The sequence below is a fragment of the Anopheles stephensi genome, chromosome 2 (genome assembly GCF_013141755.1).
Source record: "Anopheles stephensi strain Indian chromosome 2, UCI_ANSTEP_V1.0, whole genome shotgun sequence".
NCBI classification, from domain to species: Eukaryota; Metazoa; Arthropoda; class Insecta; order Diptera; family Culicidae; genus Anopheles; species Anopheles stephensi.
The window spans coordinates 25,730,300-25,800,475 of NC_050202.1; the positions used below are offsets into that span (position 1 = coordinate 25,730,300).

The 70,176-nt window shown below is 44.0% G+C and overlaps 6 protein-coding genes and 2 long non-coding RNA genes across 12 annotated transcripts in view; 4 read left to right on the forward strand and 4 right to left on the reverse strand.

The window, feature by feature from the left end:
• LOC118505928 (UPF0518 protein AGAP011705) overlaps positions 1-5,032 on the forward strand; it is a 23,102-nt gene extending 18,070 nt beyond the window's left edge. For 3 of the 4 annotated variants that reach the window (XM_036042430.1, XM_036042433.1, XM_036042431.1), the window contains exons 9-11: positions 1-250; positions 1,380-1,418; positions 3,551-5,032. The exon at positions 1-250 is cut by the window's left edge and continues 69 nt beyond it. In XM_036042430.1, the coding sequence (XP_035898323.1) occupies positions 1-250; positions 1,380-1,418; positions 3,551-4,011 (750 nt within the window). In that variant the 3' untranslated portion in view covers positions 4,012-5,032. The remainder of the gene's footprint in view (positions 251-1,379; positions 1,419-3,550) is intronic. The other variant, XM_036042434.1, reaches the window with a different exon arrangement.
• A 2,436-nt stretch (positions 5,033-7,468) lies between these two features.
• LOC118505932 (60S ribosomal protein L27a) lies at positions 7,469-9,085 on the reverse strand. Its single transcript, XM_036042438.1, has 4 exons — positions 8,930-9,085; positions 8,449-8,515; positions 8,121-8,368; positions 7,469-7,889 (listed from the first exon to the last, which is right to left on the reverse strand). The coding sequence occupies exons 1-4, from the start codon at positions 8,933-8,935 to the stop codon at positions 7,761-7,763; spliced, it is 450 nt and encodes a 149-aa protein (XP_035898331.1). The 5' UTR covers positions 8,936-9,085; the 3' UTR covers positions 7,469-7,760.
• Positions 9,086-10,692: 1,607 nt separating this feature from the next.
• On the forward strand, positions 10,693-12,241 carry LOC118505930 (zinc finger protein 358-like). Its single transcript, XM_036042436.1, has 4 exons — positions 10,693-10,869; positions 10,935-11,726; positions 11,806-11,948; positions 12,021-12,241. Exons 1-4 carry the CDS (start codon positions 10,732-10,734, stop codon positions 12,103-12,105), a joined length of 1,158 nt encoding a protein of 385 aa, XP_035898329.1. The 5' UTR covers positions 10,693-10,731; the 3' UTR covers positions 12,106-12,241.
• Positions 12,242-12,617: 376 nt separating this feature from the next.
• Positions 12,618-13,874, reverse strand: LOC118505933. Its single transcript, XR_004905469.1, has 3 exons — positions 13,724-13,874; positions 13,168-13,376; positions 12,618-12,950 (listed from the first exon to the last, which is right to left on the reverse strand). It is a non-coding gene; the product is annotated as an uncharacterized LOC118505933 (long non-coding RNA).
• Positions 13,875-14,149: 275 nt separating this feature from the next.
• Positions 14,150-16,183, forward strand: LOC118505929 (putative protein tag-52). Its single transcript, XM_036042435.1, has 2 exons — positions 14,150-14,398; positions 14,462-16,183. The coding sequence occupies exons 1-2, from the start codon at positions 14,275-14,277 to the stop codon at positions 15,979-15,981; spliced, it is 1,644 nt and encodes a 547-aa protein (XP_035898328.1). The 5' UTR covers positions 14,150-14,274; the 3' UTR covers positions 15,982-16,183.
• A 2,568-nt stretch (positions 16,184-18,751) lies between these two features.
• On the reverse strand, positions 18,752-25,861 carry LOC118505931 (protein unc-119 homolog). The gene is made up of 3 exons (XM_036042437.1): positions 25,038-25,861; positions 24,741-24,913; positions 18,752-24,489 (listed from the first exon to the last, which is right to left on the reverse strand). The coding sequence occupies exons 1-3, from the start codon at positions 25,529-25,531 to the stop codon at positions 24,377-24,379; spliced, it is 780 nt and encodes a 259-aa protein (XP_035898330.1). The 5' UTR covers positions 25,532-25,861; the 3' UTR covers positions 18,752-24,376.
• Positions 25,862-26,410: 549 nt separating this feature from the next.
• LOC118505934 (LIM domain kinase 1) lies at positions 26,411-39,662 on the forward strand. Of its 2 annotated transcripts, XM_036042440.1 has the most exons (9): positions 26,411-26,509; positions 28,158-28,257; positions 29,429-29,543; positions 29,637-29,767; positions 29,859-30,086; positions 30,234-30,326; positions 30,463-30,857; positions 30,923-31,886; positions 32,178-39,662. In XM_036042440.1, the coding sequence occupies exons 1-9, from the start codon at positions 26,488-26,490 to the stop codon at positions 34,588-34,590; spliced, it is 4,461 nt and encodes a 1,486-aa protein (XP_035898333.1). In that variant the 5' UTR covers positions 26,411-26,487; the 3' UTR covers positions 34,591-39,662. The 2 variants fall into 2 exon arrangements, with proteins under 2 accessions (XP_035898333.1, XP_035898334.1); XM_036042441.1 differs by lacking the exon at positions 30,234-30,326.
• Positions 39,663-45,810: 6,148 nt separating this feature from the next.
• LOC118505935 lies at positions 45,811-47,435 on the reverse strand. Its single transcript, XR_004905470.1, has 3 exons — positions 47,272-47,435; positions 47,093-47,192; positions 45,811-47,017 (listed from the first exon to the last, which is right to left on the reverse strand). It is a non-coding gene; the product is annotated as an uncharacterized LOC118505935 (long non-coding RNA).
• Positions 47,436-70,176: the final 22,741 nt, after the last annotated feature.

Below are 70,176 nucleotides of genomic sequence, written 5' to 3' on the forward strand. Positions count from 1 at the left end.
GATATGGCCCGCTCGTTTCTGGTCGATCGCGAGTTCCGGCTCGTTAATATGCGCAAAAACGCAATCGAATCGGCTGCCAGCGGTAAGCTGCTGAACGGTGGCGGTTCCTCGATGACCTCGAGCCTGTCGCAAACGACACCGATGCAGCTGACGCCCAGCTCATCGTACGATCCCTTCAAACGGCAGGATGGCAAACGCAAGAGCATCAGCAACTCGTTTTCCAACATCTTCCGGCGGCCTGGGTCTGTGGGTAAGTCATCTATAAAAAACTCCGGAGGGTCTTGTTCTGTTCACGGGAGAGAAAGCCCTACACACCTACACCCCCAAAACAAAAAAACCTATTCTTCATAAGTCTCTTTCTCGATCGAGCCATCTTCCCTTTTCGCGTACACACCATGTGGAACTCACTCACCGATGCTTTCCATTTCACAGCTCATTTAGCGTTCTTCTTCTTCTGCTGCTGCTACTACTACTGCTGCTGCGCGTGCTTCGATCGGGAACTGTTTCTGATCACGGCACATCTCACTCTCTTTCTTTCTTTCTTTTCTTCTCTTGCTTGTTCTGTTTTTTGCTTTCTTTTTGGCTTTTCATTGCCGCTCATTTTGTATTTTTCGCGTTTATCCATTTGTCTTTTTTATTGTGTCATTAAATTCTTTTACGGATAAGCGGTTTGGTATTATTTTGAGCGTTTTGTTAAAAGCTTATCTTTATTTAAATTTTATTTTCACTTCACTTTTCGTTTTTTGGTATTTCATTATGAATTTCTTTGGTTTCATCTTTGTAGTTTTTTTCTTTAAACATTCATTTCATTGACTCGCTCTCTCTCTCTCTCTCTCTCTCGCTCTTTCTCTTATTCACCATCTCACGTACGCGATTGCGTTGTCACTTGGCTTACTAATGTATGTTCGTCACTAAATTCACGATGCTTCGCGTTTTGCTGCACTCTTCCCAACGCGTCGGAGCTCTGCATCCTACAGCGGACCTTGTGTCCATGTATCTAAACACAGCGCAAAAGCAAAAGCGCCCCACACGATTAACTTGGCCCTGTTGCGTACTTCACCAGTTCCTCCACAAAACTATCGTACAAAAAAACTGGCACACTCTTCCTTCGGCTTCCTTCGCTGACAGATTTGCTGGCAGAAGAGCGCATAACTTTTAGCTTCGATAAAATAAAACTAACGCCTTACTTAACGTCCTCTACCCGCCGTTTGCGTTGGGGAATGCTATGGGAGAAACGTAGTTGTAGTAGAGCAAAAGGACCCGACATCAGCACCGCCATCGAAACACATACACCTTCCGGCCTCCATGTTTCGGTCGATCGATTTAAGATTATAATTATGCCCTCATATCAATATCTCATCTTGTTTCTCCTCATTCAGCTTCATCGGGTTTAGCACAGATAGTTGAATTTTTTACCGGTAAATATTCATGCCCTATTATTTGTTATCTGTTCTGCTCCCTCTTCCTCCGCTCCCATTCCTTTGTTTGCTAGTTTTTTTCCTCACGCACTTAAGTATGTGCTCCCAGTTTTTTGTTTTATAAACTTGTTCCTACTATAGTCGTACTGCTTACATTGCTATGACTGGCCTATAGTTGCATGTGTACAAACTAGTGATGGGCGCTCGGAATCAAAATTACCCGGTTCCGATTTCGGATGCAATTCCGGATCCGATTCCGAATAAAAAAAAGTCGGAGCGCTCTGGAATCGATTCCGAACATACCATCATTTTGCCCATCACTAGTGCAGATTTTGAATTTAATTTGCATTTTTGTTGTTTTCTTAAAATGTTAGCCCTTTTCCCGTGTTTGCTCTTGCATGATACAATATCCTTGTCCCACAAAGAAAATATCTTTATGAAAGGTGTTTCATACTCTAATTTGTGATATCTTTTTGAATATAACAATTTATAATCAAGTGCACATTAAATGTGATTATACTTCATCAATTTTCGAAAATGTGCTGTTTTTATTATACAAAAAAACGGTAAAAGACTCGAGAAGGCCCCACCCTCCTGACAAAATTTGTAAGGCACTGTAGGATTTACGCCTGAATGTATGCAATCCGCAGTACACGTTGCGAAAGCTACACAGTGTGCTTTCAGCGTGGTTTAATAAAAAAATGGTTTAATAAAGACGAATGAAATATTTCTTATTATTCGATTGAAACCTCCTCCCTCTATGTTGACCATTTACACTGGCTTACAGGAGCTATGTAATAATTTTTGGTCAGGCTAGGAGTGACCAATCAGGTTATACAACATACACGGTGTTCCCGGACTGTAACGGAACATTGGTTCGATGGATACTTGTTAACGGGCATAGATATTCAGAAAAGGAAGAAAAATAAGAATAATCACATTTCAAATCACTTCTTACTATGTATATTATCATGCTCTACTCGCTGTCCAGTAACAGTATTTAGGAACAATGCACAATGGGCTAAAGTCTGAATATATGACCCCTCACTTTTCGCTACTGAGTTAGTTACCTTAAATTTAGGTAAAAGTTAAGCAAAAATGTGAGAAATCGTTGTAATAATTATTTATAATAATTAAAAATAATAAGTAAATAATAAATAAATAATACTCACAGTAAAAAGTCTAAAAAATATACCCTTTTGGGTAACTCAGTTGCAAAAATGAGGGTCCGTGAGAGGGTGTGAGGGGGCCAGACTTTAGCCGCACAATGTTTATATGAAACGAGTTATGACCATGCAAAAATCCCACTGTGCAACAAAAATGACAGACCACAGTGCTGCACACAAAAGATTCTAGGGGGGGCCTTCTCGAGTCTTTTATCAAAAAAAAATTAAAAATCTAGATCAAGCTCGTAGTAAATAACTTCCAGTTGATCCCACCAAAACTCGGGTTCCTTCAAGAATATTGTAGGAAGTGATCTCGTGGGTTTTATGGGGGATCAGGTAATGAAATATTTACATAGGTCACCTATATCAGAAAACAAACTAGCAAAGCGTCTCAAATTATGTTGATAACCTAATAAAAAGAGGAACCTTTGTCCCATAAATCCCATTTCCTCCCGAAATCCCAACGCTCCTTTCTCCTTTATTATTCATTTATTGCTCGGTCCGGTTCCCATATTTAGTAACAAATTGCATCCCAGCCAGGGGGACACATTTTTGTTTGCATCAGGATGTGTGTCTTTTTGTAGTGGGTACCAAATAAGCCATTGGTTCGTTGCATCATAAGAACACTAATTCTGTGTGCGTGTGTGTGTGTGTGTGTGTGTGTCATAGGATAATGTAGACATGTTGCATGTTGTTATGTCCCACCCCTCAAACAACAACCGTAACCAACCGTATCAGCATGATGCGTGTACTAATACCTTCCCTCTTCTTAGTAATTTGATGCTCCCATTTACTATATCTCGTGTTTAAACTCCCTCTTATATTATGCTACTATGCTTTAAATGAGTTGTTGTGCTCTGTCTGTCCTTTCTTTACTTTTCCGAAACGGAACAATCGTTCCCAAATGATTGCAACACGCTTTAATCATGTTTTGTAACCATTTTCCCCACACGCTCCGTACCTCAGGATCGAGCAATAATGGGTTAAACCACTCACCGAACGGTCGGCAACCGCAAGCGTTTACACCCGCATCGATGCACGGTACCAGTACGGGGCAATCGAGCCCGGTAACACCCCCAAGCGGTCTGCTGCTGGGGGGTAGCTCAAGGCGTGAATCGCGTGAAGCAGAAACACAGTTCATGTCGAGCGACACGACGCCTTCCGCTGCCGGTACGCTGATGGGTCATCAGCATCCGTCCAATGGGCTGGTGGGACAGGCTGCCGGTCCGGATCCAACCAGTCTGGAGCACGGGCTGATCGCCAACTACAGTGTGGGTAATGAGCGCCAGCTTAACCTTGCCATCGGGGCCGTACTGCTGGACGAGTGGTGCCGTGAACTGTCCGCCGTAACGCAGGAACAGTGCATCATGATGCTGTCGGAGCAGGTGCAGCAACAGCAGCCGGTGACGAGAGCGGCTACTAGCTAAAAACAACCACAAAACGACCGCCGGGAAACCCGCTTTAAGTAACTGTTTAACACACACACACACCCCGTTAACGAGAAAAGCTTGTGATTTAATTAGGTAACATCGAGTGGACGCAATATAAAGGGTTATTATAGAGGCAAAGTACGGCCGTACGGAATAGAATGCGCGCGTATGTCCTGGCCCTCATTGTTGATATCGTTTGTAAAACAATCGAGTTGGGGAAAACGAAAACCAGGGTTATAATATTTTAAATTTAGCGAACCATTAATTTAACAAAACCGTCGAAACATCGAACCTATTCTTTTTTATTTTAAATTGTGAGCATCTTTTAAAAAAACCATGTAAAACACTCTCCTACCCCCCAAATTTTGGTAAGCCGTACTGGAACTGTTTAGAGTAGAGTGTTTGTGTTTTTGGTAAAATTTTACGAACAATTGACTCAAATCGAAATCGAAACGACCGTATCGTTTGTACTATATATACATCGATGTATTGAACATAATGCACTAACCTTAACACTCCTACTAATCGTACGAACAAGCAAACAAGGCCAAACAATTACAACAAAATACAACCTGTAGTTACTCTTTACACCACTATGGTAGCGACGCGTATACTGTAACTGTTAGTTAATACAAGAGAAAACACAACCTCCAAATACAAAAAAGAAGCCGATCGGATGAGCTCTTTATGATCGGGGCAGTGATTTGTGAAGTAATTTTGTAAGAACGATATTAAAGCCCGCAGTAATGCCCCACCAATCCCCGGGCTAGCGCGAGCTGTAATCCCCCCCTCTCTGTACATACAGGAATGTTATTACAATTATTTATCGTTGTTGGTTCGTTCTGTGCGTCGGTGGCGCCAGAAATGGACGTCTTTATTTTGTGAGAAAAATTCTATCGTAGCGAGTTAACTATTTGTTTTCCCTTTTTCTTTCCCTATCCGCTGCTGTACGAAATGTTCAATTTGGTATAATGGTTGATTAAATGTAAAACAACGTGAAAGGAAGATATACATACAGCATGGAGAAAAATCTTTTTTTTATTTAGTTGAAGGAACATCCGAAGAACAATTAAATTACTTGGTAAAAACTGAAAGCTGTCTAATACGGGGTAGAGTTCATGTCCTGTTCATGTCTTGGCCTGCTGCAACCGATCCTCGATACTGCTCACGGTCTAGCATCGTCTTCTACCGATCCATTATCACGGCCTTTCTGGCGGACGCATCAACGCCATCAAACAATCTCAATTTGGGCCTCAGGCAATGGCCTGTCCATGGTGGGTCGTCCGGTGTCAATCTCATGACATGACCAGGCCACCAGAGCCTGGCGGGTCTAATACGCTGCACGATGGTGAGATCATCGTACAGCTCGTAGAGCTCGTCATTGTAGCGGCTCGTTCATTGTACTTTCACACATAAGGGGCCAAAAACCCTTCCGAGCTTCTTCCTCTCGAACGTGGCTAATAGGGTAACAGAGTTCGTGTCTCAGAGGCGTATGTGAGTACTGGGACTATAAATGCTCTGTACAGTCCCAGCTTCGTCCGTCGCGACAGGTATTTAGAGTGAAGAAGTTTCCTCAGGCTCTAGTATGTCCGGTTGGCAGCCTGCTGCCCTCGCGAGTTACTCAACATCAATATTGTTGTCGGTGCTGACTTTTGACCCCAGATAGGTGAAGTTTTGGACGACTTCGAAGGTGCGGACGCCTATCTGTACATCACCCCGGCGTAAATCAGTGTTTGTTAGCAGGGCCGCTGGTGGTGCGATCATCTTTTTGGTTTTCGCCTCGTTAATCTCCAACCCGAGCTTCTGCTACATAGGAGAGCCTCAAACCAATGATGTCTATGTCATCAGCGTATGCCAGGATCTGGATTGACTTATAGAAGATGGTCCCCGAAGTTTCCACCTCCGAGTCGCGGATGGCTTTCTCTAGCGCCAGATTGAAGAGGAGACAGGCAAGCCCATCTCCCTGGCGCAGGCCCTCGGTGGTAGCAAAGGACCCTGAGACTTTTCCATCCACCTTCACCTGGCATGTGATGTTGGCCATTGTCATTCTTACAAGCCTGGTAAGCTTGGCCGGGATTCCAAAAGAGCTCATTGCGTTGTACAGCTTTAACCTTGGTAATGCTGTCATATGCGGCTTTAAAATCAATGAAGAGATGGTAGTAGGGGAGCTGCTGCTCCGCCATCTTCTCCAAGCTTTGCCGCATCGTGAAGATCTGGTCAGTGGTTGATTTTCCATTTCGGAATTCCATTCTGGTAGTTTCCAACTATCTCTTCAACGAATGGGAGAAGTCGATCTTGTAGTATTAGGGAGAAGATCTTGCAGGCAGAATTCAATACCGTCCTAATGTCCTAATTATACTTCTTGAAATAGTTCAGAAACGATTTTGAATCAAAAAGTCAACCACACTCTAGATTTTAAACATACGATAGACCTTAGCGAAAAAGGTAGCACAATAACCCCAATCGTGCTTCTTAGAAATTAGTGTCGTCAGGATTGTATGGACAAAGTTGGTTAGAATGAAGACGACCAGCATATCATGGTGGTTGAAGAACTCTCGAGTTAAACGATTAAGAGATCCACTACTAAGAGCTGGAAGCTTCAGAGATCGTCTTCTAGAAGTAAATCCGTATCCTGACATACTCAGATGATATAGACATTGCGTTAGGAGGAATGACGCGACAAAAGAAGATCTTAAAATTGACCCTTTAAAGAGCAATAGGAATTTTGTACAAAGCTATTGATTGTTAGCCCTAAGGAACTTCATAGCGTTAATATACGAATAATATACATCGGAATATACGTAATATACGAATTATTTGTACTTCATGGAGACGCCCAGTACTTGCAGCGTATCATACAATCTCATTTGGCTTGATCTGTTACCTTAGAAGACCATCAAGGAAGTACGCCAGATGCCTTCTTATCCTTCTGCTTACGCCAACGAAGTTCTTCACAAATTGGGGGCTAACCTGGAATTTTCTGGTACGGTATGATTTCAATCCAGCATCAGGATACCTGCAGCGCCGTGCAGCAGATAAGCTCAGCTTGTAGAATGTTTACTTCGCTTTCGCACTACAACCTCGAGAGGTCTAGGCCTGCCATTTTTGACTTCCTGGCATGAGAAATGGCAGGCATGATCTAAGAAGTCGTTAGACCAAGAGAGAGAGAGAGAGAGATTCGAACCTGTGACCATAAGCCTCAATATAATAGCTCTTTATCCTTCAAATTCGAATACGAGATTCGAGATTCCAAAGTAGGATTTATCTCATGAAGAAGCTAGTCATCCACGCTCTTCGTTCTTTAGAGAGGACATGCCGCTACTAGGCTTCCGGAATGGACAACCCCCCTATCAAAATCATTAACCCTGCAACTTCGTCGAGCAACGTATTACACCCTTCACTTTACCATCTTTCTCACGTGAATCAATGATAGGCCAACTCCATTCGCTGGGCGTTAGGTTTTAGATATTGGTTTCTTGTATTTTCGCCTTCTCATCTTTTCTTTTTCGTGAGTCTGTGTTCACTCCACACGCCCTCCTGCACATACACAACACAATACACACGAAACGTTGTACCAAACAGACCGGAAACCGAAACATGCCGCCGGGGGCCCTGGGCGAAAGGATCTCGAGATGGAATTGGTGGTGAAGCTTGTTCCGGACGGCGTAACGTCACTGAATGTACGATCCTTCCGCGCGCGCGTTTGTGTGTGTGTGTGTGTTAGGATTGATCCTTAAGCCAATACTCTAAGCCCGCAGCAGGCACGCACCGCCGACCGCCTTGATGCGCTTCTCGGCCAGTTTGGAGAAGTATTTCGCCTTCACAATGATGGGCATCTTGGGCGGCATACCGGAACCGAGCAGCTTGAAGTAACCCTGCAATTGCAGCCAAGAGTGTCGCGATGATTAGCGATGGTGCGAAGGGGCGTATGAGATATGTAGTGTTTCAGTTCCGATTTTTTTTTATCAGCAATAGCATGTATCAACAGGATTGTTTGCATTATAATTTGTACACACATGCATTCTGTCCGCTCGTCGCTAGAGCTATCATCATGTAGAAGTAAACAAAAACGGAAGGAAACCACCACACGGTACACGAATACTTACGAACTGGACCAGATCGACGACCGGGACCTTCTCGGGGTTCTTCTTCGCTTCCTCGCGGATCTTTTCTGGCACCAGGCTCCACAGATGCGACAGGTTAATGGTCGGGCAGAACTTGTGGTTGCGGTTCAGGTGGAAGTTTCGCATACCGACCTTGCCGAAGTATCCCGGATGGTATTTGTCGAAGTTGATACGGTGATGGTGCATACCACCAGCGTTACCGCGACCACCAGGATGCTTACGGTGCTTGCCTAAAAGGAGGTGTGAGAAGCAAAAGACAACCGGTCAGTATTTGGAGTCCACAATACAAAACAAAAACCTAAATGCTTACCAATACGACCATGACCGTGGCTGACGTGACCACGCAGCTTCCTGGTCTTCCTGCGTACCTTAAGGCTCTGCAAAGATAGATTATACACGCGTCGGATTAGCCGCGAATTGCAAGCCACTCTTTCATCGCCCTTCCCACTAGACCATCCACATGTCAACAAACGACGACGCACTCCCTTCGGGCCGTCATACGCGGTTCTGTGACCTCCACAATTCCATCTTTTCACACCCGGTTCAGCTCATAGCAGCAGGATTGTTTTCCATTTCGCTATCACCAGAACTCATTAAGCGGATAGGACACCAAACTGCTACTGCCACAGCCAACGACGGATCGCGGCTTGCACACCACGGTGCTAGCCCTCCTCCCGCTGGCTAGCGATGCATTCCCCATGCCATGACCTGTTTGCCCCGACATCCGCTTTTCACTCGATGCACCGAAGGAAGTGGCCGCTGTTGACAAAGTATTTTCACCCGACACTTACGACCATTGTGTACGAAAATCCAAAAACTTGGCGCTGTTACCACAAAATGTGTCGACAGCAGGTAGAGTTTGCCGGAAAAAGAAAGAGACGGTCGGTGTGTTTGACGTTTACGTTGTGTGACGTTCCAGCGGAAGCCGAAGTGACAGGCGGGCACAGTTTTGACATTTGACAGCAGGCGGACGGTGTGCCTGCCGACGGGCAAACGCTTCTGGAGAAAATAAGCATAAAACTGCAATAATTATTGATTTATTTATTTTCACTTTGAGTTGTTGGAAATTATGCTGGTAAATTCACACCAAACAATCCATTAAGTGAATTGTATACTCTGATGAGGCACAGTTCAGCTTTTTACAGAGCAAATACAAAATAAATATGCAAAATGACCGATTTAGATAAAGAAAAAAAGTCGACGACTATATCCAACAAGCTGCTGTCCTAGTTTTACAGCACAGTTCATTGCTGATTAGCTCTGTAAGCTGGTGTGGTAGCGATACTGCACTGGTAAGGTGTGGATCCGTAGCCTCTGGAAGGTTAACAAAGACTTTCCACACCCCGCTTCGACTCAATACATCCCCGGTGTACAGAACGGTTACTTGGCTTATCAGGCGCTACAACCGCTTGGCGGTCTTGGCCTGCTGCAACAATCGTCGATACCGCTCACGGTTTAGCGCCGTCGTCTGCCAATCCGTTATCCCGGACGTTCTGGCGAACGCATCAACGCCATCACTCCAGCTCAATTTGGGCCTACCACGCCTCCTCTGTCCGTGTGGACGGCCTAAAAGGACTTTACGGGCTGGGTCGTCTGGTATCATTATCATGACGTGACCAGCGCACCGGAGCCTGGCGAGTCTAATTCGCTGCACGATGGTGAGATCATCGTAAAGCTCGTAGAGCCCGTCATTGTAGCGGCTCCTCCACTGTCCTTCCGCATATTCAGAACTTACACATACAGAACGGTTACATATCTCTGCAAATATCTGAGCTTTGGGTATACGGGGAAACGCAACCTCTTGGGAAGAGGGGTGATATGGCTTAATTGAGCGGAGGTGGAGGGCGGTCCGGTGGCCGAGGCGATACCGGCGCTGGTCTTCACATGGCTGGACCGGGGTTCAAATCACATCCAGACCGCCTCCCCGTACGTAGGGCTGACTACTTCACTACGGGTAAAATCAAGTCATAGAAGGCCAGAAATGGCAGGCCAAGACCTCACGAGGTTGTAGTGCCAAGGAAGAAGAAGGATAGCTAGCGTCTGTTATCCATGTTAAGGGCGGCCATCCGTCCATCCGTCTAGGAAGCGTGAGTCTCCGGAGAGACAGAGAGGATTAGGGGGTGATGCCTAGGCGAGCTAGTCCCAATACAAACACAACGAACAGAAACCAAAAAAAGCTGTGTCATAATCACTTTCATACAACGAGATTAACTATACCCAAACTCTGTGGCCATATTCTTAATGTTCTGTGCCCGCGATTACTATGATCAGTGGAAGCCGTCCTCTGAAATCTGGTAGGCTCCTAAGATAAGAAGACTCGTGCAGGACGACTTCTCGCCTTATCCAAACTCGGCGCCGCAGTTTTGATGGCTTTTAAACCATGCTACTCGTAGCAAGGACTAACGACGATCCGGCGACGCGGTATAAATAGCAAATTATCACATGGACGAAATCACGATTTCCGTTGAACCGCTTTTGAAAACTCTCAGCTCCGGATGTGCGTTGACAGCTGTGCTGCATTTGACAGCTGTGCTGCATTTGACAGCTGCCCCTTTTGAGAATGTTTGTTTACCAACAACCGTAGATTCCGGCAATGGCGATTCCCGCGCAAGATGTGCTGCTAATTTGTCGATTTTGTTTGTGTGAGGACGAAGCGTTTCTTATTTCGCTAGAGGATATATTGGATTTTGCACTGAGCGTACAGGATGTGACAACATTGACGGGAGTACAGGTAGGACCATACCCTCCATCTTTAGTCACCGACGATGATTTAATCGTTGTCGTTTGCTCCGTCAGATAACCGAAGATAACATAGCATCATACTGCATGTGCCTAGATTGTACAACCAAGCTGAAAAGCTGCATCAACTTCCGCAAAACCTGTTTGTCCAATGATGCCAAGTTTCGAGAGCTGTGCGGTCGATTGCCCGCCCAGGATAACGGTACGCTGACCATTCGGGAAGATAGTGGAAAGGAAGTCTGTGCACCGACTGCACCAACCATCGAAGTAGCGGACGAATCGTCAGATTGTGATATAAGCTTTCTGGAAAGAATTCTGGCAGATCCGGAAACAGAGGAACCGAAGCCACTGGGTCGTAGCAAACCAGCCAGTCCTCCGTTCGCGTTTTCGTGCAGAAGCGCAGGCAAACCAAAGCAATGGCAAAATCCATGTCAATGCGCATCGTGCTTGTGGAAGGATATATCGTTGCCCGAGGCGGACGATGGCGAAGCGTACTCGGCTAACTATATTCCACCAGGAACAGTAGTTTGCACGGAACTACCGGCGGATCCTACAGATTTTCAGAGCATAAATCCACCAGCTCCACCACCAGTGCCACCGCCGGTACGTAAGCGAGGCCGCAGACACCACATGTGTGACCGGTGTGGCAGATGGGCAGTGCACATGCCAAGCCACATGTTTCAACATTTACAGCATTGCATATACAGCTGTCCATACTGTGACATGAAAACAAGGATTAAAGCTTCCTTAAAGGAACACATCAGAACTGTGCATATGAAATTAGCTCGTAAAACGTGCAACATCTGCGGTAGGAAATTCATTCATCGTAAGACGTATCGGTATCACATGGTAAGGTATTAGGACGAGACACGTCCGTTTCGGCTGGTTTGGGATAGGCGATTAACTCTCATTCATCATTCCATTTCAGCTTTCACACGAAGGAAAAACTTTCGATTGTAAAGGCTGCTCGAAAACGTTCAGTAATGCTAAATGCTTGCAGGATCACATAAACCGACTACACAATGCTGGAAGGCTGCTTCAGAAGCAGCCGGCAGAACAGCGTGTTGCAAGGTAAGTAGTGATCGCTCTGTTATCCGTATGCGTACATGCCGTTAAGGCATTTAATGAAACTGTTTGTTTCAGAAAACGGAACAGGTCCAAAGCGATCATTGAATATGAGGAGAGTGATGCACAGGAAGTATTGCAAACGCTTTTGAAGAACACATGAAGGAATCGGCGAACGGGGAGAATAGTCCTGCTCCTAACGAACCGGACGAAGTGTAGATCGAGTACTGTCGAGCAAGGAAGGCATCGCGACAGGGAAATAAAATGTGGTTCGTGAGAACTCTTGTCGCCAAATAATACTTCGAAGCAATCGTTCACTTGATAAACAGGCAAGATATAGTAGTGATGGGTCATACGACACTTTTCACGGATCGCTCCGGGAGTCGAGTTCGACCCGTGGGTACCACGACTTCCGAACGACCCATGGATTAGACCGAACTCATCGCACCCACGGGTCGTTCGAGACGATTCCGGGTCGCTTACGGAAGGCTCAGCAATACCGGGGTTCAAATCCCAGCCAGACAGCATCCCGTTCGCGTTTTATTATTCTAAAAGAACGGTCTGGCCGTATTGCTCAAGGCTGACTACTTTACTTTGTATTGCCAAGGAAGAAGAAAAGGAATGGGATGAATCATGCAGAAAATTTAGAAGAAATCTCCAAGGCAACGCAACGGATTTGTTGGCGATTTAAATGTTGTATTTCAATGTACTATTACGTAGCATGGTTTCATCGACGACAAAATTAGGCCTCTCCGAATACAATGGTGGAGGAGGCCATTCTGAAGATACAGGAACCTCCGGAGCACACTTGGTCTGCCATTTCCGGCTTCCAGGCTTCTTCTGCTGCTGGAACGCTCCGTTAGCCACTTGCTACTCGCGAAGCTTGGCGACCAAATTTTGGGACAATTTGGCAGAGGGGTTCATCATCCATCATCTCTGTGTCCAATCCGAATGATGGATGTGTGACTTGGGCGGCAGCATACCGGAACCGAACAGCTTGAGGTAATCCTGCAATCGATAATGTTGGATTTATTAGCGACAGAACAATTCAATGCAATGTAGCCGTTGCCGATCTAGCTTGTGTCAGCATTAGCATATATCAACAGGATTGTTTGCATTATAATTTGTACACACATGCATTCTGTCCGCTCGTCGCTAGAGCTATCATCATGAAGGGGTAACAATGCGATGGAAATCACCCTAACATTATCGAACAAATACTTACAAATTGGACCATCTTGGTGTGCAGCTTTCCGGTGGGCGTCCATTCCGGGACCAGAGTCCACATACGTGAGAGGTAGAACATGCGGTTGCACGGTTCAGATGCACGTGCTTCTTAAATCGATCTCAACGAATCCCGAATGCAGGATGGCTTTGCTCACCACATCGAGCGTGGACACACATTTTCCTGGCAATCCTGCGTCCCTTGAGGGTCTGGAAAAGAGATTTTCAGATTTAGTGCTAACCTCTTCATCCTTTCGTCAGTCCAACATACAACGCGCTTCCTTTGACCAGCTCTTGTGCAGCTACCACGTACGGGTTTCATCGACTTGGTGAACTTTACGCTTCCGATTTCTAGTATCAGCTAAGTGCGCATCAACAGGATTTTGTTTGCATTATAATTTGTACACACATGCATTCTGTCCGCTCGTCACTTGAAGTGATCATCATGAAGAAATCAGACGCAAAAGTAACCACACTGAAGTGCTACTTTGTCACACGATATTGGCACGCCAAAGGAAGCGATCGCTGTTGGGAATTACGTTTTACTTGATACTTACGACCATTTTGAACAGAAATTAGGAGCGAAAACGACAAATGCGGCGTCTAGAGCGGGCAAAGCTTGCCGGTGAAGAGAAAGAACAGGTCGAAGCTTCGTTTGACGTTTGAACGGAAATCGGCCCAGACGGTTGACGTTTGTCAGACGTTTGAAAGACGTTTCGCCCAGACGTCAGACGTTGAAAGACGGTGTGCCTAGCGGTGAGTGTATAGATAGGACATTATGGGAATAAACCCTCAATAATCGCTGTTTGAATCGACTTATTCCATTTACAATAAAATATCATTCTTTTTTAATTTATTAAACAATAAATTGTACAAAATAAGCGATCCCCTTGCTGACCAAAACCAAAACATGTTGTGCGAAATGTTTCATGGCACTCTTCTCTCCGACCGCAGCTTCATAGATCTGTCAGTATTGTTTTGAAATTTAAAAGAAAACTGTCATCACAACAAGCCGCAACAAACGGCAGAGTTTCAAAGTTAGGTGTGCCACCGCCGAGTCGTTCGTTCGTTCGTGGTGCAATTAAAAAGCGATTAAATTGTTCAAATCATGGCCCAATCGACGCCAAAAGCGGGTCTCCGAATGCAACTGCAACCACTAATGCCGGAGGACATGCGGTCCGAGCTGATAGCCGCACTGAAGGTACAGAACGTACACAATGTTCGCGTTGGAAGTAAGTTTCGCGTTCTTGTTGCATGCACGAGACACGTCCACTGACGGCACAATTTGCTTCCAGGTGGCCGTCGTTTTATGCTACCAGGATCGCACAGCAACAGCCCGGTACGCTGCATACCGACGCCCCAAAACAACGAAGCGGACAAACGACAGCAACTTCGCCTGCAAGCCGTACGGGAAATTCGTACGTCCGAGGAGTCGTACCTGCGGCAGCTGGATCTGCTGCTCGAATACTTCGTGACACCGCTGCGCCAGAACGGGTTCCTCACCGAAAAGGTACACAATCAGATCTTTGGCCAGCTGGACACGATACACAACCTTAGCCAGGAGCTGCTCAAAAAGCTGGACGAAAATCTGGACAACGTGGTTAAGGCGTTCACCAATCTGGGACCGTTTTTCAAGCTGTACTCGGTGTATGCTTTCGATTATCGCAACTCGCTCTGCACGCTGCAATCGCTGATGGACAAAAACCCAACGCTCAAGCGATACATCACAAACACGGAATCGCGTCCGGAAGTGCAGATGAAGCTGATCTCGCTGCTGATCACACCGATCCAGCGCATCCCGCGGTACAAATTGCTGCTGCAGCAGGTGCTCCTGTACACCAGCCCCTCGGATGTTGCCTACAAACCGCTGCTCGAATCGATCCGCCTGGTCGAACAGTCCGTTTCGCACATTAACGCCGTCGTAGAAGATTACGAAAACACCCAACGACTGATCACGGTCCAGAACGCGCTGACGAACAAATCGCTCAAGCTGGTTAAGCCCGGCCGCAAGATCCTGAAGGAGGGGTTCCTGCGCAAGCAAAAGACGGACGGTTCCACCTCGAAGAAGTACTGCATCCTCATGTCGGACATGTTCATGTACTGCCGGGTGGTGAAGGACGTCGAGGTGCTGCTGACGGAAGGTTCCAGCATCGCGTGCAGCTGCGTGTTTCCGCTGAAGAAGTGCAAGATTGTGCAGCTGTTCCGGGGCAACTTTCGGCTCACGTGCAGCGGCGATGGGACGATATTTTGCTCGGACGGCGAGGACGAAAGCCATGCCTGGTACGTCGCGATAAGGGAAGCGATCGAGCTGCACGTACAGTGCAGGAAAACGTTGCGCAAGCTGTCGAGCAACCGGAAACCGATGCGCAAGAAACATCTGCAGCGGCTAGAGCCGGAAGATGATATTATGTGGCTGTTGCGGCGTAAGACGGCTAGTCCGGATCGCATTCAAAAGCCGGACCGGTTGAAGCGGAGGCGCAGTATGCTGTGGCCGTTTGGGAGCATCAACTGCTTGGAGATGAATCGATCGGTTGGAGAACCGAGTGGACAGCAACAGCAACAGTATGCACCGGCGGGACCGGTGCCGGGTGCACCATCGATCGTACAGCATCGATTTCCACAGGCAACGACCAGTACCTCTGCCGCCGGCACTAGGACACAGTTTAGTTGGGGAGAGGAAAATAGCATTCAAAGCACCTCGTCGGACCAGCTTGGAGAGCTTAACAGTGGTATAGCTCAGACCGAACACGAAGAACAGGCCAATGGAAGTAGACACGTACACTTTAGGTTTCCGTCTAGCCATTGGCGTTACTGAAGAATGCGGTCTAATTACTGATCAAATTGAATTTTTGAATCTCTCTGTTCTTTTCTCGTTCGCCAAGAACTCTCTTTTATGTACTCTAGCATATAGGTCATTAGAATTTATTATTTATTCACCAAGGGCATCCAGAGATAATCCTACTGGAGGCCACCGTTTTCATTAATATGTCAATAAAGTGTTTCTCATTAATCTGTAACTGTTGTCCCTTCTTTGGGGGTTACCTTTTCGGCGGGTGACAGCGCCGGTCTTCACACGCCAGGACCGGGGTTCATATCTCATCATAGACCACCTCCCAGTACGCAAGGCTGATGACTACATTGCTACGGGTAAAATTAAGACACAGAAAGCCAGAAATGGCAGGCCGAGACTTCTCGAGGTTGTAGTGCCAAGGAAGAAGAAGAGTTGCTCCAACCAACGAGCTCCGTTGTGTTCTTCGACGCCACGTGCCGAGCGTGTCGCTGACAAATAGCTTCCTGGTGGGGCATCCTCAACATGTCATCCAAGATTCATGCCCGTAAAGGACTCCCGGAGCTATCTGGATCGTAGGAATTTGGGCAGTATATAGTGAGGCACGATTCCCTTGAACCGTCTGCAGAGGTTCTATAGTTCTAAGTGTAGAGTGTATCTGCTAAACATCAAACCACAAGTTAATCTTTTCAAGAACTTGAAAACTATTGTGCTATGAATTTATATCTCTCTGTACAGGTTGCTGATGTGTAGAAATCGGATGAGTCGATTGTGTTGTTTTTCGGGTGATAGTATGATCTCTAGGTCGGTATCAAGTTGGCAGGTTGCTCGGTGTGTTGTGTATCCATGGCAATCTGTAAGGATGTGGCGAACGGTAATGTCGACGCCACAGAACCTGCAAAGTGGAGGACTGGATCTGTCGAGAAGGTAGGAGTGTGTCAGGCTGGTGTGACCAATGCGTATGCGGGAAAGGACTCGTTGGTCGTGGCTGGAATCGGGATCGTCGCAGGGTGCGGTGTTGTACTTGATGGAACGGAGTTTCGTGGAGAGATCTAGCTTGTGCTAGGTGGATTGTTGAGCGACTATTGCGTTAGTGAAGCGGATGGCGTCTCGGATGGACAGAGCCAACCTTCCGGAATGGCCCGGAATCGAACAGAAAACTATAGAAGGTGATACGGGGATATCGTCAAGGATCTTGATGTGAGGGTCTTTAGAGAAGCCGTGTTCGAGGGGAGGGTCAGAACACTGGCACTGTCGGTGAAGATGACGTTCGGAATGTCGGTCCGAAGTGCTTCGTCGGCGGCAAGTCGGATGGCTATTGCTTCAGCTGAAAAGATAGATGTGTGGTTGGGGAGCTTGATGCTGGAATGGATCCCACAGCCGGCTGACTCTCGAGTCGGCGGTGTAGATGCGTGAAGGTGCTATTGGGGAAATGGCATTGAGAGGTCGAATTCTGACCATTCCCGCCCGATCATTAGAGGAAACGAGGAAATCCAAGAGGACGAGGAAAAGCAGGCAGGCATGGTGGCTGGGGACGTTCCTGCGATCCTGGGGACGTTTAAGTACATGACAGCACTGGAAGAGTTTGTCGTCATCCTAGACGTCCACATATCGTTCCGCGCTTCAAAGGGCGACAGCTGCAAGGCTGCAGGACTTGCAGTATAAGGTACTGTGTGCTGACTACGAATCAATCATGTTATGTTATAGAAAAAGTTGTATTAATTCAATCAGCGGATGCAATTACTCTGTGAAATTAAAATTAAAGTCCTCCAAATCGTTGTTTCACCATCGGTTACAATACGTTGAGAGATAAGGAACTTGCGAACAGCGGAAGACAAACCTGACAAAATGGCAGATATTGGAGAACTAGAGAAGAGAAGAGTGTAATCTCAAACCTGAACGTCCTGAAAAAAATAGGCATCGAAGAGAATAAGGGGACAATAATCGATTTAGTTCCAGGAAGATCGGTCGGGGACAGCAAGAATCGTAGCAGAAGGAGACAGACCATCTTCAGTTGAAGACAGTAAACTTCAGGATAGATGTAGCATCTTATCGTATCAAAAATGGATAATACAAAACAAACAGAAGCCTTGCATCCTTCTCAGAGACATGGACTTTGTCCAAAACCTGACACAACACTAGTCTTGCTTGAGACGATTTTTGTCCCAGCATACTTACTTACTTCGTCTGCTGCACCAATGCTCGATACCGCTTACGGTGCAGCGCCTTCGTCTGACAATCGATTTCCCCGGTCGTTCTGGTGGACGCCATCACTTTATCTCAGTTTGGGCCAATCATGCGTCGTTCTCTGTCCGCGTGGATGGCTTAAAAGGACTGTAGGGGCTGGGTCGTCCGGTGTCATTCTCATGATATGACCAGCCCGTCATCAACCCCATCACTCCATCTCAGTTTGGGCCTACCACGCGTTCTCTGTCCTAGTGGGCGATCTAAAAGGACTGTACGGGCTGGGTCGTCCGGTGTCATTCTCATGAGCCCACCGGAGCCTGGCAAGTCTAATTCGCTGTACGATGGCTCGTCATTGAAGCGGCTTCTCCATTGTCTTTCCACACATACGAGTTAGTTCAAAACTATGGATGCTTCGGGTGGTCACTATGGCAACGCGTGTTGTGAGATGCTACCAGAGGACCCAGCCCGTAAAACCTTTTTAAGCAGCCCATATGGATAGAAGAGGCGTGATAGATGCCACATTGTGAGCAGCTTCAAGGACTTCTACCGAAGACTATAATCCCATTTGTAAAGCCATTCTTTCGGATGTTCTTTACAGAGAGATAGACAGTTACACCGAACAATGTGTTATCTATTTTATCGTACTTGAGATACTGAGGGGTGCCTCGAATCGAAAGCACAAATTAAACAACGAAAGTATAGCAACATAGGGTTGTTTTGGGGGTAAACACAGATAAACTTACAACAGAGGGCAGAATAAACTCAAATGTACCTTCCTTCGCGAAGGAGGTATGATTCGGCCGAATCATTAACAGCAGCAGAGTGACTTCACGCTGCAAGTGTCGGAAGTAGAAAGATTTCGCGTGAAGCCGTGTTGTTCGCTTTCCGTCCCTTTTAGGTGTTTGGTTCTGCATTTGTAGAGCTAGGAATTTTAAAAGTTTAATAGTACCTTGCTCTTTAAAGGTAAAAATTCAGAGCCAAAGTTTTGGTTTGTTTCTGCTTTTTGGTTTTGACTAGTAATTTCGTTTTGCACCACTTAGATTCACGTTCGTCTCTACCGCTTGCAACCGTTTTTGTTCGATTTTCCCTTTTACTTCTTTACTTTTCCCCTTTTACGTGTCGGTGTTTTATTTCTCTTTAAATTGAATTAGTTTAACTTTATTAGATATGGAGCCAGCCGCAAACGTTTCGTCGTTTGTTTTTTCGTCATTGCTTCGCAATATTTTAATTACGTTTTAAATCTGCTTAAGAAGAGCTTTGCAAATAGAAATACTTTTTTTGGAAATAATTTAACTGTTTTTGGTTTTTTGTTGCTTTTCTAATTCTCATTTACTATTCATTCTGCATTTAGCTCCTTTACCTCAATTTCACCTCAACACCTCCGCCTAATAATGTGTGTTTCATTCACATCTTTTTATTGTTTTTGCCTGGATGATTTTTCGTTTCACGTTTTGCTTCTGTTTTTACCACAATTATTTATTATCTCTATACTTTCGATATTCTAGAATTTATTTCTTGCTGTTTGTTTTTCTTGTATTAGTTTGTTTTGCTGTGTTTAAGATCGCGCTATTAAATCGGGTTTTCTGCACGCTGGGTAACGCTGGGTTTTTGTTCGCTCAAAGTACGCACCGTACAATGGTTAAATGGGCGGCGTATTAAGGACCCCTGGTCCTGGTGGACTAACGCTAGTACATTATGCTATTACTAAATCGTTCCTACCATTTTGCTCTCCGTCAAATTTCGTTTGGATTTTATCTCACATTTAAAACCTCACACCACCACCGTTCAGTGCTTTATTATAAAGATCGTCCGATCGTAATTGATCCTCGTGTACAATCAGGGGAATTTAAAAATAAAAAAACAAAAACCCTTCGTCCCTTTGGACGAAGAACAAACGTGTCAAAAGACAATCGTCAACGTAGCTCAGCTTTAAAACCTTTGTTCGCAAACGTTGCCTGCTTGCTTCTGTACAAACTAACAAACTAACTCACAAACACACACACACACACAAGACAACGGGGAGGTTTCCATTTCCATAAGTAGAGACTTAAACATAATGACTAGGAGGAGGTTGGACCAACAGACGCGACTAGCAAAACATTCCGGGCGGGTAGTTTACGACGGCTTACTGGATTAAAGTGCTGTAAACACTAATAACTCAGCATCCATAAAAGCAGCTCAAGACTCGCTCGCGAGAGCTTATCTCAAACAAGTCTTGCTTGTTTTCTACCCCCTTGGTGGTAGGTTTCTGTCTCGATGAAACGATTTTACGAATACTATCAAATGCTAACGATAGATGCAGGGATGTATTTTACTAATTGTTTGACAGCTCTTCGAATGCGCTGGACGCTTAGTAATTGCTGTTGACGTTTGCCCGGACTGCAGTCAATCGTTTTGATAACGAGCACCGTTCTTTTAATAGTCAACAAAGACCTCAAATAACCTCAAAATCAGTCATCGAAAGTGGCGGGTTTTACAGTGAGAGATTGACGGAGGCTTCGACGCTCAAGAGACTTCACCAAATGAACTTTGCCTATTAAAAGAGCTTGGCGTCAAAGGGATTAAATCGCTCAAAGGTCCTTTATCGTATCTTTTTGTCCAGGAGACCGAAAAGTTTCTAGGCACAACACTTCTAGTAAATCCAGCAAAAGGATTTATACGTGTATCGACTAAAGCACTGGATCGGATCAAATTTCGGGAGGATTGATTCGAAACTCCATTTTTTCAACCAAAATTTCTAACTGTTGACTATATCTTCCTCTTCCCTGGCACTATAACCTTGAGAGGTCTCGGCCTATCATATCAGGCTTTCTGGGACTTAGCAAGTAGTCCCGTAGTCTGGTAGTCAGCTCTGCGTACGGAGAGGCGGTATGGATTCGAACCCCGGTCCTGCCGTGTGAAGACAGGCGCCGTTATCACCTCGGACACCGGACCGCCCCCAGTAGCGGGTTTAACAGTGGGAAATTTCAAGAGGTTTCGACGCCCAAGGGGCTTTGTGATCAGTAGGGCTTCTTTAACCGAAAGAACTTCGTCTATTAAGAGCTTGCCGTTAAAAGGGTTAAATAAAAGGCCCTTATCGTGTCTTGTTACCCTCCGGACTTAAATCCTGCAAAACGATTCGTTACGATTGACTTTCATTCAAAAATTCATTTTTTGAACCAAAAAATTTGACTGTTGTCTACTACCCAGAAGATACTAATCCGGAGAAAGTGAGGGAGAGAGAGAGAGAGCTGTCAAACAAAATAAGACACTACGCGCTCACTCTTTTAAAAAGTGAGCTACCTTGCCTCGGTGTCTAATTACGACCAACTCATAACCTCGAAAGAAGAAACTCCTCCTCTCAACCTGTTTAAAGCCAAAAAACCACTTTACTTCACTAAAAACCGAGCTCAGATTAAAAATGGCCTCTTTGCTTAGTAGTTCCGACCGACCTTTGTTTGCGCTAGCGTTGGTTTTGTTTTCCTATGGCTTACGGGTAGAACACCTAGTATTTAAACACCTAGCCGAATTAAAGTCCCATGACTAGCATATGTTAGTAGTGGTGATGTTGATAGTAGTAACAGCATTAGTTCACCCTCCTTTCGATCGCAATCTAAGATGGCTGCGTTTGCAATGTTTGCCTACTAACTACTAACCGATGGCTACTACGTTCATGCTCGATTTGGTTTTTTCTTTTGTTATTTTTTTGTTGTGTCTAATTCGTAGTAGAACAAGGCTCCCTAAAACTCAGTTCTTTTGTTCCTCCGTCTCAAACGAAGCCGACGACCGACGAATGCTAAATGGTTAAAGGGCTTAACATCGAAGCATTACCACATCTATAGGGTCGTGTGTTTGTGTCTGTGTATAGCTATAGTTTTTTTTCCCCATCTCATGTTTCACGGCATGCGGTGAGGTTTGAAAACTTGGGTTTCTCGGTGCCATTGTTTTTGCTATTGTGTCGTGTACTATATAGTATATTCTTACTACATCTCTTTCTCTCTCTCTTTATCATAACGATTGCTATTAGTTGTGTGTTTTGTCTTCTTATTGTTTACTCTTTGTGATTTGCTGTGGTTTTGTTTATTAGTTCTTCTATTGGTAGTTGTGTGAGGTTGGTTTGCTTTGCAGTAAAAGCTTTTGTTTTAAATATTCTAGAAACCAAAAAATCATTATCCTATCTTTGCCTAGATGCTTTAGAAAAGAAAGTTTTACATTTTTCCCGAACTCTGATCCAAAGTACCAAAAAAACAAAAAAAAAAAAACACCAACTGATCTTTTCGCATTATACACACACACACGGACCAACACCACCTGTTTTTCTGACAACTCCAATCGATCGATCGAATGTAAGGTTAAAAGCACTAGTTTCGTGACATGGACACCTCATGGTTTCATGCAAAGGTATTACAAAAAAAAAAGCGGGAGGGAAAACAAGAGCCAGCCCCATTACGTATTGAAATTCAACGACCAATACTACCGCTGTGTGGTCACGCGAATAACACCCCGGGGTGTGTAGCGTAATGGGCACCCGCAAAAACAAAACCCCGCCAATATACTGTTTTTTTTTGGGGGGGGGGGGAAGGTATAACCACCCCCTTATTATTTGTCACACTCCCCCAAACCAAATGGGGTGGCTGGTGTTGGGTGCGAAAGTGAAATGATTCGATTTTTTCCTAATCCCCGTTTTTTTCTTTGTGAGTGAATAATGCTAGAAAACGGAGCGGTTACGCGTAGCGGTCAAAGGACAAAGGTTGGTTAAGGGGTGTAAAGTCGCGTGTGTTGTTGTGTCCGCGGCGCAATAACGGTTTCGCTTCGTTCGGGAGGACAACGACATTAAGCAGATCCTTGGGTTCCTATTCCTAGCTTCCTAAATCAATGCATTGCATGAACCAGTAGTGCATCGAGTGCATTTGCTTTTGTGGTCTGCAAGGGCGAAAACAAGAGGGTCAAACAAACCTAACCTTTTTGTTAAAATATTAAAACATTTAAATCCCTTAAATGGCATTAAGTAAAGGCAAAAGAACGGCTTCGGTCGATGACGACATAAATGTGTCTCCTATTGACTATCTGTCTCACCCTGATCAATCTTGGTATAAAAATGCGTTTTTTTCACACATGATGCCGCAAATGAAATTCCGTTCCGATCTCGCTTGATCATCAGCATTCGTCATGATGATGATGATGATGATGGTTCTGCTCGGGATTTGCGCTCGCAATCTGTGTCGGTCTATTTTTAACGTACAATTCTTCCCGCAAGCCGGTACCGTGTTTCGCAATTGCAGTTTAAGCAGCAGCTTATCGCGCCCAGTCCCTCCCGGTAACAAACGGATAATTAAGGCAAGAAAGGTGATTAGACGGTACATACTATCTGTGTGAGTGCTTGTGTATGATGTTCTGTGCCTATGGGAGTTTAAGCTTATCAAAACACACATCCCTAATTCCCTTAACTCCCTAAGCAAAACTAGCAGCTGTTCCTTTCGGGGAGGTTCACTCCGTCGCTCATCTAATCGTATTTAACACAATAATCGTTTCTTTTCCGATTTTCTTTTTTTTTTGGTTTTTTGCTCTAAGTGTACCGTGCTAGAAGTAGATTCGAGTAGATCGTTTTCAAAATGTCTTTCATGAGTTTCGCTTGTGGGTTGTTGTGGTAAATTGTTTTCGTGTGCTTGTGTATGATTTTTTGTTTCGCCTTCTGTGTTTCATCTTCTCTTTATAGAATAATTATATTTAACATACCTGTTTTGTTTCTTTCTTTTTTTTGCTCTTCGGTTTCGTATTTTCGTTTTGTTCTTGTGTACAGTTGCACACAGTTCCGAGCGGCGACGGATGTTTGTTTACAATTTAAACTCCCTTCCTTTCCGCAGCCATCCGGTCCCGGTTTCATCGCTTCTCGTTTCTTTGGTCAATTTATTGCAGAACTCCCCCACGCGGACCTCCCAATGTGTGGGGGGGATGTCACGTTGACGTAGATCTGGCCACCGCTTTCTGCTGCTGCGAGGGGTGGCGTGTGGTGCAAAGGAAATCCATTACCGGCACACACCGCGTACACTTACGCGCACACACAAACACATACACACATAAATAAACGTACACAAATTCACACACACACACGCGCGCGCGGAGGATTGACTAGTTAGTGTTGCGTATGTAGATCGAGCAAATCTCGACGAAAATGATGACCAAACATTCAAACACAAAACCACCGGCTTAGCTGATTAGCTCTTCCGCTTCTCGGTTACTAAGGATACCCGGGGGTTCACAGGCCACCGTTGTATGCGTAGTCGGCCTTGTTGTGCATTACCAGGCAACCGTCGACGAAGTAAAAACTATCCGAGCGCGTTTCGAACGGGTGCTGAATCATTTCGTTCACTGTGTGTTGTTTTTTTTTTTTGTTGGTGGGAACGAAACAGAGAAGAAAATTAAAATTAGAACCTCCATCAATGCGTTCCTCCTTCTCATCATATAGTTTTGAAATTTCTTTGTACAAATGGCAGCAAAAAATAACCGAGCCAGGCATTGCACCGAGCCAGTTTTTCAACGGTGTCTAAGATCACATTTCTGCACCACATTCTTTGCTGCACATTGCACACACGGCAGGTGCTGCATCTCACTATACTCACTTAAATCCGGTGGGATAGTGGGAAACTCGTAGATGTGTTCGCACGTATTTTTAGAAAAGGGAATACAGTATCCGAACTCGAAGTCGAACGTTTTCAGCAACCGATCCTTAAAGAAGTGTCGCTCGATCATGCGAAAGTTTTTCACACCCTTGCTGCCAACGGTAAACTCGACACTGCACCACACGCACGCAGTCCAGATGTGGCATGAAATTAGAAGCAAAAACCAAACGAGCAGGGATGAAAGATAATGCTGTGAGGGAAAGGTAACTTCACGGCGGGAACAAGAATAACACTTACGTAGCACCGACGGTTTTAAGTTTTAGGAATTGCGGCGTAAATTGGTACCGCACGTAGCGTCCCGCATTCGGTTCGAATGTTTCCTCCGCGTCCTCGGTACCGGTGGTCGTGGTGGTTGTGGTGGCGGATGGTGCTCCGGTAGGTTCATCATTGGTCGTGCCAGCAACCGGTTCCTTACCCTTCGCCTCTCCTCCTCCACCCGTGTGTGTAGTAATATCACTTAACGATGGTTTCGCTATTTCGAACAGCACCGCACCGGACTCCAGGTCTCGGATTTTGAACCGCGTAAAGTCGATCTCGTAGATGTTCGCGTCCGGTGTGCAGAGGTAGTCGTCGGTAATTTTGTTCAGCTGCAGCACGTAATCGGGTGTGATTGTGCTGGTGGGCACCGTCGTGGAGCCTCCGGTTCCGGCCACCGTCGGGCTCGTTGGCGAGGGACCTTCCGCATCGGCCCCCGTAATCGATGAGCTGAGCTTCTTGCCCACCACACTCATGGCGCTTTTAATATGGGTCACTCGGCAGAACCGCAGAACCGATACAAAGGTCGGTCGCTTTGCTCGATTGAATAATGCACTTCCTTCTTGTCCGTGGCGGGGGATTGGAGCGAATGGGTTTGGAACCCGCGACACGATTTCACCCTGCTAGCGGTGCGCCAGTATTGCTGCGAAACGAAACGATACTCAAAAAACACTACCCTAAAATAGCTGCATTTACCAGCGGGAAATGCTCTGGTGTCTACGAATTTTATTACAATGCGAAAAGAAAAGGTACGTGATGCGTTTACGGGGTTTGTGTTTGTTTTTTTTGTTCCCTTCGTTACCTGTCAGCTGTCACAAGTGGAGAATGTGTGTGTGTGTGTTAAAAAGGGAAATTTGGATGTCAACAACGAACGGACAAAATTAAAAAAAAGGAATTTTCTTGTAATTTGATGTTAATAAATTTATATTACGAGTAGCTGTTTTTAAAGTAACATTATTTCAATCAAAAATCGGACAAAAACTCGCGCTTCTTTCAAATCCACCGATCAATTCAAGTGAAATATCCCTTTTTGCGAATTTCCCAGTACGCAGCCAGCTGTCAAAATCCAAATCCCCCCTCACAAACAAGGTTACTACAGAACCGCGGTCCAATTCAATGTCAACAAAATGCCAAACACAGAAAAAAAGAGTTCAAAACCGAAATGAAAAGGAAAAGCTCCTGCTGCGTTCGGTGTGTGGCAGGGAAAATTTGCTCAAATTTCCGCGAAACAGTAAGCGAGTGCTAGAAGAACATGCTCACGCCAAGCCGCCATGTGTCCCGTACAGTGTACGGATAGATAAAGAAGCACAGAGTTCGCCGCGATATTGTTGTTTCTGTGAAGAATTCCGCTCAAGGAAGAACACACCGCGTGCGGGGCGGGGTGAAGAGAACGGTGAAGCGCAGCGGAATCGTGAAGGAAAAAAATGCAACGATGGGCGAAAACGGGGCAAAAGGTGCGTGTGTTTGGGTGAATTATGTGCGGTGAATGTAATTGTCGGTTGGTTCGATGCATGTGCGCTGCAATCATGTTTCGGGGTGGGCTGTATGTTGCGCTATTTAGTGACAAATTCACATCTGAAGCGCTTCACCCAACACCCCCCACTGCCAGTTGATGGGGTGTTGGGTGCGTGGGTGTGTGAATGGTTGTGTAGTTTTTGTTGTTGTATTGGATGGCTCTTTCTCGCTTCCTGCTGTTGTTGATACTGCAATCTATGCGTGCGTGTTTAAAGTGGCTGAAATGCAACATAGTGGATTGTAATTACATAAAAGCGGCACCGAAATGGGAGTTGTAGTTAATATTGCTTCCAAAACAACAAACAGCTAATGCGAAATAATGCTAGAACGGAAAACATTCTTCTCGGCCTTCGTTTCCCCTTTCATTCGCACACGTACGCGTTGACATGCTGTTTGGTAATATTGCGTAGAAATGTGCGTTGCGTACGAGCAAGCGAGCCAGACCTACGCTTGTGTGCGTGTGTGTTTGTTTCCAAAAGGTCGACCGCTATGCCTGCAATGTTTACGATACGCGGGTCGGCTACGACGCGTGACTCATGCGACGCTTATTTGTTGGGCTCTTTGGATAATGTTGTCACCGTCACCGCGATGACCATTATCGACTAATGTAACTGCGTGTGTGTGTGTGCGGCATAGCAAGGAATGTAACGGCAACAGTACAGCTAGCAAAAGAAACCACAACAAAATAAGTGACTTATCAAGCGGAAACCGTACCCTTCGCACGTACCGAAAGGATCACATAATATTATGGATGGATCTCATTTAAAACTGTTCAGCGCTTCCCGGCAGCGCTGAATGTGTCACAGCGCACATGATGGACGTATGTTCCCGCCGGTTGAAGAACTCCCGTTTTGATAAGAATGTGAACAAAATAGAGCGAAAAGTAAACAACTGGTGCCGCACAACCAAAATAAGCACTGCACCTGACCTTGACATTTCATTCATTAAGGGGAAGAAAGAAGGAATAGATTGCTTCTTCTTGTGTTGCTTGTGCGCTGGCTGCCTGGGATCGATATGTTGCATTTAGAAAATAGAATTGAAGCAATGCGCTAAACAGCAAAGTAAAACGAAGCATTTGTGCATGTGTGCGCGTTGTTCGTACCTCGTGCCACCAAGCAGAACGAAATAAGAACGGGTGGCAACCCCAGCTGAATAGTGAAAGCGATTTGAACGCATGCCAAATCCAAATGAAAACATTAGCCCAATGAACGACTGCTGCTCAAGAAGAGGAAAAAAGAAAAGAAACTGCTGCTGTTGGCCGGTTGATGCGTGTAACGTAACTATGTGCATTGGCTATGTGCAACTGAATGAGGCTAATTTGCTACCCCCAAAGTAGGCTTCTCTCCGTATCTATGCGCAAAGTAGCAAGCCGTCCTCATGAAAAGGGGTTAGAAGGTTAATCAAGCAATCATCGACGTCCGCGACAAGGGCCACCGGATTTTCTGTCTTCTAAACACAACACACCCCCATACGGACTGTACGGACGCTGAGGGGTGCAATGTTACTGTAGAAGGACAGCACATGATTTAAATTGTTATCATAATCGGGTTGTTTTACCGCTGTTCTTTTTTTTTGTCTACCTCGTAGGGAAATCAGGCACTACTGCATGTGCTAGCTGCTATAACGCGATAGAACCGGAACGACATGTGGCAGCCGTTGGTCAGCTGTGGCACGCGGAATGCTTTAGGTAAGCATGATTGATAAAAACACACCTAATGGCACAGTGCTAACCGTAGCGGGATAGGGAAGCCACCGAGAGGTTGGGTGATTCGACGGCGACTTTGTGGAAACGTACAGTGAGCGTAATAAGTATAGTACCAGCGTGGTTCTTCTACAATATTTTTGGAAGTAAGTCCAACGATGGTGCATGATACTTTGCGATGTCCCATAAAGTGGACAGCAAGGACTAATGAAAATTCGTCAAAGAAACAATGAGGCGAGAGCATATGAAATTTTATATTTTTGACAAGCCCAGCTGTTTATTTCTTCGACAGAATAATAATAGCACGATTTGCATAAAAGATTAACATCTCTCTCTCTCTCTCTCACCTCAACTCGCTTTTCGCAACTGAGCTACGCAAAGGGGTATCTTTTTCCCTCTTTTTTACTTTATTTCAATTTTTTACAAATATTTATTACTTGTATAATTTAATATTACAAAAGCTTTTTACAATTTAACCTTCCTAAAACAGCCTTAGCCAAAAAGTTTTTTAAATCGAAAGATTTACATCGAAATGATACAAGTCGGTTCATAGTGGACGGTATGTAATTACTGATACCTAAGGTTGCATTTTCACAACAACAAGAACAGGCCGTTTATGAATAGAAAAAAAAGAATCAGGTATTTTTTAAATAGCAGATTTTTTTTAAAACGTTTACCGACGAATGTTCGAATTTTCTGCTCGAGCAGGTACTCCCGATGAGGTTTTAATCAAACGATTTTTGATCTACAATGTAACAGATTCTGAAAAGAACTTGCAAATCTGATATTAGCATAACCATTGTATAAATTCCTAAAAGATCAACCAACAAAAACCCTGCCTGTACTATACTTATTTCACCGACTGTATTGCTGTTTTTTTCTTCCTGCGCCTTGGAGGATGATCGTGGTGTTGGTTTCAACGTTCGAAAGGAAGTGCCCAAAGGCGCAAAACGTGCCCACGAACGTTACCACGTGCCTTCGAAAATCGGTATCAAAGTCCTTCCAACCGCGATCGGCCGATGGATGAGGCGAGGAGGATTTAATTCGTTTATAGTACGCTAATTAAATTTACCATTTTAAATGAACCCTTGTTGGTTTGTTGTATGTGTGTGTGTCTGTGTACCTTGTTTAATTCCTGTTTCCCTTTCTGCACTAGGTGTTCGGTTTGCGATGCACGACTGTCGAGTTGGTATTTCGAGAAGGATGGTCTACTGTTCTGCCGGGATGATCATTGGTCAAAGTTTGGTGACTGCTGCCAGCAGTGTTCGCAGGTAATACTAACCGCCGCATGAGGACCGCTAGTGTGCTTATCATTGATAAATAACGCTCATGGGGTATTTTTTCTTCTATCTCTCGCGTTTCAGTTTATCTCCGGACCTGCGATGTTTGCCGGTGATCACAAGTTTCATCCGGAATGCTTTCGCTGCGAATTGTGTAAAGTTTTCATCGGCGATAGGGAATCGTACGCGTTGCTGGAACGCTCGAAGCTGTACTGGTATGTAGTGTTGCTGCTCGTCCGGCTGGAAGCTGATCCTCAGTTTGATAGCTCTAATGTGGACGCATTCTTTTCTCTATCTCTTACACAGTGGGGTGTGTTACAAACATCAGCAGAAAACGCTGGAAGTGAATCACAATGAAGCAATAGTGTCACCTTCGAAGGAAAGACAGAAGAAACTACCGCATTCCATCCGGCTGGTTGAGATACCCTGGAGCGGCAATCGATCGGATCGTATTCGGCTGGCAACGGACGAGAAACTGTTCGGTGCGACCGGGAAGGGTGTTGCGAATGGATGCAAGAGCGTTAGGATATCAGAGTAAGTAATTTGTTTGGCGCGGATGGACACTCTGTGTCACCGTGTCCGGAGAATGCTTACGGAGAAGACGCTCTTTACTAACCAAAAATCCGTGTCCGTGTGTCGTTTGGTGCTGCTTTCTTCGCGTGGGATATTAATTTCTGCTAGGGTATTCTGTACGGCGTACGGCCAGATAGGAAAGTACATATTCTCTTGTATTAACACCGCGTTGGATTCTTGCTGTGGTTTACTTCACTTTAGGTAATTAAAATGAAAATGAGTTCAACGAGTTTATCAGTAGTACAGAGGGTTTTTTTTTTAAATTAATCCGGTGTTTCGCTGAATAATGTTCCAACGTTCAATAGCAATTAATCCCATTTTTCGGTTATTGCCATAGAGTAACGCTCAATCCCGATCTAATGCCACTCCGGGTCGGCGATAAGGTGCTGGAAGTGAACGGCACACCCGTCCGTGACGTGCCGCTGGAAAGCTTGCAAAATCTCATCGAAGCGTCGACGGGCAAAGCGCTCCAGCTAACGGTGGAACACGATCCGGACATTATCGAGCAGTCGATGGCCGATGTTAAGGGTGGCGAAGGAATACTATCAGCATCGTACGGTGGTGTATCGAAAGGTGCCTCAGACGCTGCCAACAATAATGAGGACGATGAAGGTACGCGAAGCCTATCGCCCAGCAAGCTGGAACGCATTTTCAAAAAGAAGGACGAGGGCTACATGAGTGGATCGTCGCGAAAGTTGCAGAAACGTTTGAAGGATGTCAATTGCAATACTGGTAAGAATTGGCATGGTCCAACAAGAAAGAGACTTTCCGTTTATACGCCGTTTTCTTCTTTGTAGCTACCAACAGTTTAAAGGAGAAGGAACGCAGCTCAAGCATGTCCCGGTTGCTAGACGAACATCGCACCATGGCAACCGGTGGCGAATTTTACGACCTGTCACGCACTAAATCGTTTCGCGTTGAACCCAAAGCCGCACGCATCTTTCGTGCCTCCGATCTGGTGCAAGGGGAACTGTTGGGCAAAGGGTTCTTCGGACAAGTGTTCAAAGTGACGCATCGCGTTACCCAGGAAGTAATGGTGCTAAAAGAGCTGTACCGGGTCGACGAGGAAGCGCAAAAGAATTTTCTCAAAGAGGTCGCCGTGCTGCGGTCCCTGTCGCATCACAACGTGCTTCGCTTCATCGGTGTGCTGTACAAGGACAAAAAGCTGCATCTCGTGACGGAGTTCATACCCGGCGGTTCGTTGAAGGAGTTGATACACGATTCCGGCCAGCCGCTTAGCTGGGAGCAGCGAATATCGTTTGCGCGGGACATTTCGTGCGGCATGAGTTACCTACACTCGATGAACATTATCCATCGGGATCTGAACTCGCTTAACTGTTTGGTGCGTGAGAATGGGACGGTGATTGTGGCCGATTTCGGGCTGGCGCGGATTATCAAGCAACCGCTAATAAGTACCACTGCGTATGAAAAGTGTACTGCACCACCGCCACCGAGCGGCAATGGGACGATTGGACGACGGGGGCGGCCACGTCGACAGCGGTACACGGTGGTGGGCAATCCGTACTGGATGGCGCCGGAAATGATGCGCGGCAACAAGTACGACGAGAAGGTGGATATTTTTTCGTTTGGAATTATGCTGTGCGAGATTATTGGACGGGTGCAGGCCGATCCGGACTATCTGCCCCGGTTGCCCGATTTTGGGCTGAACGAGCAAGTGTTTCGGGAAAAGTTTTGCGGCCAGTGTCCGGAACCGTTCTACAAGATTGCCTTCCTGTGCTGTGATTTAAATCCGGACAAGCGGTGAGTGTGATTGAGGTTACGGCAGGACCGGGGTTCAAATTCCATCCGGATCGTACCCCCGTAGTGATGACTGACGATACATCTACGTGGTATCTTTAAGTCTAGTAAGCCGGGAATGGCAGGCATGACCTTTAGAGGTGGTTAGGCCAAGAAGAGAGAAGAGAGAGGCCATTAGTAAAGTGGCCGCCACGCTAGAAAATTTGCTTATTTGTTTACTGATGCTTTAAATTAGATGATTCATATCAAAAAGCACTTAAATTTAATTTTGATTTTCCTTTCGTTCCATTTCAGGCCTCCATTCCATGTGCTGCAAGGTTGGCTAGAAACCATGGCAACCGTAGTAGCCCTCCAGCGACCCATTCCGGTAAGAATAATCGATGAAATCGAAAACTTTAAAGAGCTACAGAGTACGGAATCAAGTTTGTGCACCACTCCGGATGGGCTGTCCACACCACCACCACCACCCTCATCAGCCGGTGGCTATAGCCTTAAGCCATCGCTTAGCCGAAAGCGCATTTGCGAGGGACAGGAAGACGATCATGCCGAACGGCAGCATAGAATGACCGATGTACAAACGACGACGATGAGCCTAGACGTGGTGGACGGTGTTTGTAATGTGCCTGTAGATAGTAGTAATGTTCGTGTGTCATGTGCCGGTGCTGCCGTGGTGCCGCCGGAAGCAGGAACCGATGCAACGGCTGCCGTAGCAACAGCAGCAGGGCCAGGTTTCATTGTAGTGGATTTTAACGATATACCAAAGTCACCACACCTGGGGAAAGATTTCTCCGCCAACGGGGATCGCATACGGGACAGTATACGTGCGAAACGGCGCCAGCGCATGATGTTGAGTCGCGAAAATCAACGAAAGTCACTCGATTCCAGTTTACTAGCTGCACGGATCGGAGGTCCAGACCGGCTGACGGATATGAGCAACGCGATGGACGATGGGAGTGCATCGGAACCGATCAGTTTAATCATGACAAGTGAAATGATTGCAAAAGACGCCAGTGCAGTTGCTGCGGCTGCGAATGTGACAGAACGACCCTCCACGGAGCAGGTGCTTGCCTCGGTAAAGGACAGTCTGGAGCGTAACAAAGACGCCACCCGGGTTGACAGTCCCTTCCTGGATGGACAGTTGGTGCAGCAGAAAACGAAGCATTACGGTGAGAAAGGTTTCATCATACACGTCCAAAATGGGCACCTGACGCTGAACAATGTGCGCGATCTGGAGAACTGTTCGGACTTTGATTCGAGTTGCGATACCAGTTTGAACTACATGGAGGCAAACGGCAATCGGGTTGACGGTGATGCGTGTGAATCGATTCCACCGAAAGCTGCCGAACCTTTATGTCAGGCGCCGCTAGTTGATAAGCCTGCGACGGACCGTGAGAAGGAAATGTTTTCCCCGGGCGAACGCAAAAAGTGTGAAAAAGAAAATATTGCGCTCGACGCTGAATCGAAACCGGTGGAGTCGAAAAAGAATTTCACTTCGCTCAAAGCTATCTCGCCGCTGGCCTCGATTCTGCCGGAAAGTAACAGCCCATCAGTAGGTGCACCGCTGGATGTGAGTGTGCTGGCGGCCAAAAAGGAGGAAAAATCGATTTCCTCGAGCGCTCAAAAAGCCGTCCAATATACGCGGAGGCTGTTCCGTGTTGCCGAACCTTCCGCGACTGCCGGTGTGCCATCCAGCTCAAAGCAAAGCAATGACATTCCTGCATCGATGCAGCGATCCAGTGTAACGGTGGGATCGAAACCGGGTGGTAAAGTATCTGTCCACGTGCGCACTACTTCATCGGAACGTTCGATCTTTTCTACCAAACAGAAAATATCTCCCACATCGGATCCGGAACCACAAACCGGGTTCGGTGGGACAAGTGGAACAGCAACCACGCTAGTAAATGACCTCGCATCGGTTGATCGGCCGGGGAAATCAAATACTGTTCGATCATCTGTCCAAACGATGGTACACTCGTACAAATCTAAACCAAACGAACCGGCGGATGGGGTGCATAAGGGACATACGGCGCGGTTAGCATCCGGGAAACGCACTAGCAGTGTTGTTGGCAAGTCGAGCAGCTCCAGTAGAGCGGATAGTGCCGTTTGTGTTGATGAGATGATCCGTTCCGCTGATAAACCTCCGATCAGTTGTACCGGTGGTGCGGGTGTGCATTCAGCCAGCTTGCTAAAGTTAACCAAGGGCCGTACGTATCGACCGGTAGAACGGATGACGGTGCATTACAACGAAATACGGGCCAACTCAGGCGCCAAGGAAAGGTACACATCGACACTGTCACCAACGGTCGGTAGCAGTGGAAGCAACTCACGCCCTGAGTCTCCTTCGCAACCAGGGCCAAACGGAGCCCGATCGCTTATTGGTGGTGTTAGTAATGGTAGTCGGAGCAATGGCATTCTTTCTCCTGCTAGCATTCGACGCCTCAATGCCCGGCTGCTGGAGGCACGTAAGGTAAATAACACTCTGGCGCAGGATCATCATCCGGCGGTGGGTGCGTTGAAGGGCAAAGGATGTATTGGTCCAATGCTTTCCCTGCAAGGTGCAACGAAAGGACCCGGAATGGCACGTAAAGTCCCATTATCTCCGTCTAGTCCCGTGCGAGGAACGGTGGTGCATGGTAGCTCCGTCGCTGGATGTGGTAGAGAGCGCAAGGTACTGTCACCGACTGCTCTGGTTAAGGTGCCCAAGTGAGCCTGGGAATTGGGATTAAGCTTGCTCACAGTTAAATAGTACCTTTTTTTTTAAACGTACATACATACAGTTACTCTCGTGTAAAATGGAATATCTCGAAAAGAAAAACTCCCGACAGAAGGGAAGGTTATTGTTTGATATAATCAGTAATGGTAGCAAATGGCGATATTCTGAGTATAAGCTTGTCAAGCTCTTCAACAGTGTGCAGAACAAAAGATTTCAAAACTTTGAAGCTACAGCTACACGGCCATTTTCCTGAATGCTCGATTTTGCTAGTCTCCTTTTCGTTTCGGGTTTCGTTTGATGCACTGTGCAGGATCTTATATTTTTATTCCATTTTTTATCATTAGTTCTATACAGTACAGAGGATAAACTACTGAAATCCTTGAATGTGCTCCAATCTATAGTGCGCCGTGTACTTGATCGCTCATGTCTTGTTTCTAAAAAATCACAAAAAGCTGTGAATGCCAATTTCAATTTTTCACCTTTAATCCCGGAAGATCGGATTAAACGCAAACCTTCAGCAGATTGTGAAATTTTAAGGTGTCCGTTTTTCACCGAGAGCAACTGTATATTGTAATTTAAGACACCTACAGACACACTAACACTGCTCAGCTAACGAGTTACTCAACGTTACGATAGGATTTTAAGCAAGACACACACACAAACATGCCAAGGCAGCGCTACTGCTCGCCCAATTGTTCGCTAAGTAATGCATTAGTGGCTCAAGCACTAGTAACCAAATGTTGGGGAAGGACCGCCATTTTGAAGCCGATATCTCGAAGCACACTTTCGTCTTATTCATGCACACCTTTCAGTCACACACTTACTACAAACTACTCAGCTAACGCCACTATTGTCTCTCTATTTCTCTCGCAAAATGCAATAATATCTGTACTATCGTTGTAAGACTTGAGACTAAGTTTTGTAAGGCCTTACAAGTTTAGTTTAAGCAAAAAAAAACGTGCGCGCGGATACAACTGCAGGTGAACGTTTTGACGAAAGACGACTCATCCAATACCTGTGGAGGTATGTGCAAATGTTAAGCGTTTGTTAGATTGTATTCCATTTAAAATGCCATTTTTGGTTCGTAAACTACGAGATTCCAGAGCGACCACAAATTTGCAACGTACGGCTCTATTTCAGCGGATTCTAAGAAAGGTTTACTTAAGTTTTACATTACCTTAGCACATGCCAAACTTCCAGCAGCTTCTTCTTCAGGGTTTCTCCTTCCTGTGTGCATCTTTACCTAGATGATCTCACATTAACTGTCCCTTTTTTAAACTTTTTCTTTTAAAAATTACCTTGTGAAAGGTCCTGCGTTTCATTGTTTAATAACTAGAGAAAAAACACACTAACTCAAACTAATGGACTAAACGGAACTGATCGAACTCAGCTGAACTGAGCTGGAATGGACTGAGCTGGACCGTAATATTGACTTAACATGGTTTTTTTTTAACTTAAAATTTACCCCACATTTAAATCCCTTTTACTCGTTCCTCCTTCCGAGGCGATCCGTCTTGTTTGTTGAACATCGATGGTCTGATTGATCGGCCGAGAACGTCGAGGTTGAACCTTATTGGGTCTCCTCGTCAACATCGATGTACTTCGTCAGCACTTTCGATGATTCGGTCGTCAACAGCTTACTGACCCTACTGCGATCAGTAGGCGGCAACACTGTTGGATGTTGCGATAGCTGGTCGGGTCGCTGTCATTTGTTTTCTTTTAAGTACCATTTTTGCACGCTATCTCTCTCACACACACACACACACACACCCTCTTCACCCTGTATTAAATGTAGCAATGGACACGATTTATTAGAGGAAAGGATACCTCCCCTTCTGCCCCATAGCAAGATGAAGTTACTAACCGGACTGTGATATTGTGGATTATTAAGCCACACGTGTGGCACTAGAGCGCGTGCGCCCATACATACTTTCCTTTCATATACTTTACACCTAAGGTAGGATGGCCACCAAACCATGGCGAATATTACGATACAAAACCAGCAAAAGAAAAGACATAGAAACCAACATGGTTACACTTGAGCGACTTGATGATGGTGAGAATTAGAGTGTAGATGAAAAATTCCCTAGGTTTTACCTAACTTTTGTTCACAGGAAGAAAAAAAAACAACAACCAGACACACACACATTTTTAAGTTAGCTTTAGGTAGATATTAGAGCAGGGTAGATATCTTTGGGTCTTCACCACTCACCGGGTGAAACAATGAAAGCGATCCTGAGATGGAGACTTGGAGCACAGGAACGGGAAGGAATGTTATAAATCTCTTGCAAACTAGAAGACGAATGTATATCTATAATGTAGATAGTATAAGCGAATGGAAGAAAACAAAATGAGCATAGATAAAACGGTAAGGTGCAAACCGATTCCTTGGCCATGGACAAAACAGATAGACAGACACAGCAGACTAGCACGAGTCGGTTTGTACTGAAACACATTGCAAAGGTTATATAGGCGGTAGGTTAAGCGGTATGAAATGTGTATTAGCACGACTTTGAAATCGAACCTTCTTGGCTGAGAGTGCGCAATAGGAGAGTTGTATAAGGAATGTGGTTGACAAAAAAAAAAAAAAAAATGGCGCAAAAGACGATCGATATAGGTGCAATATATAGCTAGCAGCTACAAAAAGAGTGGGTCGTGTACAGCTCTATTCGGAACTGTACGAAAGTGGAGATGATTTTTTTTTAAATTGAATTCTCATACTTTGGATGATTTAATGCAAGCACCGGAAGCTGTAAAAATGTATTAATTTATTGTTTAACGTTATTTTTTCCCTCTCCGGAACTCCGGAAAATGGGTACCTTTTATACAGTGAAAGCAATTGAAAATTCGCTTTCTCTCGTTTTTAGTCAATGAGAAGTGGAAAAAAACAATAGTTCGTCCAATATTTACTAGTTACATCCCGATAAATTCCCGGCTGTGTTGTGTTTGGATTTTTTGAGTTGTGCATTGTTTGCGCACTCTCTTCGCCACGGGATAGACCTTTTCCTCCTGATATGGTGTGTTTTTTTTGAATGGCGGTCTATTGTGTTTCACGATTATTTTATCGCCACCACCAAAGTCCGTTGGCGTAAAAATGCATTGTTTTATATTGTATTGTGTGTGTATTGGAAAAAATACGCCATTTTTCTGCCCAATGCATCCGGTGGCATGGGGCCGAAAAAATGGCTGTTTACATTTACATTTATTGTTCTTCAGCTATCGAGCTATCGAGGAAGTCTACATAACAAACATTTTTACACGCATTACTTTTTACACATTAATGTTTAAATGCACAACGAAATGAACACTGACCAAGTGCTCCGGCAGTAACCGTTGGGCATATGCAGCCAAACAGGGGAAGGAACCTATACACTCTCAAGTTCTCCCCAATTTGACCGAAATAACCGGGGATAGCTACTCCTTCCGGACCAAATCCCATCCAGACCGCTTCCCCGTAGCAGGGCTGACTAATTTACTTAAATCAAGTCACAGAAAGCCAGAAAATGGCAGGCCGAGACGTTTTGAGGTGGCAGTGCTAAGGAAAAAGAAGAACCTACTCTTTCCCCAACAAACATGTCTCTCGGGATGGTTTCAAGGGACTCTTAACCCGAAACTTATATCACGACCAGACGGGATTTCGATGTCCCCGATGTCCCCAAGAAACACCTTCATTGACGTTGGCACTGCCATCCCGAAACTCTCCAGCTGATGAGTGTTGAATATGTGATCATCTGTTGATACCTTTAGCTCCTGGTTGCTTTAGAACATTGAGCAAACGATAACAGGTGAGCGCGGCGATGTACTAATCGCTCCCCAAAAGGGACTCCTCGCTAAAGCATTAGTTTAGCTCTCGTCCTGGAGGATTGATAGTACTGTGCATTATTGGAGATTTTTTCACACGTCATTTTTTTGGCCATAAAAGCGCCTAATAAAACCCAGCGAAGTAGGCTTTCTCTGACCAGGGATTATTAAAAAGCTCGGTCGATTTCGGCAGGCTGACACCTGCTTGTGACTTTTGACTTAGGTAAAATGGGTAGAGGAAAAAAACTCTTCATTCAGAAATGGCGTGGGTTCGAATCCCACCGCTATTACCACATGGAAGGTCCTGGATGGTAGAAGGTTCCTGCCCTATGGTTTATTTCTCTTTCTCTTCTTTGCCTAACGACCTCTTAGGTTAGCCTGTCATTTCTGGCTGTAACTTGGACAGTCAATCCTCACCTACTGGGAAACGGACCGCATGGGATTTGAACCCCAGCCCTGAAGTATGAAGACCGGCGTCGTTATCGTCTCTACCACCGGGCTACTCCTCTTGGTTATAACATCTTGGATTATTTGGTGGTGGTCTAGCTCTCTCCACAGGGTATGGGTCTTTGTGTTTCCCATATGGGACCTTGAATTTATTAATCGGACTCTGGCCACGATCTGTACATTCGGGTACAGTTCGTTGTGCTGACGACGATCCTGTGAAGCGACGATCTTGTGACTTCTGACTGTTATTAAGGATGCATTATTTATGTGTTATCGAACCTCATTTTTACATCCCAACATTAAATGATAAATTAGACTGTGTATTGTGTAAAAGAAAAAAATGAGTGGCAAAAAGAAAACGGTTCCGAATACTGTACACGGCCCACCGGGTAGACAGGTACCTATCATATTTATCAGGGAAAATGGAAACTGTAGCGCTGGAGGAAAAAAAAACTTAAACCATGTAAGCGTATCTGTTCCATTAATGTGTAAAACAAACATCCAGTGTAGCAAAATGTAACGTAAGCGAAGGCCAAGACAATTACCCGATCGATTACCCGATGAATGAGCGGCCCAGAAGGCAGATCAGACAGGATGGTTTTCTTTGGTTTTTATTCGACACTAATTTATTAACACACTGATTATAGAACAACGAAAACCCCCGCTTCTACTTGCCATCCTTCGCAATTCGTTTGCAAGCAGAATTGCACGAGTTAAATTACCACATGCGTGTTACGCTGCAGGCCGATTTGAATGTATGCGTTGATAACTTCCTTTTTTTGTCCTCTCTAATCGTAATAAAGTTAAACTATGGTACAGAAGAAAGAAGAATTCGCTAAACTTGCCCGGACAGTTCGTTCATGATGAAACAAAAAATCGAAAATAATTTCCTCACGCGCCTACGAAACTTGTTGTTCTTTGGACTGTGGACCGAATCAGTTTCATGATGCAGGCAGATGTTTTCGCCAGATCCGATTAAAGGGGCCATCCAATCATGATGTAAATTTACAACCAAGGGAGACCGATATTCGGTCGTCTGTCCTTTCGTAACATCTTGTGACCGGTGGCAAGCTAAATCACGGCGCTCCAGATGGCTATAGAACGACCGTTCGTGAACGGAACGAGCCGCACAGGTGAGTGTATGTAAATTTTATTCATTAGTAAAATTAAGATAATAAAATTCAGATTTCCTTTCCAAGGGTTTTTACCGTACCGTGCTGTTGCTGCTGCTGCTTTTTGCGGGTATTCGCAATTTATTTCCCATTCATTTCTTCCTTACGTGGGTTTGCAAAAATTGTTTTCTAATTTATTAATCATTTTCCGTAGGGTTTTGTTCGCAGTACCTATTTAGTTACATTTAGCATTAAAACATTTTATTTAGCATTAAAAATGGTTTCCCGGTACTAATCTTTAAAAAGCTGGCACTCTAGGAAAGTGCGTTCTATTTTTATCTCTCTTTCTATCGGTCGCAGCTACCTCACACGTCCATAAATTATTAATAACTGTCCACTAGCGTTAATGGGTACAGCCGGGCAGTACATTAATAAACGGCTCGTCAATGATGCTACCACGGGAGCTTGTAGAGGGTTTAATTAAATTTTAAATCTGTCCTATGAAATGAGCTTCCGTTGTTTTTTTTTCCTATGCAGCTGTTGTGCTTGTGTGTTACGATGCGGAAGTAGTGGCTTTTTTTGTTGTTGTGTTGGTGCTGTGCGTCCATATGTGACACATTTTACCGATCATTAGTTCGGTGTCGATTAACGATTATGGACAGCTTATTGGATGCATTCTCCAATAAGGTTTTTGTTTCGGTTTTATGATAGGTGTAAGGTTCAGCAATGGTACAGTGCGTGTCGTTCGTATGTACGCATGTACGTAAGTTCCATTAAATTGGTTTCTGATTTGTTTTGGCGGCGATTTGAGCAACTTTTTGGTCGCCATCTGTTAGTGACGTTGGAATTTCCAAATTTCTTTCAAAAGATATTTGAAGTGGCACAAGTCGTTGGAAATCTAGAAACCTAGAGGGGGAGGGAGGGGGTAAGGGTATGGATAATAGAAAGACAGCAGACTTTACGCCCTTTGTGGATTATCACGAAAATGTTAGTTCACGTTTTGGTTACGAAGTTTTCCAAAGCAACGCTTCTATCTCTCTCTCTCTCTTCTTAGCCTAACTTCCTCTTAGGTCATGCCTGCTATTTCTGGCTTACTAGAGTTAATGATACCCAATAGTTGGATAGTAAGTCCTCACTAAGAGGGAACGGTTCGGATGGGATTTGAACCCTATCACCGGCGCTGTTGTCATTTCACCACTGGGACGCCCCTATCATTAACACTTCTATCAAAAGACCTAATCTTCTGAAGATCGTTCTCACATGGAGGTCTCAATGAAAAAGCTTGACGACGTAGCTATGGACCCTATATTAAAGTAACGGACCTATGAAATCGTGCCTTATTCTAGCGAATAGTGGTCCACAAGTGAGCTTAACCATGAACGAATAAAATGACCTCCACGAGCCTAGCCGTCCAAGGTCTTTCTAGTGGAAGAAGCCTTGTTCTCATCAGGATTTCTGAGGAGTTCTCCGATTTACACAGAGGATCTTTGACCTAATCTTCTGCAGAACGGCTTTGCGCAGAGGTCTCAATAGGAAAGCTTGACAATGAAGCTATGGACCCTATGGTACTGAAACGGGCTTCGAAACTGTGCTTGATTCTAGCGAATAGTGGTCCACAAGTGAGTTTAACCATGAGCGAATTAAATGGCCTCCAGGAGCCTAGCCGTCCTAGGCAGTGGCAGATCAACCTAGGAGCGGAAGGAGCGGCCGCTCGGGGTCTCGTCGGTCAGGCCTCATCGGTGAGGGAAATTCTGTTGTTTCCCTCTAACATCATTCCGCTCGGGGCCTCCTAATATCTTGACCCACCATTGGTCCTAGGTTCTTCTAGAGGAAGAGGCCTTGCTATCACCAGGATTTCTGAGGAGTTCTCGGATTTATTCACAGGATCTTTGTCCTAATCTTCTGCAGAAGGGTCTCACATAGATGTCTCTATGGAAAAGTTTGATGATGTATCTATGGACCCTATGTTATTGAAAGGGATTACGAAATTGTGCTTGATTCTAGCAATATTGGTCCACAAGTGAGTTTGATCATGAATGAATAAGATGGCTTCCAGGAGCTTAGCCGTCCAAGGTCCTTCTAGTTGATGCCTCTTCAACTTGTTCTTATTATATGACTGCTACCCCTCACCAGGATATCTGCGGAGTCCTCGGATATACACGGAAGTCTTTTTCCCGTATCAAGATTCCTTCTGGTTGTGATTTGAAAGGAAAAAAGCTTCATTCGAAGGATCTTGCCAAAATGTTGTACAAGAAGAGACATTATCGTCCAAAGAGTGCAAGAGATATTAAAACCCTTGATACGTCTCCAGTTGGCGGGGTCCACCGGGAGCGGCCCGCTGGTAGAGGCAACTACGGCGCCGGTCTTTATACGACAGGACCATGATTCATATCTCATCCGGACCGTTCTCCGTAGTGTCTATCCAACTACATGGTATGATGAAGTCTTGTATGCCAATAATTGCAGGCAAGATCTAAGAGGTCGTTAGACCAAGAACATAGAAGAACATCTCCAAAAATGAGTAGAATGACCCGCGTCAAAGTTGCTTGAAAACTATGGCGGTGTCGATCACATGTTGTTCAGTTACCGTTCGCAATGACATCGCTCCAGACGTTCAAATGGTCATTAAACGGATACTATTAAGCTAATGTCATTGTAGTCATTCGTCGAAAGTGGCTGGATATGAGAACAGAATCTTCTAGGCCTCTAGAACTTTTGGATTTCGAGGTTGCCGTCCTGAAAGAAGAACAAGGGAATGGATGTTTGGATTTGCTTGAAAAGGAGCTTACTTGGAAGGAGATTATCAAGATTTGGATAAACATCCATTAACAATGTCGCTTGTTTGCCAGTAGCGATAAAATTTGGTCAGGATTCTTATAATCTTGGGCTATGTAAATATGATCCTCGGATTCCGAGATCACGTCGATATATTCCCATGAAATAAAGTCAAATGAAAGCCAGTGCTGGAAACATAGTAGACTTGCACTGCGTAACAAAAATTGACGCTCACTGTAGGCTTAATGAATTCTATTTTAATAGCTCACTAACTGTGGCATATTTTATTTGGATTCGCTAGAACGCACCGTTGATTGAATATTTCATGCGTTCGCTACCACAGCATCCACGCTTGGTATGCTTTCCCCTCCGATTTTCCCACCACTTATCAGGTGGATGGCTTGTCAATTTTTTCGTCGTTGTTCTCCTTCCTTTTATCGTTATCAGACATTAAAATAAAATTTTAATTTTTACCACCCATAAGCGCGCACGTGGTCGGTGTGTCCCCGATTGATTTTTTTTTGCTTTCTCCCAGCATTCACATACACACATACATTCGAATTCGCTTTGGTACAATTTGAATTTTCATTTGCAAAACGAATGCTCCTCCTCCTGCCCGTGTATCGTCCCCCGCCGCCCGCGGACAAGTAGTTTGTCATTCGGGCAGTGATTTGGGGCCCGGGTCGTGTGGGATAATACCCGCCGCCACCGTTATATACATATCGATTTGAAATTCAAATAATAAAATAAAATTTTCGCTCATAAAACGAAATAAAATAAATTTGAATAATTGATGCTACAGCATGCCACATGCCTACTTCGGGAGACATTTCTTTTTTGTTGTTTTGTTCAGCGGCCCCCGTTTTCTTCTCTCGCTCTTTATTCTATCATTTGTGTCGGGGTTTTTTTTTCTCTACTGTCGGTTTCATTTGCCACGATCATCATTTGCCTCATCGGTATGACCGGTTGTCTCTGCGGGAGATGAGTTTTTATCATCGCATTTCGGGGTTTTTTGCTTTACTTTTGCATCTCTCTACATTATTATTGGTTCACCTGTCACACCAGTCGTACTTTTTCGATTGATGTTACTTTGTTTTGATTTGTTTTCTCTTCTTTCTTTCTCGGTTTTGTGTGTTTTGCTTCTTTCTTTGTTGGTTTGGCATGCGTTTTTCTTATCTTTTCGCTTTTTGTTATACATTTACAATATCCTGTTTGTTGTGATTATCCCTTTAGGTAGTGAGTAGAAGTGAGCTATTTTTTTTGTTACTTTTAAAAAAAATATTAAATATTAGTTCAACCAATTCTAAATAACTAAATAACTTAAACCTACCACCCGGGCGGGAAAAAAAACCTACACCTTCGCTGGTGATCACGTCACGTGCACGGAACAACGCAATTGAAAGTAATCAAATTTATTCAATTTTCCCATGAATAGGTAGCTTTGGAGAGGTTTGTTTTTTTTTGTTTGTACTCTCCCCGAAAAACCCTAAAATCGATGGATAAACGATTCTGCAGTGCACCGAACCGGATGCAAACACACAGTGCAGCTGAATAGCGTAAAGGCCAAAATTCTTGCGTTGCTTACCGGGCGAACAAAAATAGCGTTTTGGTTCGAATATTTGGTTTTATTTGGTTGACAAATATGTGTGGTCATATAAATATAAAAGGATTACAACAGAGAGAGAGAAAAAACAAACGCTGAATTGAAATCCGTTCAAACGGGATGCATTCATTCAAATAGAACTAACATGGCAAGCAGACCCGATTCGATGGTTTGGATGCATTCGATGCACGGTGGGGCACAAAAACTCTAATGGTGATGATAGTGGGATCTATGCAATTTTGCTTTTTTACGCTTACTGTTTGCGGGATTGATAATATGTTTTTGTCCCGTACGCACGGGATGCACAAAAACCCCGAACCGGCAGAGATTGCTTTCCGTTTTGCCCTTGCCCCAGCTGCATGTAATATTTTTGATTATTTCTCACACGTAGTGATTTATTTGTAATCTTGATTTTTTTTCTTTGAGAAGCTTTATTTAAATGAAATAATTTTTTGAATTTCAGCAGGAAGGATGTGAAATTTTATTTTATTAAAACATGATTCAACACATTCAACACATTATTGATTTTGCACGTTGCATTTAATTGGAATATCTTGGGGGAGTAGATATTTCGAGCCTGTTGTGCATAAATAATCTCTGTTGGAATCCACTGTGTTTTTTTATTAGTCAACCACTAGCTGGGATTTGGCTTCACTATGCCATTATAGAATCGTTAAATATGCAGATAAGTCATTTTTCATGCGTTTTATTACTTCCTTACACGAGCAGTCATTGAAATGTCATTTGCGAATAAGGCAACAATGGCAGCGTAATCACTGGAGTAATATTCTACTTAAATCAACATCTAGTAGATTGAGAAATGAAAATTAAATATTTCAGGAACCTAAAATGGTAGAATAAGCCAGTGAAAATTAGTATGAACCCAAGCAAAGCTAGTCTGTGGAAGTTTGTCAAAATTCCTAAAATAACCTCTTCACCTGTTGCTCTATATCTTCAAATGGCAGATTACATGAAACAAAAAAAAAGAGGGGAAACTTGATAAATGCTTAAGAATAATTTCGAAGCAGCGTATAAAATATCCAGTCCCAGATTAAACATTCAGGCCTCCCTGTGCGAAGGACTGACTACTTTTCTACGGATAAAATGATGTCACAAAGCCAGCCAAAAATGGCAGGCCGAGACCTTTAGAGGTTGTGGTTCTAAGGAAGAAGAAAAGTATCTGTTTATAACTTGATCCCTACAGAACAGAATACGTCGAAACAACAAACGTGCGTTTCTTTTGCCTACACGAGGCACATATTAGAAATTCCAATTTTGATAGTTTGATAACACCAAAGCACAGAAAAAAGCCCACAAAGGTAAATATTTTTAAAGACTGGAAGTTTTCGAAATCCGTTCCCAATGTGTTACAAGAAAAATTATTGGCATTTTAATTATAAGCACTGTGACTAGGCCGTACTAAACACCTCAAAATCGCATGTTCGGATGCGATAGTGATTGAAACCAACGCAAATGTTATTTTAATTCGTCCTGTAGCATTATTTACATTTCATCTTTTTAAGAATCGTCAGTACAATATGTTACACATTAAAACTTAAATCTTACTTTCTAGTCTTATATGTATTTATATATAACTTAATCTAAAATTTCTTCGCCCCTCAACCAACGGGACATGTATTGCCACAGATTCGAAATGTAGCCATCGCAATCCTGTGCGGTTATTAGCCTGGATCCATTTCGAATCGCTTCCATCAATTGATCCTCATTTGAAGGATTGCTTCGCCTCACAAAACTCTTGCACTTGCTGAAAAGATTTCAATCAATTGATTTCAAGATCAATTGGATTAAGAAATGGTGTGTAGGGTGGTAGATATAAAGGAATGTCGCTATCATTTCCGATTGCAACTCTTACTGCGGGTGGTTTGTGGAAAGCTACATTATCCATTATAAATTAGCTGCTGTTAATGTTCTTCGATCGCAGGGTTTGCTTGAGTTCTTCAATAAACTCTATAAACCTTTCACAGTTCACGGATCGAGTGTGTGTGGTGTAATGCAGCACGCCGTACTGATGCATGGCACAAATGATGGAGATGTTCCTAGTCCTTAACTGTGGGAACGGTGATGGTGGCCGGTGTTCCTCTCTGCGATCGTCCTTTTAGCGTACGCATGCTGACGTTGAATCCAACTTCGTCTTAAAAGATTAAACCATTATCCGGAATTCCGCGCGCAATTTCTCAAAATTGTGTGGCGTAATGTTTCCTTTCTTCGATAGCCGTTGGTGTGTTGCGTCGCTCCGGTAACAGTTTGACCATCTTCAGAGAGTGTTTAAATCCTTTTATTTCCCTCGCGATGGTTGTGGGCGAAACTCGAACACCGTGTTGTTGGAACACTTTCTCTGCTAGTGCTTTAAGCGTCACCGTGCAGTCCTCGTCGATCCAGTTCCGAACATCATTTACGGCTTGCTGCGACAATAGTTTAGATCTGTTGCCACCACGCTTCTTTGCCTCGATTTGCCATTGAGTTTGGTATTTTTTGATGATGCCATGGACAGTCGTTTTTTTTAGATTGAACATTTCGCTAATCGTTGCTGCAGTGGCTCCGTTTTCATACGCCGTTACCACGCGCTCTCTATCTTCGTTGCTGGTAGTTTTTCGGCGGCGAGGTGCTTGCATAGCGCTGCTTGCATTTTCCTCTTGTACAGAGCTTTGGCTGGAATTCATATCTGCAAGCAAAAAGTAAATAGAACAATGTGTGTCTCAGTTGGTTCGCCTCAGCACATACTGCTATTGAAACTCACTGTATCCTTTCACGGTGCGCTAATAAAACAAATTTTCCGACAAGAAAAATGTTGCCCGGGCGCCCTTCAACAAGCAAGAGCTCCTATCGTAACCAAACACCTAGAAAACACGCAAATTCAATGAGAATTCTAGTCATTCTAGTTGTAGCACTTTTTAATCGTAAGGCTGAAATACGTACCTTTAAAAGGATGATTGCCAACACCAAAAACAACGAAGGAATGTGTAATTAAACCACAAATGAAGCTATGATTGTTATTCGCTTGGTAAAACTGTGAACGCTTCGGTTGCTAGACCAATATGTTAAATGTTTTCAGTACCTGTACGGATTTTACCTCGTGATCGCATCAATGTTAAATTCGTGTATATACGTCCATGTTTGAATTCTCCAAATGGCTGTGCTTCTGATGTTTCACATAGTTTTGTTATTATTTTTTAACCAACGCGAGAAATCAATGAAATTATGCTTTATTATAATGAACATTAATTTTCACACCACTTTTGTGTGCAACAACTTTCCAATTTCATAAAAAATGAAATTTAAACGATTTTTTTCAAATCTTGACTCCTCAACCTGGGTCATATAAACCTATATTTTCAATCCGCGCCGAATTCTGACATTCACTAAAGTGTGCACGCGATTCGCTAACCATTTTGTGTCATTCGCTAATCGTACATGCGAATCGCTATCGATGGCCGCAAATAGCTTCAACGTTTGCGCGAACCGCTAAGATATGCTCGCCGTATGCTATCTATCGGTGAACCTTGTATTAAGCCGAAGCTTTTTTTTGCAAACAGGAGAGTTGCATCTGTGGCCAATTTCTGCACATGATAAACGGTTTTTAAGCTCAATTTTTCCAGCTTCTTACTGCAAGTTTGTTTTACATTGTATCTGGCCACCCAAAGTTGTGAATGTATTGCAACATCCATATCCATTGGAGCGAGTATGGCGGCAAGCACTCAATGTTCCTTCAAACATCTTTATAACCTTTAAACCTTAAAAAGCTTCTGGTCAGATTTAGTGGAAGAACATACACCTGTTTACAGTTACAGTCGAATCGCTCACCGTTTGCTGCGACCCAAGAGCTGCTTGCTTCGATTTGCATGCCGTTTCCATCGAATGCGCGACATGACGACCGAATCACATGCCGTTACCATGGAATCACGTGCCGATATACATGGATTTTTGCTGGCTCCCGTATGAAGCATTTGATGTAATGATCAGACCGGTTAGTTCGTTACCATTAGAAAACATTTCGTCGGCATTTTTATACGAACAAACAGCTAATAAACCGTTAATGACGAAAAATGTGTAGTACAATACCTACATAGAAAAGTAGCGATACACAACAGAAGCTTTTCAGAGTTCATTGGTGATCTATACATTAAACTTGCGGAAATAAACGTGTTCGAATGGCAAAGAAAACTTGGAAAAATCTTGAAGCAGTTTGTTTACATTTTTCTTTTTCAATTTTTTTAAATGAATTTCATGAACTGGTTTGTATGTATCGTTCATTTTTGCTTTGACACAATTTGTAAAACATGTGTAAAATAGTTGTAACATGTGTAAAAAGAAGAAGCGAATTTGAAATGTGCTGACATTCACAAATCCATAGATACCGGCACGTGATTCCATAGTAACGGCATGCGATTCGACCATAGGATCGCTCTTTCGATGGTAATGGCACGCAAATCGAAGCAGGCTGCTCGTGAGTCGAAGCAAACTGTGAGCGATTCGACTGTAACTGTAAACAGGTGTAATTTACAACTTTTTCAACGTAGAATAAGCTCACAGATAAGTCATAATCTGTGAGAGAAATTGAACTTGATCCTGTGATCAACGCAAAAAAAGAATTCAATCTTAAAAACGTCAAAAACGTTTCTATTGTTTCTTGACATTTTACTCTAGACGCTTCTTCCTTCGTTTGGGTAGTACTATGGGGGTTAGATGACAGTTTGATTGCACGACCTCATCTGACAAATCCCATACAAAGTTTGTACGACTAGTCGTATACGACTGAGCAGTGACTCCATTGTAAGAAATGTATCACTAACAACGAAAGAACATGTAGGAGCAAATTTCCAGAAAGGTTTCAATGATTGACAATTGACGCAGAAGGAGGAGAAGGTTGTAGTGCCATGGAAGACGAAGAAGGAATGCTGTTAGTGTGAAGGTGCATACATTAATCTTCTGGCCTATAAAATGCGTGTAAGTAAACGTTAACTATTTAAACTAATAAGCAAACTTTAGCATTGTGCAAAGTAAGCTTACATTTCTCAAAAGCAAAGGTAAACCAAACCCACAAATCGCGATAAAAAACACACCCCGTGTCAAGCCGAATAGGAGAGGAAGAAAATCCGCCATCATTTTCCGGCCACCCTACCGGGCGACTATTATGAACTATGGTCCTTCATGTACATGTTGTTCCATTGTTTTAGCGTACTCCTTTCAAGCCGCCACTCCATCTTCCCATTCACCGTGGCGTGGCGTGCATAATGACGTTAATATCTGCACTTGCCGGCTCCCTTCCATTTTCCCCCGTTCTGCATCCCCCTTTTCACCCAGTTCCCGTTGGAACTCCCTGTTTTTTTTCGCGCAAGCGAAAGCCTTCTGCTCTTTTAAGTTATGGCTTACTGGACCGAACCGAGCCCGTCGTAGATCGGCATCGGATATACACACCCTGGTGGGAGATTAGGGGCCAAAAAAGCAAAATGGCTTCATGGTTTGGCCTGGTGGTGAAGTGGTTGTGCACTGTTGGTGCGGGTTTTTTGTCTTTCGCTACGATGGCAGCGATGGCTGAAGAACTGAGAGGCAATGCTTTAAACTTTCTCCCGGTGCGATAGATTGATGTATGGGTTTGTAAGAAAGCAATGGTTAAAAAAATCTACAAAGAAGTAAAACGACTGAGAATTCATTGTATCGTTTACAGAAAAATTAAATAAAAAATAAATAAAGTTATTTAAATTAATTTGGTTCAATAGTCAAATTAAAAGAGGTAAAAAAGAAAGAAGTAAGTCAGTCAGAAGGCATGAAATAAGAATAATTTACAAAACACATAAATCATCAAAATAACAACAAAACTTCAATATAGAATAATTATCATCAGAAAAGTATAAAGTTTTATGTTACAAACAAAATACACAACCACTTAAAAGGGCAAATAAATATGTTTTATACAAATAGTAAAAGGACTATACGCTCAAAGTAATATAAAAATCAATCATCCAATTGGAATGAATGTCACAAAAGTGTTAAAATTCATGACGGAAACATAATAGAAATAAACGCCAAAAATGCCAATAAGGCTTGTCAAGACTAGTTCGAAAAGTGAAAACAAGAAATAAAAACTAAATGTAAGGATTGAAGAATTGTTAAAATAGAATGCATAAAAACCTTTTAAAATGAAAGATATATTAAAAAATTAAAAATTGTATAAAAAGGATATAAAAGAAGTAAAATGCTTAAAAAACTTAAATTAGGTAAAAGAACAAGAGAAAACATTAGCTAAACATAATAATAGATAGATAATAAAAGAAGAAAAAAAGGAATCTGTTTAAAATAAACATCATCGTACAGGGTTTTTCAGTTGATACGACTGTAGCATCCATTTTTATGGATGGCAAGCAAATAGCTTTTATTGTGATGTCCTCAGGTGATATTCTCATATTAGCCGTTGATATTGTACTCGTTCTTTTAGCTCCCGGGTAAGTGCATGCAATATCATCGGCTACTATGACAATAGCATCTGAGTAAATCACAATAAAAGTTATTTGATTTTCTTGTAATCTGAAGCTGTTTCCATGTCACCTAGCTTTATTTGCCATTCCAACGTAAGGGCATACAATAAAAATGGATACTATTGTCTTGTCAACTGAGAAACCCTGTAAAACAGAAGCTCATATAATAACAAAACAGAACGTAACTACGAAACAGTCAAATCGTGTAAAAATTATCAACAAACGAAAAAGTTAATAAACATCCGTCTAGTATAAATATAAAAACGAAAAAATACTAAAAATACTAATATAAATTCAAAGAAACAAAAACCAAACAAAAAGACTATAAAATTAAAGAAAATAAAAACAGTAAAATGACTCTTTACTGTGCTGAACAACCAGCAAAAAAGCTGAAATGCTTTGATTAACGTAAAAAAGTAAATTGAATTTTCCTTTAAATAGTTTCTTCCTCAAGTAAGATTGTGGTTTCAATGTTGTGGCTAAGCTTAACAGAAGCTTCATCTGTAGTGGAACTCTTTAAAGAGCCCCAACTACCAGCACGCATCATAAATCGCTCTCTCTCTCTCTCTCTCTCTCTCTCTCTCTCTCTCTCGTTCTTCCATCCCCACTTAATCGCCACCATAGAAGAAGCTGATTTGTAGACTTTGAGTCCGTGCAGCAAAAAGAAAAGTGAAGAAAAGCTAGTTGTAACGCCGGGGAAAATGGCCGTACGTTCCGCCTGAAATCGGGCCCCATAAAAGAGCGCGAAGAGTGACAGCTAGAAGGCAAGAAAGCCAGCGCCCCGGCGCTAACGTGTGTGTGTGGGGCAAAGAAAATCAGCACAAAAACCCACCCCAAACGAAAACGGTCGAAGCACAACCCGAACACGCCCGTTCTTTATGAGGGGAACAACGGCACGGCCGTTAGTGGAGCCGTCGCAGATTTACGTACATGCACGCGCCACAACAGTACGCGATTTACGCGGTCGGCCAACACGTATTTACGCAACCGTTTGCCAGCTACAGACGCTACCGGTCGTCTGTTGTTGTGGACGAGCACCTGTGCACGGCAGGAGTGCAGCAGAGACTGGCCAGAGTTTATGTGCTTGGTGGGCAAAAAAGAAAGCGCACAAAGCATGTACGCGCGATAGTGGATGTACACCGGGCGACGATGCAGTCCGGGGATGGCCCGGTTATGCACTGTGCCCCACTCGATTAGCATAGAACCTGTCGGTTGCGTGGCTTTCCGGCGCGTTTTTCTTCGCCATTCGCGCAAGGAAATCATTTCTCTTGCCGAAACGGCCATTAAGAGGTAACCCACCCGGAGTAGCACCCCCCCCCCCCCCCGGGTAGGGGTAACTCGCTTTCATCTGATGGTGGAGGCACTTGTGAAGGATGTACTCTCGATGTGGATATGGAACAGTCGTCGTTGCCGTCGTCCGAGAGCAGTTCAAAGAAACATCGAAGGACAATTTGGCACAGGGCACAGGTGAACCGTTCGCACGTCCTGGTCTGAACCAGCGCGCCGGAACAGAGGAAAAGCTGCAGTCCGGAAGTGGGCATCGAAGCAAAAGGAAGGTAAGAAAAGGAGGAAGGGCGAATCCTTCGCACAATGGACAAAAAAGGATATCCACACGGGCGTACATCCACTCGGAAGTTAGGAGGCATCCTTGCGGTGGGTTCTTGTTCTTGGAGCCCCTACCCGGAGCTGAGTAGGTCGGAACGTGTCGCGATTGGTGCAGGAATATGCGTTCTGTGGGTGCTTGATGTGCGTGTGGTTGCCGACCTGGGGTAGCGCTTTGGAGCCCAAGGCCTACAAAATGGCCGGAAACGTAACGACCGAAGGAAGTATGAATTGTCAAAGCACCCACGGAAACGGGGAACGGGGCTCGGGCAGTTTTTGTTGTGCAAGTTGATTTGTAACACCATTTTGTAGATCCTTCCATACGCCATTTTGTTTACCTTGGTATACCTTGGTTGAAGAGACTGAGCCGATGGGGTAAAGAGCGAGCATGCTTTTGAAGTCTACTAATCGATGTCAGCAGTAAGTACTCTTAGCTGCACTTTTAACTCCTTTCTTTAGTTAGTTGTTGTAGTTTTAGTGTTTCAGGTGTTTATTTAATAATATATACATAATTTTTCGATAGCTTTGTCCACTTTTTCTATTTGGAACACCCATAATAGTTGTGACTTATGTCGAATCTAAGCCCCTAAAAGTATGCAATCGATGTTCTAAAGTAATCGTTTCCATTATCCACTGGGTTAGCATGACAGTTTTGACGCTTCCTTTCCTTTCAGAGGCGATTTTTCTCTGTTTGTACCTTAAGAATATAGAATGTTTCCCCCATTTAAACCTCACTCTGTGAATTAGAATTGTACAATCAAGTCAATCAACACTTGGAAAGCTTAATTTTTGGTCACTAACCTCTTAGTTTGAATATTACCTGCTTGAAAATTAAATTGATAGCTAGAGTGTGTTTTATATTGTCTGCTATTTGACATCAAGATATTCGGGGATTGACTTGGATCTGCTCGCTTAGGTGCCATCACGTAATAGTACTCTGTTTGATAAACTCTCAAAGCCAGGCTACATGATGCGAGATTTCAAAAAGATTTCGCTTAAAAGGAGGGGGGATTGGCGAAATTTTTACGTCAAAAACATTTCGGTTCATCTACCCACGTGTTTTAGAGCACTTCATGCTATCCTCTCTTCAACCGAAAACTACCATGGCAACGCATAGAATGTGACTGAGAGGGCTATAGAGAAGCGAAATCTTTCCGAGATTTCAGCTTGAGGAGGCAAAATCTTTTTGATGGTTAGATTTCGCATCATGTAGCCTGGCGAAATCTTTAGCGAAATCTTTTTGGCATCTCGCATCATGTAGCCTGGCTTTCAGAGTTTTTTGTCCCTTGCTTATCCTTTTATCTCGGTATATTATGCCTGGCGTTCCGGACCGGATTTGAACCTCGGTCCTGCCGTGTGAAGATCGGCGCCGCAGTCACCTTGGCCACTGGACCGCCCGCCAGTCCCTACCTAAATATTCTTGACAGATGACATACAAATATTTTATAAATTGCATACCTTCAGGAGTGTAAAGCTCTGACAGACCATTTCTGGGTTTCTTGACTACATCTTTGCTGTCTGATTGCTGGTACTGATGTTGGAAGTTAACAAACTATAGTTTTAAATTCTCTTGAAGCAACGCCTTGAAAATAGGCCAGGTCGTTCTATTTGGAATGCAAATTTAGACCGGACAAGTGAAAGAGATTAGGTATAAGTAGTTATGCGCGACAGCTTCTGAAGTTCAGTATTTTGAATTTGTTGAGCTTATTATACCTTTAAATCCACCATCACCTGGGATTTTTTGTGCATAAGAAAGACATTTCGAAGCGTTAAACCTGATTCGCAGAAACGAGACCATATAACCGCCCATATTATTTTGCTTTAAACGACATTAGGTGGCATTTTTGAACAAGCTGGTTTACCAGTCCAATCTTCTCTTTATTCAACTTCCCTTTAGAACACAGCCTAAATCCTAACCAAAAACAGCAAAAACAAAAAAAATGCCATTCGTACAACATTGTAGCTAATGCAAGGACAATTCTCCGCTATTCCCAACATTTGGACAAACATCCTTCCATCGAGGATCCGTGGTTAGCTCAGCCACAAAAACCCTCCAAAACAAAAACCCGCGCGCCAAAGGAAGCGGGTCGAGCGCATCCGGTGGTGTGTAATTTCGTTGCACTTAAATTTGTCAACCTGGCTCACCAGAATTTATAGCGTATACAAACGCTACAAACGCTAGGTAGAATAGTCGACACTCGGAACTCGCTATCAATTGTTGTCACTTGACCTATGCGCGGGGGACCTACGCTATGCCATCGTAGACTTGCAAATGGTACCATTTTTGGGTGCATTTTTGGTTTTGCAGCTCTTTTTGCACCCCCAAAAATATTCTGCTTCGCATAATGCTAGTTACTGTTTGGGCAAGGCTTTGGGTATTTGTTTTTTTTTTGAGCAGAAGCATGTAACGAATGTCTGAGAAACAAAACCAAATGAATTTCTCGAATCGAGAACGCTCCTACCGCCCCAAAAAATCACCATTTCTTCGCGAGACAAATTCCAACGGCAGGAAAAAGCGCCACTTTTCGCAGGCGCTTCTCACATTTCTCGGGTGGTTCCGGCTTTTCATCCGGTTCGGACCGAGCTTCCGCCGAGTGACACCACGGCACACCGGTTGTTGGCCTCGGTTAATTATCGCCGGTTCGCAGGTAAGTCCGGGCAAGCAGGTGAGCGAAACAAAGCTGTCAAATAAATCAGGCACACGGCAAAGCCAAAGCGGGTGAGGTCCTTAAGAAAGTCCTGCAGTTTGTTTTACCATTAAATGACAAAGGCAAGGGAACGAGCTACTCTCGGAGATCGCCGTAGTTGCTTGGTGCAAGAGATGTTGAGAGCAAAGCTAATTAAAAATGTCTTTTTGCGGTTTATCGGACAGTCGGATATGGCCGGCCGAGCTAGTCAATAAGCTGGACAGCCGGTGCGGTGCTCTCGACTGTGGCAATGAGCATCTCAATTTGTTCGTCCAAACTCGAGTACGTCCCAATCTCATGCTGGCTCGACAATAATAATTGCAGATATCATTCCGGTTGTGCTCGAACGAGGTTGAAGAAAGAGTTTGTTGTGGGTTTTGTGGCGTAAGAAAAGCGGTCTTACGCCCTGTTGTTTCTTGAGACCCTAGAGACACCGCTTGGGATGGGGGTTTGGTTTCACGAGTGTTTTCTTACCGCAAACGCTGTACAAGAATGCCAGAAGGACCAGAAGGAGGGTCGGGAAGAATTTGGAATGAAAATAGATTAATGCAAAAATTATGATAATTTGTGTTACTATTCCGGTATCTCTTCTGCTGCTGCTCCCGCTGGGGCCCTTCAGTTGCTGAAACCACCCGTGACGAAATGAAATAATTCCGATACCGATGATTTTATTATGGGTTTGGTTGGTGGTGTTTTTTGCTATCTCTTGGCTGGGGTATTTTTTGTTGAGGGGGAAAATGACAAGCAAAAAGGGACCGAAATCTCAGTTTAATTCTAGTGCCACAATCCCTTTTTATCCCACAAAAACCACATAAGGAAAGATTTGCTCTAACGACTTTATTTTGCCAGTTGATACGGAAAGGACAATATATGTGGGAATTCAATTAACGCAGACAGATGACGCAACTTTTTCTTTGGGAAGAAGCTTATGGAGCTCGTTAAAATATTCTCAAGATGATGTGGTTTTGAACTTAATTCTTGCTCATTAGAAGTAAACCCTTATTATTTGCTCTGTTTTGCTACAGAGGTATAACATACGGTAATCCTTTTTTGTTATAACTAAATTGAAATTTAAAATAGGAATTTTAGTACAACTTTTAGACCACATTGTACTAAAACGATATATCTCGTCCTTAATGCGCTAATGCCTCTTCAAATAATAATCAGCTCCCGTTGGGAAGGTACAATACCGGTCAGTATTAGCTATTAGAAAAGAACCTCCCGACACGTGCCACCAGTTACGGGATAAAGGACACTTGATAATGGACGGTCCCGGGTCCCATCACAACTGCCATCACCTTCCATAGGACAATCAATAAGGATCCTTTTCGAATTTCGCCCAAAAGCTCTCTTGTCACACTCGTGGGTGAGCGTACGTACACTGTGTGTGTCCTTTTGCGCCACACTTGATCACAACAATTGGGAAAATATTGACGTCACCTTCCGTTCATGTCCCCTAACGCGTGGGTGAGATTTATTGTTTAGAAGGAGGCAAGAAAAACTGGTAAAAGGTTTTTGATTTTAAACAGCCACCAGGCGCACCGGTCCTGTGCGTTTTGGTGCAAATACTGTTAGTGATCGGTGAGTAAGTTGTGTTTAACGCGAAATGTAATTACATTAGCCCCCTTTGAGGGTTAACAATAGGCCAACAATCCGTTGGTCAGCGGAATAGAATTGAAGAAAACATTAAAGCTGCAAGCAGCTGAATGACCTTTTTTCATTTCTACTGAAAGGTGATCATTATGGTGATCGATAGCTACGCTTCGGATTGTATTGTTTGTTGTGTGTTGGTGAGTGAGCCCGCGTTTAATTGTTTGTTGATGTTGTAAGCCTACCAAACATTGATTGAAGTGATATTCATTAGAGAGTGGGAAGAGTGTTCGATAATGAAAGGTTTCTTTTACATCCTTCGCTATTGTGGTAGCAGGAGTGGATGGCCTGATGTTAAATAAGCAGATTGAAGTTTACAGGAAGTATTATAGGACCTTCAATCACGAGGTTCAATATGAGCTCGGTGGTAAGTTAAGACTTAAATTATATTTTACAATGGTGAGAAGTTTTTTTAAGCCTGAAAAGCCTTGTGTGAGCTTCTAAAATAATAAAACAAGCTAGCTAGCCTCAAACAAATACGAGATGATTCCGCCAGAAAGGATAATGACTAATGAGACAGTTACGAGGAATTTAAAGGACTCCCTTAGCAGGCAATGATCATTAGCTAAATAAGTGGATACAATACCTTACAAGTACGTACATCCATTCAAATGCAAAGCAAATAGTGACGGACAATCCTCGGTATCTATTAGGGATGATCTTGATGAGGTATCTTCTTCTTCCTTGGCACTACAACCTTGAAAGATCTCGGCCTGTCTTTTCTGGCTTGCTGTTACTGCGCTGCGTACGGAGAGGCAGTCCAGATGGGATTTGAACCCCGGTCCTGCTGTGTGAAGACCGGCACCGCTGTCACCCCTATGTATAATCAGATTTAATTTTGGGAAAAGCATCAATTTCTCTGTATCAATTTCGTCATAAATAATTACGTTAAAACATTTACAAAACTTTCAGTTAGAATAAAAGACGTAAATAAAGTACAACAACTGTGTGCCTGCTGTAATACCGCTTACGGTCCAGCGTCGACGTCTGCGAATCGATTATCCCGACGCTTCTAGCGGAAACATCCACACCATCACTCCAGCTCAATTTGGGCCTACCACGTATCCTCTGTCCTCTGTGGATGGCCTCAAAGGACTTTACGGGCTGGCTTTACCTGTCTTATTCGCTGCTCGATGGTGAGTTCATCGCACAGCTCGTATAGCTCGTCATAGTAGCGGCTCCTCTGTTGTCCTTCTTCACACAAACGCAGCCAAAAATTCTTCTGAGTATTTTACTCTCAAATTCGTCTAACAGGGTTTGGTCCGTTTAGGACAGAGTCCATGTCTCAGAGGCGTATGTGAGTACTGGGACAATAAATATTCTATACAGTCCCATCTTCGCCCGTCGCAACAGGTATTTTGACAAGTTTCCTCAGGCTGATGTATGACCTACGGCTGACCAATAGCGTGAAACTCATCACCAATGTTGTTGTCTGTGCCAACTTTACACCTCAGATAGATGAAGTTTTGGACAGAAAATCTAGCATTTTCACACACAGGACCGGGAATTGAATCTCATCCAGACCGCCTCATCGTACGCAGGACTGACTTTCGAGGTGGTAGTGTCAAGGAGGAAGAAGAAGCAATTGTCAACCCTTTTTAGGAAATACTGAATTGTTCTTCATCTAACTTCATCTAATTCTTCACCTACCTTCATCAGCGTTAAAGCTCAAATAAAACAGATTGCAATAGCTAAAAAATCCTATTAATATGATTTGGTCTACGATCGCTCCTGACTAAAACATATGATACCTACTCATGACTTGGACATTGGAGCCTTCGCTAATTACATTCTCAAGATGAACCCAACAACGTTAATGACTTTAAAATAACAACGGAGTATCTTTTGCACTTAGATAACCCTAGCTCAACTGATTGGTATATTAGGAAACGATCAAAATGATCTATGTTTATTGGTTGTTGAAGCGTTCAAATTATAGCTGTAGTTCTTAACAATCCAGAGTTAATATTTTAGCTTTCGGTAATTTATGGCACGGACAGCCAGCCTCAAATACATCTTCGTATGGATGAGTTAATGAGCTGAAGGAGTTTCTCAAAGCTATTCCTAGGATCGCCCACAAGCGGATTGCTCTAGGTTGATGTGATCAACATTTTTATTTCTGCAGTGGAGATTATCGAAACAATCTTTATATTGTAGTTGTTTGTAGTTTAAAATGGATTCCGTAGGATACATCAACTTAAATGGTTATTGAGATTGATTGGAGAGTTTAGTTTGCTCAAGATGTCAAGAAGACACTGTTCATCACTATCCAACGATTGAGTATATTCCAACATAAAAAAGTTTTAAAAAGGATATCATTGCGGCATCGCTAATAGAAAATGCTGAGGTTGTGAAGTAGAGAAGAATTCTTAATAATGACAAATTACAAAAGTAAGCATGTGTTCTGATTAATTATCAAATCTTATCAAAAGGCACAGCCCTAATCTTAATGTTTGTGCCTCTATCAACACTTAACATCGTTTGAAAAGATTTTAGACATTAACACCGAGCAAGGGGAATACAAATTGACTGTAAGTAACAGTTGGCCGGTAACCATACGACGTTAAGCCATAAACTTTGGTTGTGCATGCACCCTCCCAGAGCGAAGGATAACGCACAACCCTTTTTACTCATCCGATGCCGATTAGCATCCGGAACCGACCGAACACGGTCATTGATTGTTTGGTCCATCCGTTGTTCAGGACAGGACAACCAGCACAACCAGCACCAAAAAACCACGGCAACTCACTCGATGGCGACTAAGCCATTGGACAAAGGCAAAACCGCGTAGCAAAAATCAAACTGCTGCTCACAGAATCATCCCTTACGCAAAGCTGTGACCGTTTTGTTTCACCGCCTGCGATGTAAGCGATCGTTCGTTTACGATTCCGTGTGTCCTGTGCGTACTCTCATTCACGGCAGCAGCATCTCAAAAGCGGCTCAACCTTACCATGCAAGGAAAGAAAACTCACACAAACAAACACGCCGACAGTAGGCGATGCAACGAGGGAGCTAAACCGAACCAAACAAAAAAAAGACACACGCACACACACACATACAGAGTCCTCAGCAGCAAACCTCAACAACAAGGGGTCGAACCGGCGGCGGCGGCCGGTATCGGTTGCAAATCTTGTAGGTTTATGTTAATTTAAGGGTGGATTTAGTAATGAAAACCCACCTGCACGGGGAAAATGAATTTGTTTTTCACTTCGCTCGCTCACTCACTCTGCTTCCCGTTCGAAGGCCGTGATTTCCGATCCGCAAGGCTGTGCGCGCGCGTCGACTATGTCGTCCGCCACCGTACGGTAGTGATACGCAGGGAGGTTTCCCGAGGGTGGCTCATTGGGTTCATAAGGGTGGTGATGAAGGTGGTGGTATCAGGTGGGATTATTCCGTGCCATGATGCGTATCCTTGGCGAGTCGGTTTGCCTCCGGAAGGCAAATTCTTTGTCCGCCAGACTCGTACATATTCATACCTGCTGATGCTCTTCGGGATCCTGATCCTGCGGCGATGGTCAATCTCGGAATCTTAGGACGGAACGGAACGGCCACTGCGACAGTCTAGAACTGCACGCCTTCCCCACCCGACGCCCCGACTCCGGCTTCCAGGGTCGCTTTCTTCCGGTGCGCTTCGTAATCAATCGGGCTAGCTGCTTCACGGGGACTTAACCTCAATTTGGGTTTTGTGGATTCGTTATGACCCGGTTCGATGCTCCGGGGGGGTGAAGCAGGAAGACGGTGTCGGTGGAGAGGGTGGCGAAGAAGAAAAACCTCCGTATGCGATACCGATATCCTTCTTGCCCGACAACAGCGAGGATTTCCATAATGAACGTCAGGCCAAGCCCGGGGTTCAGATTGATTGAGCGGATTTATTGTGGTTGTGTTTGCTTCTCATCAGTTAATTGAATTTTCATTCCCAAGCTTCCGTATCGGTACCGGGGCTACTGGTTGGACGTACGTACCGGTGTATTAGTGATGCTGAAGATGTCCCGGAACGGAAGACTTGGGTAGCTTGGGTGACTTAACAGCTTTCCGCCGTCGTCGTGAGTTGTGATAAGTCATTAGCGGCGGCGGCTGTAGGCCGTAGTGATGAGTTGGGCAAACTTTTCCCTGCTGTGGTTCGCCCCTTTCGCGCGTAATCCGTGCAATGGTGGTGGTGTTTAAATGCGGTGTGGTTTTGTGGCTGGACAGGGGCGACGCAGATTACCACCGCCAGAAGCAGCGGTAAGTGATACTGAGATTTAATGCGTTTATAGTGATCGGTTTTGATTTGTGATTGGTAGCCCTTCCAAACCCCCGCCGATGTGTAGTGTGAGTGGAATTGAGACGTCTGTGAGAGAAACTGTTCCATCCGGGATCAATACTGCCGTGGGACGTGGGACGCTAACGAAGCTCACGGAACCACTGCAGTTCGGTTCGAATGCCGAAAGTTTTAAATTAAATTTCCGGTTCTTAAACTTGATTGCGGTTAAGGCGACGGATGACCACGGTGGTCAGTTGAAGGTTGGCCGGCCAGGCGCTAAGACTGTTAGATAGGGAAATGGTGGATACTTTTTTACGGAAGGATATTGGCAGGATCATGGGTAGAAAAAGGTCAGGGTAAAAGACTGCATGAAGTGCAGCGTGGGATTTGAGAGTAGATGGAAATGTAGTGTAAAAAAGACGTATGAAGAATTACCTAAATAATTAAAAGGATGGAGATTTATATATATTTTCTCCAAACTATCATTAAACTTAAAATCATTGAACATTGTGGTCTTTGAAAGAAAAAAATCGATTGATATTTATGTGCTATTCCCACCAAAACAATTATTTAGAAAACTTTTTTGCTAAAATCTTGTACAGGACAAACAGTATAGGATCTTCACTAAGTCATCAACTCATAGCTTTCTTAGGAACATTAGTACTTCTAGCTTTTCTTCGTCTTTCTTGGAAATACTACTTCTTCTTGCTCTTTTGCTTCTCTGAGAGGTAATCCCTCATCGGTACGACTCAGGAATCCAGCTTCATGGACATTGCTAAGTTACTCTGTTGGTGTGAGGATGCAAACCACTTCTCAACTACCTTCATACATCATTTGAGGACCAGCAACTAATGACCGTACGTCCTATTGGAAAATGCTACAACAGGAGGTGTTTGCCTGCCGTTTAAGGCTCCTGGACTTTTTGCATATAATACCGTGGCTGGATAGTCAGTCGCTTGTACGGATGAATGGCCCATACCAGAGTTTAATGGCCGATCCTGCCTAATGGTTGAATTTGAAGTGCGTCACAAAGTTTATACTTACTTACTTTACTTATCAGGCGTTACAACCGCTTTGCGGTCTTGGCCTGCTGCAACCGATCCTCGATACCGCTCACGGTTTAGCGCCATCGTCTGGCAATCCGTTATCCCGGCCGTTCTGGCGGACGCATCAACGCCATCACTCCATCTCAATTTGGGCCTACCACGCCTCCTCTGTGTCATTCTCATGACGTGACCAGCCCACCGGAGCCTGGCGAGTCTAATTCACTGCACGATGGTGAGATCATCGTACAGCTCGTAGCGGCTCCTCCATTGTCCTTCCACGCATACGGGGCCAAAAATCCTTGTGAGCATCTTCCTCTCTAACGCAGCTAAGAGGGCTTCGTCAGTTTTCCACAGATTCCTTGTCTCAGAGGCGTATGTTAGTACCGGGACTATAAATGTTCTGTACAGTCCCACCTTTGTCCGTCACGAAAGGTATTTAGCGTGGAGAAGTTTCCTCAGGCTGTAGTATGAACGGTTGGCAGCCTGCAGCCTTTGCACGTAACTCAACATCAATGTTTTTGTCGGTGCTAACTTTTGACCCCAGATAGGTGAAGTTTTGGACGACTTCGAAGGTGCGGTCACCTATCTGTACAAGTGTAAGTTTATACAGATAATTTTAAACGGTTAGGAATGAGTTCAAAAGTAAGATAAATCATTACAGTTAAATTGAGACTATAAATTATTGATCATCTTCCAACAATTTCTTCCTATAGGTTATATTAGAATTAATCGTATTGATGATGATGAGTCCCATCTCTCACCCAGACAATGGATTGAGAGTAACGAATTCATCACTAGAATATATAAAAAATATTTAAGTCAAATAAACCACGTTATATCTATACCGAGCTCAGGGCCTTACGACTTCACCCGTAATAGTCTGGCACGGGCCACAACTTACAACATAGTTGACCATGTTAGGCTCTTGGTTGCTTCCAAGCCATTCACATAAGTCCATTATAATCTGATTTTCACACGCGTATCTCAATGTATTGTCATCTCATTCTGTTTTTTAACTTGTAAATAATAAGCTATACCCTTAAATAATAGAAAACTTCTTGCGCTCGACAAAGTCTGCCTGGGATGCCTAGGTTCTTGTGCTCCTACGTGTTCGAGATGTATACATATATTATTGCCCTCGAATATTTTTTTCCCTCAGGTACTTATGAAGTAGTTGCTATATGGAAATCATTGTTAGATAGATTATCCTTTGCCTCATAGACAACCATTGCAGGACGTTTAGCATAGTCTCAGATGAGTTAAATCGACCACAGGATAGCATTGATTTCATACATCCATTTTTAGTTTTTGAACTCGTGACACTTGTGCTTCAGAAGCCAGATATATTATAGTTGGAAAGATATTAATGTATCAACCTATCAACGAGTTACGAAGTTGATTTTTTCCCTCCAAGTCGAGATAATTTCTAAGTCTTTGGAGAACACCACGTTTGTTGGCCATTTTTTTAATTACTGTATTAATATAGCAGCCGAAACGCAATCTATCATCCGCTACTACCCTAAGGTATTTGATTTCGTTAGCAACAGCAATAGATTCCCCGTCTTATTGGATGTCAATTTGTGCATCTTATTGTTTATTTTGTAAACAGCAACATTTTCGTGTTATTCTTATTTAGCTTAAGCTTTTTATACTTCAACCATGTACTGACGTAACAATGATCATGGTTCAGCTTTGCAGTAATATCTCGTACTCTCCTTCTCGATGTAAGAAGGACAGTGTAAAAATCATGATTTATGTCACAATTTTGTCAAAATTTTCTTGATGTCATTTATGTACATTAGAAAGAGTATTGGCAACATTATTGGGTGTTGTACATATTGGTTTACATTATTCTAAACATTCGAGCGTTCTTCATATCCTTTTATCTCATTCATTCTGACGTGTACTGTTAACAAATAATCTTTTCAGTCCTAATATCTATTCATCGTATATTTTAATGTTATTCCAACGAATTAAAAGTTTGATAGCAGCTCGTTGTAGCAGACATCTTCTGTGTTTTTGGAATAATTCTTATAGTTCGTCCTTAACTCTCAAAATGAACCTCTAGACTTCCATAGATCTAGGTCCAGAGTAGGAGGATGAGTATTAGTAATTCTCTCATAGACTTATGTAAAGTTTAACAAATAATGAAAATAGTTATGAAAGTCAGTATAACGATGCGAATTTTAAACTTGCAGGTCTGCGTTCCCAATTCTTAACTTCACCAGAGTTATCCAAATTGTGCCATTTTCTTCCCCATCCCTCAATTTACTTGCTTCGCTTCTGGCACATCCTGTTGGCACTTGCTGGGAAAGTGAAACTGTTCCTGTTCATTCCTGCGCCAAAAAGGAAATCCGGAGCAAACCGGTTGGAACAGCGTACTGACATTTCTCCTTTCTTTCTAGACAAAGGGGTTACTCCTTTAGCCAAAACACCCGAGGTGTCCCCTGCTCAAGATGTGGTCAAGGAAGGATATCCGGGAACCTAGGAAGATGCCTTCTTTTTTCTTTGGGGAGATAAATGCTTTGACAATAAACAATACAAGCCCTTTTGCCTGCCTGGTTTTTGGGTGTCAATGAGGACTTGTTAAAGGGCGACACCGGATAGAGCGGTTTGATGCCAGCTTACACCAAGGAAGTCATTTTTCGCACCGCCACGACGAGCCATATTGTTTTAAGGGGTGAAGATTTTCGATAGAGATAAAAGGAGTCTGATGGAAGACATGCGGGATGACAATGGTAAAATAAGGTAAGGTAGTTAGTACTAACTAAGGTAGATAGGTAGGTGGTCTTAGTTAATCATTTACTACCTGAAAATGTGTTCTCAAATTGTGGACATTTGTTTCTTTTGTGGTCCTTATGCTGCTTTTTTAGATACAAAGCACAACGACACAATTCCCAGCCTTCCTACAAAGATACTTGCTTCTTCAAGGAACTGTACTAAAAACTCCGTACTAAAATGTCCCATACTAAGCAGCCAGCAACAAACGTCAGAAATCTGCATAGAAAACTCTCACCCATGCAGCAGTACGTACGAGTCACGTGCTGTTTCGTTTATCGTGTGCCTGTCTCCATGTTTGCTAGAAGGCTTGGCAAAGTGTGCAGACCACACTCACACCCGGCCGTGTTGCCACGCTCGCTCCCGGTTGGTAGCCGCCAGTCGCGCAAGTCGACTGCCGAGGATGGCAAAATCTTTTCCATTTATAATAATTTATGTCTCGCAAATATGAATACGCAATGAGCTCGCGGGGACACCGACACATACACACAAACACACACACACACATAGGGGGCGAAAGCAGGAGTAGTCCGTACGGATGTGTCGCCATCTTGCCTTTTGTTTCATTACATGGAAGCCTCTCCACCATGGGGGCATTATGTCTCGTGCTCTTCTGGTGTATGAAGAGCTTCCGCTGCTTGCCACATCACCTCCACCATTTGCTGTGGAAGCCGAGCAAATCGGTACTATCTTTAGGTTCATGTTCTCCCCCCCCCCCCCAGAACCGGAAGAAGCTGACAAGCAGCAACCTTCCTCCTTCGGGGGCTTGCGACCCACAGGACGCGAAGTGGTAGGTAAATATGTACATATCATCGCAAGCTCCAAACGATTCCAACACTTGGCTCGACATTTAAGCATCGAGCTCTGTCGTGTGCAGGAACGTGGGCCTCTCGGCTAGCTAGCTAGTTTGGAGTGGTGTTGTTGTTGTTTCGAGGGGATTTGGAACGGGAACGCTCGAACCTGCTCCACTCTTAATCTCGGGTCCGGAAATCTTGCTCCACAAAGCAGGGAAGGTGTCTTCATGTGTTTTTGACAGCAGTGTTGCCAGACTGGAGTGCTGGGAGTCATAAAAACGCTCTGCCTACTGCATACTGATTTTTGCATTTCAACCAATTTACTGTGTAAAATTGAGGCAAATGGAAAAGGTGGACAGCAACAAAAAAAAAAAAAAAGAAAAAAATTGGTCTAGATGCCAGAAAAAATAAAACCTTAGATAAAACTGTCCGACCGGACCGGTGTGACACACAACAGATGGAATGCAGGACCCGATGGATTTGTTGGACGACCGAACCTGTGGGTGGGTGGACAGAATGTTTGAAGAAACCGGTGTCCGAAAAAGGATCCGTTTTTGCCCAGATGCTATATCTCACCACCAGCTCCCAAACGGCCGGGTGGGGGCCTTCTCAGGGCCGGCGGGAGTACGAGTGTAGTCGGGTAACATCTTTTCATATCAGATTGGATTGTGCCATGCATAAATGGAAATGATACTCCTCTGTATGGCATAATAATTCATGAGGTCAAGATGGGACACTGATTGCCTGGTTGAATAAATAGACGACCGAGAAGCGCCACCGACCGTCCGGACGGACCGTGCCACATTTGTGCCGCCACGCGTTCCGTCGCCCAGGACAGAACGATTCTGTCCCGTTCCGTTCTATCGTCGGTCGTGTGGTGGTGTGTATATTCAGATTACCTCCCGCTTTCCAGCCTTCCAGAGCAGCTTCTGTCCCCGGAGATCCTGGCCGTAGTTTTACAAAAGACATCATAACCGCAGGCATACAAGTGCCCTTTTTGAACTGCTCCCCAGTTTTCTCCGGGCGGTTTCTTCTTGCACCGTTGGACGCCATTTTTCCTTGGCATGTAGCACTCCGCATTTTACTGGCGGAGATGGCCATGTTAGCAAAGCGAGTTCTATCTTGCCCACCACTCCCGAACAGTGTCTCGCCGATCCTTACCATTGCACAGTCCCATTTCGCATGCTATGTGTCTAGATCTAAATAAATATGTATGTATCACTCTTGTCCCCGTGCCGCAATCTGCACATTGTACTCCCCGGGTGGCAACGCTGGGTCGCTGTGTGTGTGTGAGTGTTAGAAGTTTTCCCGAATGTGTTTTGTTTTGTCACGGTTTGTGTTTTTTTATTCCCCCCCATTTTGCTGTGCTTTATTTTGTTTCCCTTTTCGGTGTGTGTGTGAGTGGTGTTGGTGATGCACATAAATATTGGCATAACAGTTGAGTAAATGGCTTCAACTGGCTGGATCGTGTGAGTGTGTGGGGCTCGCGCCCGGGCACAATGATTGTGAAGTGAAAGGCAAACATTATATAATTTTAATGTGTGATATGCCGACAATTAGAAACAGGTTCGGGTTGTCAACCCAGGCTGGCAGCCGGCAAACCTGGCAATGCACACCGTACCGCAAGATGAAAGGTGCATGCATTTTAAATGGGCAAGTGTTTTTTTGGTTTTGCGTTGTTGTTGCTGTGTTGACAACGACAACAGTCAGTGGTAGTTATGCGCTAAACATGCTTTGTGACCAAAATTGTTTGCCGTGAGTCGAGACATTCGCAAGAAAAATGTTTAAAACCTATTTTACATATGGAATTTAATGTGAAGCTGGACTTATGATTGCCAATAGCGATAGGTTTTTTTTTTGTGATGTCCTCATATGATATTTTCATAGTAGCCGTTGAAATTGCACGCACTTAGCCGAGCGCTATAAGGACGTGTACAATATCAACGGCTACTATGATAGTATCATCTGAGGACATCACAATAAAAGGTATTTGTTTTCCTTGTCATCTGAAGCCGTTGCCATATCAATTAGCTTTGTTTGCCATTTGATTTAAGGAGCCAGCCATAAAAATGGATGCTATAGCCTTATCAACTGAAAACCCCTGTAATAATCTGCTGAGTCATTTAAGTCACCTGAATTGCTGTAAGTACAGATCTGTCATCTTCACCTTTACGTTCTATGTAGATAACAGCAATACTTCTATGGGCTAGGCTGTCTGACAACATTCTAATGATATGAACATCACCGAGGCTTTTTAAATTAATCGGAATTGGACATTTAGCTATGATGCCTTAGCTATATTTTAATTTTTATCAGTGTTCTTCAAGCTGGGATTTCGGATGTAATTTTCGCATTGAATTTTTACCGATAGTTACCTCGTTGTTGTTAGATTTTTAAAAGAGAGATTTATTATTACAGCATATATATTTATAACCTTTACCCTGGATTGAGTTCCCCTGCACTCAATCCGAAATCAGTTTCGGCTGACCATAGTGCCGATCGAACCGATCCGATCGGCAAGTGAAAACGATAAGTTCAGGGTTGTGCCTGAACAATCAGTTTTGGGCAGAAATCCTGGAGTACGAATCAAATGTGATTCTTGGAGTACTATTTTTTATAAGTACCAGCATCAACCCTATTTTCGACTTGTAGTAAAAAAAATCAACATATCTTAGACTTCTTTCAGTACATCGCTCGTGTTACGCCTACGTGAAGTCCAATTAACTATTAAAATTTCCAAAAAAATTACCCTTGAATACTCTGTTCCTCATTCGAATATGGTACATACAATGTTTGGTACAACAATGCTACCACACAAAGAAACCATGTCTGCTTTCACATCAATAAATTCAAAAATATCCAGAGGCACACCCAAATTAGAATAGCCATGAAAGTGTGCTGATAATTAAAAATATATATCAACTTAAATATAATGTTGCAACGGTTTAGCGTCCTCGTCTGCCAATCAACGCTATCACTCCATTTCACTTTGGGCTTTCCACACTGTGTGGACAACTTAAAAGGACTTTATGGGCTGGGTTGTTCGGTGTCATTCTCATGACATGTCCAGCTTTCCGGCGCTTGTGCGAGAGTTCGTCATTATAAAGGATCCTCCATTGTCCTTCCTCTCGAATGCGGTTAACAGGGTTTTGTCAGTTTTAGACAGTGTCCATAGCTCAGAAGCGTGTGTGAGTACTGGGACTATAAATGTTCTGTACAGGCCCAGCTTCGTCCGACGTGTCAGGTATTTTAAGTGGAGAAGATTCCCAACCCGGCTTTATCGCACTCGAATTTCCACAAAATCTTGGCACTTAAGCTTAGGTCTGATTATGGGTTGATTTTGAGTCACTCCTTCTATTTTTTAGACATGACAGGGCAAGACAGCCTATAGATGTTGAGCTATACTATATAAATCAGCTAACACATTCGTCATCAAATTCTTTATAAATTGCCTTAGCTCTTAGCTAACCCAAATCCCCCCGATGTTTAATGATTATTTAAATTTTCTATATGGCTACTTTGATTTTACTTATTGATACTTGTGTTTAGTTTGCCTTCTTTTAATCTTGAAACAGTTAAGTTAAATTATATGATTTTTTATGTATGTCTATAACTTCATTCACTTAAATTTGCCTGTTGTAATTAATTAGTACTGTGCTACCAAGAAATCTAGAGAATTTCGTCCCGAACCGAACCGCACGTCAGTGATTGTCACCTTGCACAACTTTTTGTTTTATTCTGCTGCCACCGGACATCCGGACGGTGGACGGTTTCCAGTGTGCCTGCGTGTATCGCCTAAACGTCGGCAAGGTATGGATGGAGTTCTCCCCCCCCCCTGAGATTGGGTTATTAATCGACAACCATCAATCACCTGCTGCCTGCCGGGCATTCGATTCCAACCAGATTGCAACCGGATGACATCTCGAGCAGGGCCGCACTCGTCTACCGATGATTTGATGAACGCACGGTAACGACTGATAGACGACAAACGTTGACGAGCGAGCCGTGCATCACGGACGGCCTTGTATGCGATTGGCCCGTTGGCATCTTCCTGCGGACTGCATGGTTTGATCTCGTCCCGGCAACCGTCTCAGCGAACAACATTTTTTAAACCACTCGACTCGATGCCCCACGTCTTTGGCCAGCTTTTTGAATGGAGCTGATTCGCAAAGGAAGAACACGCTTACGCTTGCGAGTCTTGTTTCGCAAACGGACACGGTACGACAAAGTTTTCCCTTACGCTGATTGCTTTTTGCGTTTATCTCGGGTGACGCCCGATTGCCGATATCCGTCCCATCCGGCCCGGTGCGGTGTGGTGTGGTCAGCCAGTGCCAGTTGTCAAGGCTGGCTGGCTGGTGGATATGGCAGTAGTTCTGTTTTAACGTTCGCTTGTTTTTGCACTCCCCTGGACCGGGTAGCTTCTACCGAGAATTGGAAACATCGGAATGTGTGTATCGCTGTGGCCGGTGGTTGAGATTTCATTCGCCGTATTTTTAGTCCTTTTGGCTGACATTTTGCCAATCGTTGTCGTTTGCGCGGCGAAGCACT

Coding starts and splice junctions, on each gene's coding strand:
- LOC118505932 (XM_036042438.1), bottom strand. Junction 8,369..8,448: donor CCACGGTCATGGTCGTATTG/GTAAGCATTTAG, acceptor ACCTCCTTTTAG/GCAAGCACCGTAAGCATCCT. Junction 7,890..8,120: donor TCGTCGATCTGGTCCAGTTC/GTAAGTATTCGT, acceptor CTGCAATTGCAG/GGTTACTTCAAGCTGCTCGG.
- LOC118505931 (XM_036042437.1), bottom strand. CDS start 25,531: ATGAGTGTGGTGGGCAAGAAGCTCAGCTCATCGATTACGGGGGCCGAT. Junction 24,914..25,037: donor CTTAAAACCGTCGGTGCTAC/GTAAGTGTTATT, acceptor CGTGTGGTGCAG/TGTCGAGTTTACCGTTGGCA. Junction 24,490..24,740: donor CACTATCCCACCGGATTTAA/GTGAGTATAGTG, acceptor AACAACACACAG/TGAACGAAATGATTCAGCAC.
- LOC118505930 (XM_036042436.1), top strand. CDS start 10,732: ATGGCGATTCCCGCGCAAGATGTGCTGCTAATTTGTCGATTTTGTTTG. Junction 10,870..10,934: donor CAACATTGACGGGAGTACAG/GTAGGACCATAC, acceptor TTGCTCCGTCAG/ATAACCGAAGATAACATAGC. Junction 11,727..11,805: donor AGACGTATCGGTATCACATG/GTAAGGTATTAG, acceptor ATTCCATTTCAG/CTTTCACACGAAGGAAAAAC.
- LOC118505929 (XM_036042435.1), top strand. CDS start 14,275: ATGGCCCAATCGACGCCAAAAGCGGGTCTCCGAATGCAACTGCAACCA. Junction 14,399..14,461: donor ACACAATGTTCGCGTTGGAA/GTAAGTTTCGCG, acceptor ATTTGCTTCCAG/GTGGCCGTCGTTTTATGCTA.
- LOC118505934 (XM_036042440.1), top strand. CDS start 26,488: ATGGGCGAAAACGGGGCAAAAG. Junction 26,510..28,157: donor GGGCGAAAACGGGGCAAAAG/GTGCGTGTGTTT, acceptor TCTACCTCGTAG/GGAAATCAGGCACTACTGCA. Junction 30,087..30,233: donor AAGAGCGTTAGGATATCAGA/GTAAGTAATTTG, acceptor AATTTCTGCTAG/GGTATTCTGTACGGCGTACG.